At 50.1% G+C, this 70,822-nt stretch overlaps 3 protein-coding genes across 3 annotated transcripts in view; 2 read left to right on the top strand and 1 right to left on the bottom strand.

The window, feature by feature from the left end:
• The window catches only part of TESC (tescalcin), a 6,180-nt gene extending 192 nt beyond the window's left edge, over positions 1 to 5,988 (top strand). The window contains exons 2-8 of the mRNA XM_084272142.1: positions 3,424 to 3,493; positions 4,415 to 4,495; positions 4,742 to 4,881; positions 4,978 to 5,039; positions 5,110 to 5,217; positions 5,635 to 5,682; positions 5,771 to 5,988. Coding sequence (XP_084128268.1) covers positions 3,424 to 3,493; positions 4,415 to 4,495; positions 4,742 to 4,881; positions 4,978 to 5,039; positions 5,110 to 5,217; positions 5,635 to 5,682; positions 5,771 to 5,848 — 587 coding nt within the window. The 3' untranslated portion in view covers positions 5,849 to 5,988. The remainder of the gene's footprint in view (positions 1 to 3,423; positions 3,494 to 4,414; positions 4,496 to 4,741; positions 4,882 to 4,977; positions 5,040 to 5,109; positions 5,218 to 5,634; positions 5,683 to 5,770) is intronic.
• A 6,982-nt stretch (positions 5,989 to 12,970) lies between these two features.
• On the bottom strand, positions 12,971 to 66,551 carry FBXW8 (F-box and WD repeat domain containing 8; the record flags this gene model as incomplete). Its single annotated transcript, XM_084271908.1, has 11 exons — positions 12,971 to 13,813; positions 14,774 to 14,890; positions 16,810 to 16,983; positions 21,389 to 21,516; positions 31,901 to 32,110; positions 33,552 to 33,748; positions 41,302 to 41,459; positions 54,804 to 54,892; positions 56,374 to 56,538; positions 63,336 to 63,440; positions 66,246 to 66,551. 11 exons carry the CDS (start codon positions 66,549 to 66,551, stop codon positions 13,669 to 13,671), a joined length of 1,794 nt encoding a protein of 597 aa, XP_084128034.1. The 3' UTR covers positions 12,971 to 13,668.
• Positions 66,552 to 68,823: 2,272 nt separating this feature from the next.
• On the top strand, positions 68,824 to 69,087 carry HRK (harakiri, BCL2 interacting protein; the record flags this gene model as incomplete). Its single annotated transcript, XM_084272126.1, has 1 exon — positions 68,824 to 69,087. One exon carries the CDS (start codon positions 68,824 to 68,826, stop codon positions 69,085 to 69,087), a length of 264 nt encoding a protein of 87 aa, XP_084128252.1.
• Between the last annotated feature and the right edge of the window lie 1,735 nt (positions 69,088 to 70,822).

The raw sequence follows: 70,822 nt of genomic DNA, 5'->3' as shown, positions 1-70,822 counted from the left end.
CCCGCGGGAAGGGGACGGGGGCTGCCCGGGCCGCAGGGGAACAGGTCACCCTGGTGCAGGACGTGGCCCACGGGGGATCCAGGCGTGTCGCTGGAGGGGGGAGGATGGAGACATCACCCGGGGGTGCCGGCATGTCCCCGGGAGCGGTGGGGGGAGTGCGGCCATGGCACGCACAGGGATACCTCGGTGCCGCACTGCCCACGCGTGTCAGCCCCAGCCGCGCTTCGCCCTCCCACGCCGCGAGTGCGGGAAACGGCCCCCCCACGCCGCTGTTTGCCCGGGGGCCGCCGCCCGGTGCTGCCGGCACGGAGCGTAACGCGGGGGAAAGGGACCGGCACACGGGCTGCAGCGGGGATGCGGCCAGGGGCTCCGAGCAGGGTTTGGGGCACAGGACGGGGTGGCCGTGTCCCTCCTGGCAAATGTCATCTCTCCAGGATGCCCTGGGACGTGGCCAGCGCTGGGCTCAGGGGTCGAGACGCGCCCCCCGCTCCTCCAGCTCCCATCTCACCCATATGGAGGGAGGGGTCAAATGGCCAAAGCATGTTCTGGGGTTCGGGAGGGGGGTTCAGCAGCTCCCAACCCTACTACCCACCCGACCATCATATCACCCTTCCTCCCTCTCCTTCTCCCCTGGCAAGGGCTGAGCACCGCAGCACCCCCGGGCACGCCGGGGGGAGCTCAGCCCTCCCCCCAGGCAGCGGCCGGGGGAACCCCCGGGATGCAGTCGTGTTGGCCCATGGTGGGAGGAGGTTTTTGGGAACACCTCGGCCTGGGGATCCTGCCACACCGGTGCTGCCGGGCTGCCTGCAGCAGGGCCCGCCCCCCCCCCCCCGGCTGCCCAGGGGCCTTCCCCCCGCACCTGCCCACGGGAGGCACCTGCCCCACGCCCCAGTGAACCCGGGCACGGTTTACAACAGGCAACACCCAAAAAAAGCCTCATCGAAAACCAAGGGGGGGAGGGGGCAGGGGGGCATGGGATCACCCCGTGCCGCGACAGGGCTGCACTCAGTGCGCTGCCGGTGCGATTCATTCACAGGCTCCGGCCGTGCCGGCTGCTAGAAACATTTGCTCGGGTGCTCGGGTGGTGAGTTGGGTTTGGTGTTTTTACAGGCTTGCTGCTGCAGTACAGTCTCGTGGAGGGCATCGCAGTCACCCTCGGTCTCTTGGGGGGAGCAGGGACAGGGCAGGACTCCCCGCGGGTCCCCAAACCGTGCCCACGGCGCGTCCCTTCCCAGTGCTTTCAGCCCTGCGCGCCGCAGGGACACCCACGTTTGTTTGCTCAGGGCTGCTGGTTCCCGTCCCCTGATCACAAAGCTGCAGCGGCGGCGGCTGCCCGGGGCCGAAGTGCCTCTTCCCGGTACGATACGATCTTTTCCTGGCCCCCGGCCGCTCCAGCCAGCCGAAACCCGGCACAGGGAGCGCAGCGCAGGGCTGACCCCTCCACTGCGGCTCTTCCCCTGGGGATGCCCTTCGCTCAAGCAGCACCAACCGGCGCAGGCAGGGAAGCGGCAAACCCAGCACCCGTGGGTTTATATCCCCATTCTATCGCCATTCCCACCCCCCACCCCCTCTCATAGCGTATAGGTCGCTGTGTTTTGAACTCAGTCATGCGGCACCAGAGCGCCGAGCCTGCTTCCCAGCGGCACGAACATCCTGCTGCGCTCAGGCAGCCCTTCTCGCTGGGCAGCCTTTGCCCTTTGTGCAGGTGCAGCTTTTTTTTCCCCTCTGGAAAGCATCCGAGTGCTGCCGCCCTTCGCAGAGCCGGTGCGGTCCTTGATCTGCCGGCGCCGCAGCCCTGCGCTGCAGCTCGGACCCTGGCAGGGGGGACCTGGGTTTGGGGACAGAGGGAGGAACACGCCTCTTTTTTTACCTTGCTGGATGGAGAGTGGGGCTGAACCAAACTGTGGGCCTCCATCCAGCCAGTGACCCCCCCATCCTTGTCACATCACTGTTCGGGACATTCTTCTGAGAGCTCAAAGGTTTTGGTGTGCAGCTGAGCGCCGGATGCCAAAGGCTCCGTGGCCCAGCTGCTCCCATGGTGACAGGGATGTTGTCAGGGGAAAAAAGCAAAAGGTCCCTTTTCTGTGGCCAAACTTGGAAAGTGAAGTCTGGGGAAAGTTTGTGTGAGTGTGGACAGCAGCAGAGCACGGGCCAGGGAGGGATTAAGGGGAAAACATCCTACGGGTGGATGGGTGGTGCCCATGCAGCCAGGCATCAGAGAGCTGCTGGGTTCAGAGGAGGGACCCCCAAATTTGGTCTGGGAAGGGGCTTAAACAGCCTTATTCTGCAAAGGGTCTGGCAGCTGCCGGCGTGGGCAGAGATGTGGGGCAGGTGCCGAGCCCTGTCAGGCAGCATGGATGGGTTTTCCAGTGCGTTAATCGAGGTCTGGAGATGCTCAGCCTTCCTGATCAATACAGTTTCTATTTCAAGGCTGTGAAACCAGAGTCAGAACCAGAGCACTGGACATTATTTAACCATCATCAAAGAGCAGGAGCCGGCCAGCGCGTGAGCTCAGCATCGACCCGGTGTCTGTCATCGCAGCCGTTAACCGTTTCCAGCCCCCCAATTATACTTTAACAAGCTTTTATCTTTCCCTGTGCTGCTGGGAAGGGCTGAGGACCAGCTGCCAGCACGGCCCTGTCCCGTGCCTGGCTCCATCCAGGGCTGCGGCGAGCGCAGGGGCCCAAGCTGGCGCCGGGACGGACGCCATTGGTGCCTGACACGGAGCTGAAGGCACGGCCCTGGCTCCCAGGGATGGCGGCTGCCAATATTTGCACAGGAGAGTCAGGCTCTGCATGTCTTCAGGGGCTTGTGGAGCTTGGTTACAGCCCCTAGAGAACAGCCAGGGGAAAATAAACCAACTGTGCCGTGGGATTAAGGAGGTGGGGCGATGCTGAGCATCACTCTGACCTCAGTGCTTGTGGGGCTGCTTCCAGCCCTACCCTTGCCTGATGCTGCCCGGGGATTTGTGCATCCCCGGGGGATGCAGCATCCACCTCGATGGGTCAGAGCTCCCCCCCTCCCCAAGCAGAAGCGGCCATTTCAAAGCCTGGCTTTGATTTTTGGGTGCCACCGTGTTCAGCCCTCCCACCGCCTGGCTCTCAGCTTTGGGGTTTTCATTTTTAATGTTACTTTTTGGACATGACCAATGAACTTCCCAGCTGCGAGCAGAGAAACCCCCCCCAGGGGTGTGCAGGATGTGCTCCCTGCAAACCCCAAATTAAATGGTTACACCTGTTTGAAGGGTCTGCTGCTGCGGATCTGCAGGGGGTGGTGGGCTGCTGCTGTGCCTGGCTGCGCTGGGACTGGTGATAACCCAGTGACTGGTGTGTGTCCCCCACAGAAGGGGGTCCTGGGGCTGCCCCCAGGGCTGGCCTGTGCCCAGGGGAGCTCACCCCTCACCTCTCTCCTTTCCCCTGACAGTCACCTCTGAACAGATCGAGCACCTGCACCGGCGGTTCAAGCAGCTGAGCCGGGACCAGCTGACGATCCGGTAGGGCGCTGCCATTTCCACTGCCGGGCCAATGCCCACAGCACCAGGGGCATCACCTGTGGCATCGTGGGCATCGTGTGTGGCACTGGGGGCATCACCTGTGGCATTGGGGGCATCACCAGCAGCATCAGGGGCATCACCTGTGGCATTGGGGCCATTGCCTGCAGGGCTGGGGGCATCGTGTGTGCCATTGGGGCATCACCTACAGTATTGGGGGCATCACCAGCAGCATCGTGGACATTGCCTGTGGCACTGGGGGCATTGCCCGCACCAGCTGCCTTCCCGGGCTGCAGGATGCCTGTGTCCCTCCCGGTCAGACCAGGGCTGAGCTGGCTCTGTGCCATGGTGCTGCAAATAGATCAAGGAAAAATGCATGGAGAAGCAGAGTAGGGCCGCTCCTGCCGAGCATCCCATTCCAGCCGGGGAGGGAAGGGAGGAGTGGGCAGCTCTGGTGGGGTCTGTGGCCGCCCTTTTCCTCCTCCACGGTGCTCACACAGGCTGTTGTGCACCGAAGCCACGAGTGTTTCCTCGGGAAAGCTCTGGCACATCCCAGCAGCTCCACCAACTCGGGCCAGGGACCCGGCTGCCCTCCCCATCCTGCATCCTGGGAAAACTGCCTGAGAACCCGGCAGTTCTCGGCAGGTCGCGCCCCAGCATCGGCCCCGAGCTGCTGTGTTGTGTCCCAGCGCTGGGACAGGAATCCCCCGGGGCCACACCAGGCACAGGCCAAGGCAGCAGCACGGCTTGCTTTCAGGCTGAATTGAGGCAAAAAGGGGTTTTCATGCAAAACATCTTATTTTTGTCAGGCCTGCTTTGAAAGAATGGGGTGGGGGCTTCAGCCCCAGCCCACCAGTGCCCTCCAGTCGCAGCATCTCCCCCACCACGGCTCCCCCAGCCTTGGACTTTGTGTTTCCTTTGCAGCAAGGAGAATTTTGACAGCATCCCTGACCTGGAGTTCAACCCCATTCGGGGGAAGATCGTCCATGCCTTTTTTGATAAGCGGTAAGAATGTCCCCAGCACCCCAGGGGTGCGTGGGGGGGGAGGTCGGGGTAATGGGTTTATCCTCCAAAACCAGGACATGGCTGGGCAAACATCGTCTCCTAAAGGCTGGGATGGAGCCAGGGTGACAATTATGGATGTTTAAGCTAAGCCTGGGGGGAAAATACCAGTCCTAAAGCTTTGCTGGGCTCTGTGGCGGGTGGGAGGGGTGGCTGGGGGGGGGTCACTGGTAACTCTGCGCTCGGCAGGAACCTGCGGCAGGCGTCGGATGGGCTGGCGGACGAGATAAACTTCGAAGACTTCCTGACCATCATGTCCTACTTCAGACCCATCGAGATGAACATGGATGAGGAGCAGCTCGATCGCTTCCGGAAGGAAAAACTCAAATGTGAGGCTTGGCCAAAGCCCGGGGCCAGGGCAAGGGGGGGTGGGGTGGTGGGAAGGGGCTCCCCTCACCCCACCATGCTCCTCCTGTCCCTCCCAGTCCTCTTCCACATGTACGACTCGGACCACGACGGGAAGATCACGCTGCAGGAGTACCGAAATGTAACGTATGGTCCCTCCTGCCCCAGCCCTGGTGGGTTCCTGGCCCCGGCTTTGACCCGCTGCCTCGTAGGTGGTGGAGGAGCTGCTGTCGGGGAACCCCCACCTGGAGAAGGACTCGGCGCGGTCCATCGCCGACGGGGCCATGTTGGAGGCAGCCAGCATCTGTGTGGGACAAATGGTGGGAGCCGGTTCCGTGCTCTGCCCTGGCACGGGGTGGTACATGGATGGTACCCGGGCTGGAAGGCGTCTGTCCTGCCTGGGACATCTTTCCCAGCCCAGCCTGCTTTGGCTGGGGATCTTTGGCAGGCAGCAGCTCTCCGGGTTTGGGGTTCTTATGCCCACTGTAGGATCCTGGGGGGGTGTGTGTGGAGGGGGGGGGGGTGGGCAAGCAGCACCCCATAAAGCACCATCCTCAGCACGTGGGGCTTCAGTGCCTATAGAACCAGCTGCTCCCTGCAGCCACTGCAGTTCTGGGAGCCAGTCCTGGGCTGGCCCTGGGGCAGACGTGTCCCACACCCCCAAGGGACCCACCCCCCGTCACCCCTGTCCCATGGGCATGGGGCAGCTGTAGTCTTGTCTCTCTTGCTGCGCACAGGGGCCAGACCAGGTGTACGAGGGTATCACCTTTGAAGACTTCCTGAAGGTTGGTGACATCTCCACCCAGGAGAAGGGGGCAGGGTGGCTGCAGGGGCATTTGGCCCCCAGCCCTGCTCACCCCCTTCCCCTTGCAGATGTGGCAGGGCATCGACATCGAGACCAAGATGCACGTCCGCTTCCTCAACATGGAGACCATTGCACACTGCTACTGACCGCTGGCTGCCTCCTGGGAGCGAGAGGAGGAGGAGGAGGAGATGACGAGGAGGAAGATGAGGATTCTGCATCAGCTCCATGTTCTTGGCACCAAGCGCTTCGTGCCCGCCCGCGTGCCTGTCCCGTGGTGGGGCTGCCTTCTGCTCTCGAAACCAGAAGAGGATTTTATCTGTAATAAAAGGTATTTTTCTTTTTAGTCCTTGCTGATGAACGCTCCATCCATCACCTGGGACCCGGTGAGGTCTCTCCCCAGGCAGAACCCTTCTGCAAACCCTGCTCCCACAGGGAATCTGAATTTTCAGCCTCTGCCTGGAGCTGCTCTGCGGAAGGAGCCACCCAGCTCAGGCTGAGGGTCCCCCCCCAAATCCCATGCCCGTGGGGCACGTGTGCAGGCAGTGACAGGGATGCTGAGGGGCAGGAGGTGAAGGCAGCATCCCCTGGCACGCGGAAGGGCAATCACATCCCACTCTGCATCCCAGGGGATGTTCCAGCAGGCGAAGGTGCCAGCAGCACCCACATTTAAACCCAAACCATCCTCCCCTGCCTGCATCTGCCGGACAGAACCAGGCAGGAGCAGTGGTGTGGGACCGTGCCCAGGTTTCACAGAGAGCATCCCAGCCAGGGCTGGAGCGCAGGAGCAGGGATGTGGGGACATGGGGACGTACGTGGGCACCCGGCAGCTGGGAGGCTCCCGCCCCCACATGTTCCCGCTAGAACAAGGCACCGCCGCAGATAAGGGCTTGTTTACTGGTATTAATAACCGGGTGGCTCAGGGCAGATTTCTGTCTCTAAGGCAGCCTGAGCTGGGGGGGGGGGGGGGGGGGGGGAAGGGGGAGGGGAAAAAAGGGCAAGGGCTATTTTTAGCAAAGCTGGAAAGATGTGTTTGTTTTATCAAAAATAGCTTCCTGGTGACATGTGTGCTCGACGGAACATCACCGGCGCCACCGCACGCAGCACAGCCCCACACCGCCCTACGCAGCCCCACACAGCCCTACACAGCCCTACACAGCCTCACACAGCCCCACACAGCCCCACACAGCCCTACACAGCCCCACACAGCCCTACGCAGTCCCACACGGCCCTACGCAGCCCTACACAGCCCTATGTAGCCTCACACAGCCCTACACAGCCCTACACAGCCCCACACAGCCCTATGCAGCCCTACACAGCCCTATGTAGCCCCACACAGCCCTACACAGCTCTACACAGCCCTACGCAGTCCCACACAGCCCTACACAGCCCTACGCAGCCCCATACAGCCCTACACAGCCTCACACAGCCCCACACAGCCCCACACAGACCCACACAGCCCCATACAGCCCCATACAGCCTGGTACAGCCTTGCAACTTGGTGTCCCCACCCCCCCACCCCCACCCCCCCCCCCGACAGCAAGTGCCGTCCCTGGGCATGAACAATTCCTCCTTCCCCACATTAGCTGGGGTCTCTGCCCAGCCTGGGCATCCCTGTGCTGGGGGGCACAGATAACACTCTCCTTCACAGGCTTTGGCAGCTTTGCCCCTCCAAAAAAAAACCCCCCTCGCCTTGCCCATGGGTGTGGGGTGTTCGGCCAAGGCCGGGTCCCCACTGCCCCTGCACCGGAGCAGCTCTGGGAGCCGGAGAGCAGCGGTGCTGACCCAGTGAAGGGCAGCCCATCCCGGCCCTGTCCTGTGGTGCTGGACGGTGCTGAGGCCGGGCTGGGGCTGAGCCAGCTTGGGAAGGAGCCACAGGGATGGAGCTGATCCCAGCTCACAGCTCCACGTGTGGGGATTTCACCATGTCCAGCCGGGTGCTGCTGCAGAGCTGTGGGACAGCACTGGTGTCACCACAGTGTCTGCTGAGCTGCTGTGGTGCTGGAGCTGGGCTGGGTGGAAGGGGAGGGGATGGAGGCGATGGAGCTTCCAGTGCCCTGGGGGGGGTCTCCCAGTGCCCAACCGCAGCCACAGCCATGGCTGCATCTGTGGGGCTCCCCAGCTCCTCAGTACCTCCTCCTCCAGCTCCTCCTGACACCTCCATCACCCCTACTCACCCTGAGCTGCATCAGCAGAGAGTCAGAGGCTGGCCTCTCACCCTGGACCAAGCCACCTCCTCCCCATGCCAGACCCTCAGTGCTCCCATCCCCCCACACGAGAGCAGAAGTTGCAGCTCCCCCCACCCCAGTCCCCAGGTTTCAGCCCTTTCCCCAGCTTCCCAAGGGGGTTTCCATGCAGCCTCCCTGCTGCTCCCAGCAACAGTCCTGGTGTCTGAAAGACCCAGAATCACCCCACAGGGCTGACACCCCCACACCCCAGCAAAGCTCTTGCTGCTGCTGCAGGCAGCAGATGATGGTCCCACGCCCCCTCCATGCCGTGGGTTGCTTGGAGAAGGCAGGAGTGCTCCTGGGAGCCAGCGAGGGCGGATACGTCACCAGAGCAGGGAAATAGAGGGTAGGAGGACTGAAGGCTGTCGATAAGAGGGTAATTATTACCCCTTGAGCTAATTAGCTGTTCCCTGCCCCCCCCAGCTATTTCTTTGGGCAGTGAGGAAAGCGTGGGAGCAGAGGCCTCAGGGCTGCAGCACCAGCTGCTGGAATCAAGGGATTGGGCTCAAGGCAGGAGTGGAAGGGACAGGAGCAGGAGCAGATGAAAGGGAGAGCAGAACAGGAAGGGACAGTGGGAGATAAGGGCTGGTGAGAGAGGCCCCCAAGGCCACAGGCAGCACCGCTCCAGCTGGGCAGGAGCATCACTCCCCTGGCCAGCACAGAGCGTGGTGCAGACATCCCACACAGTGAAACCCAGTGGGATGGGGGATAAAGATGCTGCAAAGCACGGGAAACATGGCAGGGGAACATTTGTGTCCCTGTGCAGGCAAAATCCTGCAGAGCCCAGAGCACCCAGTAAGGACAATGGCTCCTTTACTGGGAGCTGCTGAGCTGCCGAGACCGGGGTGGTGGCACAGAGCCCACTGCAGGCCCAGTGCTGGGGGCTGGGGGCAACTGGGACATTGAAGTGGCTTTTTGTGACTTCAGAGGAGCTTCCCCTTCCTCTGAGCAGCACCCACTGCTGCAGAGAGGGCACAGGAACCCCCTCACCAGTGGAGCCAGCAGCCCCCTCCCATGAAGATACGTTCAGATGCATCTGGACATGAGCCACCAACGTGCATCTGCAGCCCAGAAGGCCAACCCCACCCTGGGCTGCATCCCAAGGAGTGTGGCCAGCAGGTGCACAGAGGGGATTCTGCCCCTCTGCTCTGCTCTGGACAGACCTCACCTGCAGTGCTGTGTCCAGCTCTGGAGCCCTCAGCACCAGAAGGACATGGACCTGTTGGAGCACATCCAGAGGAGGCCACAAAACTGATCCAAGGGCTGGAGCAGCTCTCCTGTGAAGACAGGCTGAGAGAGTTGGGCTGGTTCAGCCTGGAGAGAAGGCTGCGGGGAGACCTTATAAAGGCCTTCCAGTCCCCAAAAGGTGCCTGTAGGAAGCTGTGCAAGAACTGTTCCCGAGGGCAGGGAGTGACAGGATGAGGGGGGATGGGTTTAAACTGGAAAAGGGGAGGTTTAGGTTGGATATTAGGAAGAAATTCTTCCCTCTGAGGATGGTGAGACACTGGCACAGGCTTCCCCAGAGAGGTCCCATCCCTGGAGACATTCAGGGTCAGGCTTGATGGGGCTCACTGAGCTCTAGTTAAAGGTGTCCCTGCTCACTGCAGGGTGGGACTGGATGGCCTTTAGGTCCCTTCCAACCCAACACATCCCATGATTCTATCAGAGGCTGAAGGTCTGCACTTCTGGCCAGAAGCCCACCAACAGCAGAAACCCTGATCTGGAAGAGGAGTTTTTTTCCCCACTAGTTTCTCCTGTGCCATCCATTGGGTCTTACATGGTGTCCAACCACTGCTGCCTCACCTGCCCCTTCAGCAGCAGGGCCCAGTCTGAGCAGGGGCCTCCTCTGAGGCTGGGAAGGCACCAGCACTGGCCAAAATGCAGCCAAAGGTGTGAGGATCAGGAGCAGCCAGATGCCATAGAAAGCAGCATGTTCTGCAGCACGGTGGCCTGTGGCACATGCCACCCCTGCTCTCTGACCAGCAGCTGGGGCTGAGGAGGAACCTTCCCCTCCAGACAGGGCCCCAAAAGCAAAGGCAGAGAGAGCAGAAAGGCCGTGGGATGGGAGGGGAAGGTGCTGTGCTGTGGAGCTGAGCTGCAGGAAGGATGGTGGGGGTCAGGCCCCCATAGCCCCCCTGCACAAAGAGCAGCTACTGCTCCCTCTCCCATCACCCCTCAGCATCCAGAGGGTTGGGAGATCACAGTGTGCTGGAATCACTCTCCCCCTGCTGCTGAGGTGGTCAGGGGTGCGACGCTGAGGAAGAAGGCTCAGCAGCAGGGGCCTCAGGCAGTGGCTTGGACCCCGAGTATGGGGAGGGGCAGCTGGGAGTTTTCCAGCACAGCACCCAGTGTGTCCTGTCACATCCTTCCCAGCATTCTGTTTCGGTTTCCACTGAAGTCAGAGCTCCTGGGAGCTGTGGTACAGCGACAGCCTCCCCTTTGATCATGTATTCTCTTTGGAGAACAGCAGGGGAGAAAGTTAAGACCAGGGATCCTCCTCACAGAGACCAGAGACCCCTTTTTTCCTGGCTAAGGGTGGCACCAACAACAGAAACTTGATGTTCTTCTCGAGGCTCTTCACCCCAAACCACTTCCTCCTGCCGTGCCTTCCGAGGCTCCTCACACGCAGCTCTCACCCAGCACCAGCCTTCCCTGGCAGCCAGACCTCTGCCCAGCCAGCCCTGAGGCTGGTCCTCAGCTCCAACCCCAGAGATGTCCCCTCAGTGAGGGAGCCACCCCTGTGCCTGGGGCAGACGGCGGGGACGTGCTGCGAAACGAGGCCGCCTTTGCCCCCAGTAGCACCCACACGCCCCAGGCAGTGCCTGGATGGAGAGCCCAATGGTGGCATCTGTCGCTGGTGACGACAGGGTGGTGATGTGACTCCTGAAGTTCTCATGGAAGATGCTCCATTTAAATACCAGCCAAGCCCAGGCAAGATGCAAACAGCCCCCAGTGCGCCTGCGACACTCCAGCACCCACTCGAGCCCAGCAGTAGGACAACATCCCCTTCCAGAGACAGGGACTCAGCTCCCCACGTGGATGTTCTCCAACAGCCTGAGTGCCCTCATTTGCATTATGAATGCAAGTTAAACACATACACACTCTTCTGCTGTGGTACAACCTTCCTGAATGACTTCCAGTGATAGGGAAACCAACCCAAAAGGCCCCCCTACTCCCTGCCCCATGCTGAGAAGCTGCATCCAGACCTTGAGCCAGCAAAGTGGTGGCTGCAGGGACAGAGACTTTCTTTATCTATTGGAAACCTTCCAGTATTGGGATGGGTTGACCATGGCCCCCAATGAATCGATGGCTTGTAGGTCTCTGCAAAGGCTGCAGCTCTGTGCTGCTGCTCAGTGACTGCTGGGATGGGAGCAGGTCGGAGGCAGCCTTGCTGCAGGAGGAGGGGGGAAGTGTGGAGGTGGCCCCCAGGAAAAGGGCACCAGAGCATCTTATCTGCTTGTTGCAGCTGGGAGCTGAAGAAAGAACAAAGCTGCCCCGAGATAATGGGGTGAGATAAGGGGAAGCAAAGGCAGAACCAGCCAAGGAGGTGGTGAGGGTGGCAGAAGGTCACAACAGGCAAGGGAAGGGAACAATGACAGCAAAAGCTCTCTCTGCTCAGCTGCATCAGAACGGACAGGGTTGGAGCAACCCCCCAGAATTGTTTCTGCTACAAAAATGATCATTTTCAAGGTTGCAGCTCAGCTCTTGTCCAAACTACTTCTCTGTGACCCTCCTTGCACTTCCAGGGATGGGGCGGGAGCTGCCTCCTCGGAAGGGCAGAGGGAGAACAAAGACAGGAGGCCAAAGCTTCACGGAAACCAACATGTATTGTCAGGCAGAACGCCTTTCCCCTCATGCTTCCTGCATCAGTCCATCAGGAGGGAGAAGCCAACTGCTAAAACCCAAACACGAGGTGGAAGCTGGGCTGGGGGTTGGGAAGAACCTCCCCAGGGCAGAGCCCAGGCAGAGCCACAGCAGACACCTCGCTGCGGGCGGGCGAAGGGCAGCGCGAAGCTCTCCGGGCGCTGCCCCAGCCACTGGTCCAGACTGGAGAGACCCACAGAGAGGTTGGGCTGAGGAGAGACCCAGGGGCAGCTGCAGCAGGGATGCTCCAGCCCTTGGACTGCTCCATGCCCTCAGCCAGCCCCTCTCCTGTGGGTTTGGGTGCACCCTGTGCCCCTCCCCAGCACTGCACTTCCAAACCAACCCCAGCCAGGCAGCAAAAAGGCGTTAGGTTAAGACTTAAACCTCAGTTTAAACTCGACTTACACGGCTTTGGCTTGTGCCACAGAGTTTAAGGGGTAAATCACAACCCTGAGTTTTACACCAGTACAACATCAGTGCAGGGCTTCAGCTCTTCTTACCAAACTGGTTCTATCAGTGCAGCTGGGGGTTGAGTCTTGCTCCTCATTTTCACCAGAGGTACCATATGGCACCCTTCAGCCTGGATGCTTCTCCACAGCATTAGTGCCTGGAGAAGAGAAGGTTGCAGGAGAGAGACCTCGGAGCCCCTTCCCATCCCTTGAGGGGCTCCAGGAGAGCTGGAGAGGGGCTGGTGCCAAGGGCAGAGAGGGCCAGGGGAATGGCCTTCAGCTGCAGGAGGGCAGCTGGAGAGGGGCTGGGAGGCAGAAATCCTTCCCAGGGAGGGGGAAGGCCCTGGCACTGGGTGCCCAGAGGAGCTGGGGCTGCCCCGCAATCCCTGGCAGGGTTCAAGGCCAGGTTGGATGGGGCTTGGGGCACCCTAGGGGGGTGTCCCTGCCTGTGGTGGGGGGAGGGGGCACTGGGGGCTCTGAGGTTCCTGCTCACCCAAAGCGGTCTGGGGTTCTGTGACAGTGCTTTGGGGAACCCTGAGTCCCAGCCCCTGGGAAGAAGCTCCAGGTGCTGGGGAGGGGCACAGCCAGCAAATAACATCCCTGACAACTAACCTGAGCTGTGATGGCCTCGTGTTCCAGTGCGTGGGGCTTTTTATCCTAAAAGACTTGGGAACAAAGCCCCCCCCTTCCCCCCTCCCCAGACTGGAGACCCATTCTGTACAGAATCTCAGAGACTTAAAAAAATAATTTATTTTAAAATCATTTTGATGCACGTGGTCTGCTGAGCTACCCAGCTTCCAGCCCAGCCAAGGACAACATTCCACTCCCTCTCTCCACCACGCTCCCCTCCCAAGCACTGCACCCTTCTGTGCCTGGTCCTGTCCCTGGACACATTCCCACGCGCTCCCAGGAAAAGGAGAGCAGCTCATGACAAGGAAAGACATTTCAAACACGTGGCCCAGCAAGATGCTTTTTCCATGTCCTTGGTGGTTTCTTCTCCCCTCTCTGGACAGGCCCAGCCTCCTCTGCGTGCTCCCAGCCTCCCACTACTTCAGCAGGTTGCTGCTTGGGGCTCCCATTCCCGACCATGACCTCTGCCAAGCTGGGATCAGCAGCATTTTTCCCACAAGCAGCAGGAAGGAACACTTCTGTTTACACTGAAGCTACCGACCCCCTTCACTCTCTCTGCTCCACCACAGCAGATCTTTGAACATCTGCACAGTGACACGTCCCATGGCTGTACTCAAGGGCAGCTGTACTCCCTCCTCTGGTTCATATCCCCAGATTTTCAGCAAATGCTCAGCCCATTCCACGTGCCTGCAGCCAACGCCGTCTGTCCAGCGCCTGTCTGTCCCACGTGGAGCATCCCTCTTGCCTCTGCCCACAGACCTGGCAGAGGCTGCACAGGGAAGCCAAGGGAGGTGCTACCTAAATGCTGTCGTAGGGCACGGCGAGGCCGATGTTGTAGTTGTAACCAGTCACTTCGTCGTAGGAGGAGCGGCAGATGGGGAGGACGCTCTCCACAGGCAGCTGGTCTGCTGAGAACTCGTAGGCATGAATGATTCCTTGATGCCTGTACCAGACACAACCAGGACAGGCCATTTTATCACACACCTTAATTAAGTACCGTGGGGAAACGAGCAAAGGTACCGATTGCTGTACAGGTACAGAATGCAAACCCCCTGCTGTCTGTGCAGCCTGAAGAGGCAGAACTGCCCCCTGCCTCCTTCCAGCCCCCCAAGCCTGGAAACACCAAGGGCGAGTCATTGGCTTTGGCATTGGGATCTGCTGAAGCACTGCTCACTGTGGCAGGCAGGGAAGGGGAGTGGCTGCAATCTGGCAGTTCAGATGTGCTACCTGCCACCTGAGATGCAAATACCAACACCTGGAGTTTAAATACCAGCAGCTTTCCTTTAGGAGGAGGTATCATTACTACTGCTTAGAGCAAGGAGAGGGCTGCATGCCCCATCTGGCCTCAGTGGCCTCCACACTCCCCTACTGAAAGAGAAATACATTTTTTTTATGCTCTGAAGTAAAGAAAGAGCCAATTCATCCTGGTTCTGAAAGCCTTAGCTTTAAGCTTTTAAAAATTGTATTTCTTCAACGCTACACCTTCTCTACTACTGGTCTGGGGCATGACTCAGGTGCTTAACGTGCCAATTTAAAATATGGATCTTCAACTGTGCCACCTACAACTACCTGAAGGGAGGTTGTAGAGAGGTGGGCAATGGTCTCCTCAGCCAGGGGACAGAAGATGGGACAAGGGGAAAAGGCCTCAAGCTGCACCAGGGCAGGTTTAGATTGAACATTAGAAAATAATTTGTTACTGAAAGAGTTGTTGTGGCCTGGCACAGGCTGCCCAGGGAGGGGCTGAGTCACTGACACTGGATATGTTCAAAAAAAAGGGTAGATGAGGTATTTAGGGATCTGGTTTAGCTTAGGATGGGAATGGTTGGACTTGATGATCTTCAAAGGTCTTACCCAGCCTTGTGATTCTGATTCAAACTGCTCCTCTCCAGAGCTGGCTACTCACTTGCGGTGCGCGGCGAGGTCGTCGTCCATGATGCTGGCGCCGCGGGGACTCCTCTCATCGGGGACGTTGGCGGTGATGAGGCTGTGGGAGTTAAACCACACGTGGCGGACCGGGTGCCTGGAAAACAACCCCGCAGCGGTGGGTGAGATGCCACCTGCATCAGGCTCTTCCCATCCAAGGGCGGGGAAGGAATCGCTCCGGATCAAGCTAGGATCCATGGGAAGCGGCTGGGAACCTCACCTTTGGCTCTCCTCCTCCGCCCCGAGCGATAAAGGCAGCTTTTATCCCCATCTAGTGGGCTCTTCCCAGAACACACGTGGAGGCCAGAAAACGCTCGGGCGCCTCGGCAGTGCAGCACGCAGGCTGCCCGCTCACTCACTGCGTGAGGACCGCAGCAGCACGCCCCTGGGAAGAGCCCCAGGGCCCCCACACCCCAAGCGACGGCTGGTTTAGACGGTCGATGGGACACAACTCGGGGGTCTGGTCTTCAGCCCCTTTCCTCTCGCTGGTAAATAAACCAGCCCTGAACCCTGTACAAGTAACTTCTCATTTACTCAGATGAAGGTGGCTCATCTTCACTGCCTACAGCTACCTGGCAGGAGGGTGTGGAGAGGCAGGGGGTGGTCTCTGAACCCAAGCGACATGTGATGGGACAAATAGGGATGGGCTCAAGCTGTGCCAGGGCAGGGTCAGGTCAGACATCAGGAAAAAGTTCTTCCCTGAAAGGGTCATTGGATACTGGCACAGGCTGCCCAGGGAGGGGCTGAGTCACCGACCCTGGATGGATTTAAAAGACGGGCAGATGAGGTGCTCAGGGACATGGGTTAGTAGAGGACAGGTATGAGTTGGACTTGATTATCTCAAAGGTCTTTTCCAATCTGGGGATTCTCTGATTCTGTGCCCAGGACCCTACCGTGTCTCCTGCCATCTTCCTTAGCTTCTGCCCTTGCTTTCTGTGGGTAACACCTCCCCACACACACATCCCTTCTTAGCTATGAAGGCCTTTCTGATTGAAGTGATCCCTTCTGATTCCTATATGGATTAAACAGTATTTTAAGTGTTTAATCGAATGGTTTCACTTCAGCACCTGCCCAGCGCTGGGATCCGTGCTGCCTGCCCTCCTGCCCTGCTCCTTAGGAGACGATCAATGCAATAGTGTCCTTAATGCATCGGCCGCATCACCGCGGGCTTTGTAACTCACAGGGTCAGGCAAGGAGGAGATACCTGCTATTAATCAACAACAACTCCAACCTGAACTCCTCTGACATCCAGCTCTTTCTTCAGGGGAGATGCATTTAAAAAGGAAATAAATAAAGGGGTTGGGCTTTATCTGCTCACGGTGGGAGGGAATCGCTCAGACCCAGGAGGGGCTCAGCCCTTGAGTCCTCATGTAAAACTAACCACACCGTGCTCAGGAAACCATAGCTCGGCTGTAGGAGCTCAGGGTCTTCTGTCAGCCCTGGGACACAGATCCCTGCTCACACTTTCAGTACCAGACTACCTGTGCTGTCAGTACCAACCAGTGTTTGACTATTTACATGAGTTTAAATACAGGCCTGGCTTTGATCGTTACCGCTGAGGGAGCGTGTGAGCCAGGTGGATGGAAACACGGGTACTGTGTGAGGATGGAGTGGGCAGCCACAGTGGAACCAGCCACCCTGGTGACAACAGCCAGGAGCCTGGCACTTTGAATCTGAGGTTCAATAAAGTAACCGCTGATTGGGGACAGGGTAGGGAGAAGACACCAACTGAACTTCACTGAAGATGCAGAGGAAACAGCTTCCATGCTCCCTTACACCACACAAAGCATTCCTGGTAGGTAAGGAGCAAAAAGCCAACTGCCAATGAGCACACACAGAAAGGTGCATAAGGCTCCAGGTGGGGAGAGAATCTGTTCCCAAGTCACATGAAAGCTAGAAGAGCTCTCAGAAGCTTTAGACAGGGGCATGTTATCATTTTGGTCCTGGACCACCCCATCCCCACACTCCAGATCCAGCACACACCCTCACAAAGGGATCCCACGAAGACAAAATTACCTGGCGTGCATTTCCCAGAGTTTGGTGCCCATCCGCTGGTCCCACACACAGACCAAGCCCTCTTCTCCTCCACTGACGATCTTCCAGTCATCCATCTGGACTGCAGACACTCCCAACTGGTGGGCATAGAGGGAGCACACGGATTCGCTTCTGCGGAGGTCGAACACCCTGACCCTGAAGGAAAGGGAGTGAAGAACAGAGACAAGAGTAGCTGTGGATCATCAGTCTGTGGGTCCCCAGAGCAGAAGGACTTCAGAGGTTATGACAATACACCTAGGACAGCTATGCTGCTTTCCAAGGGTGGCAGTGGCTCTATGGCTGCTACAGTGCCAGAACTGCAGCTCAGCTGACAGTTCTTCACCACTGTTTCCATGCTGATGGCTATGAGGAAAGATTTTTCTGGCACCATGCAGGACCTCTCTAAGTCCTAGGTGATAGGAACCTTAAGTGAAATTTGGAGAAAGGTTTTCTACCTGCACCTCCCAACCTGTCAGCAATGCTGTGAGGCAGAAAGGACTGGGTGTGGGGCAGACTGACAACACATCCCACCCCTTGGTACCGGACTCGTGTCTGCTACAGCCTAGGGGTAATACCATTCACAGACTGATGGGATGTGTTGGGTGGGAAGGGACCTCTAAAGGCCATCTCATCCCACCCCTGCAGTAAGCAAGGACACCTTTAACTAGAGGAGGTTGTTCAGAGCCCCATCAAGCCTGAGCTTGAATGTCTGCAGCAGCTCATGGTCTTCCATCAGTCCCAGGACACGGATCCCCACTCACACTTTCAGTACAGAACTACCTGTGCTGTCAGTACAAACCAGTGTTTAACTATTGAAATGAATTTACATACCTGCCTCCTCCAGGAGGCCCCTGGAGGGATGGGGCCCCCACCACCTCTCTGGGCAGTCTGTGCCAGTGTCTCACCACCCTCAGAGGGGAGAATTTCTTCCTAAGGTCTCATCTAACCCTGCCCTGCTCTAGTTTAAACCCATCGTCCCTCATCCCATCACTCCAGGCCCTTACAAACAGCCCTGCCCAGCTTTCCTGTAGGTCCTCTCAGGGACTGGAAGGGGCTCGGAGGTCTCTCCACAGCCTTCTCCTCTCCAGGCTGAGCCAGCCCAACTCTCTCAGTCTGTCTCTGTAGGAGAGGTGCTCCAGCCCTCAGATCATCCTCATGGCCTCCTCTAGACCCGCTTCAAGAGGTCCATGTTCTTCCTGTGCTGAGAGCTTGAACTTCATGAGGTTTGCATGGGCCTCCCTCTCCAGTTTGTCATCCAGAAGGACCTGCACATCCTGCCCCTCTGGTGTCTCAACCCACTGCTCAGCTTGGTATCATCAGCATAACTGCTGTGGGTGCATTTGATCCCACTGCCTATGTCATTGATGAAGATATTAAACAATATTCTCATTAAGAGGATGGAGGAAAGAACTATTACTATAAAGACTGAGGAAGAGACTAAACATGTGGTGACCCAGGAGACAAGCCAGGGGAGTCATGGGTTAATATGCTTGTGTTATTCACTGGTACTGAAACAGAGCCACCCACAAGCACTCATCAAGCTTCATTTCTTCTGAAAAAACTCCCAAAACACCACCAGTGACTGTGGCAGCTTTTAGGTGCAGCTGTTTTGTCAGGAATTACTGATTGCTCAGACAAGACATTCTGAAGAGAAAGGTATCAAAGGAAAGAGAGCTCAGACTTCAACCACTGCAACAAGTCCACAGAACCACCTAAAGCTAACGATGTGAAGCTTTAACCCCAGGACACACCTCAGGGAGTGTGACTTTTTGGATCCTTGTGTACCAAGGTTTAGAGATAAAGCAAAGTACATCAGCAAATTTTCAAAAATGCAGCGAGTGAAAACAAAAGTAAAGGGGAAATACTGATCCCAGATCTCAAAAGAAGCCAGAGAAAGTTCCTCCCAGCTGACAGCTTTCAAAAGCAAAGCCATCAGGTACACATTAATTCCAGAAAAGGCCAAGCCACGCTTGTTCCAACACATTAACTGTACTTTGTTCCATACCCCTGCTATGATCCTAATGGGGTTTGCAAGCCTTTCCTTTTCCTTCCTCAAACGGAGCCGGCATCACACGCTTCTACAAACAACACGTTTCAGCAGCTGAAATAAAAGGCAACAGAACAGTCCAGAACTCCAGCAGAGTGACATCCATCTGACACACAGAGAAACCACGCTGGAAGGGAGCGAGGAGCACGCTCCGCGCGGCTCCGCAGTCACCCCTAGGAAAACCCCGCCGCAGCAGTTGCTGATGGTGAAAAGGGACTTCTTGCCTTCTCCAACTCCAGCAGAGAGCAGCTTTGGCTCCGTATCAGAGCTGTGCTTTGGGTAAGGATGGGGTATTTTTGGAAGCGTTCACACCCAGCGCTCTCCCTGCCTTCCCGCGCGTGTTCTGCACGGCAAATCAAAGCTTCTTGTGTGCGGTAAGCGCAGTTGGAAAGGAAGATCTGATTGTGCCCTGGTTATTTCATTAGGAAAGGCCCCAGGTTCCAGCAGGCAGGTGTCCCTTCTGGCACACCCTTGGAAGAATTGGGAGGCACGCTGGAGTTGGGTAGATGTGCTTTAAACACAAAGAAGGAAAAGCGTTTTGCAAATCTAATGGGCTGCTCGCAGGCCGGCCTGGCGTGGCTGCCATCCCCTGCCTCGACAGCTGGGCTCAGCGGGAGCGCGTCAGCCGCCTCCGAGTCCAAGGCAGCCCCGAGGCAGGTGTTCTCGTGACCAGGCTCTGACTCTCCTGTCAGACTACCTCAGCAGTGAGCTCCCCTGCCTCTCGGAGGGCACAGGGTACGTGTTTCCATCCACACCTTCCAGCGACAGCGCACACTGGGCTCGCCATGTGTTTGCTTTCCCAGAGCTGTTGGCAGCCTCGGGTCCCACCCAGAGGAAGGGTGCTGTGGTGCAGTGCTTCAGCACACCCTCCCTGCAACCCCATCTCTCACCAGTGCGAAGGACAGCTAAGCAATCAAACCAATCAGCACTGCTTCATGAGTGTCTGCCGACCGAAAGAGGCTTTATAGGTCCTACCAAACCCATTCCACAAGTGTTACAATCGTGGCTGAGAATAAAGGCCACCCCAGAGTAGTGAAGGGGTAACATTTCTGTTTTCCATTCAAGCAACAGGGCTTCCCGCTGTCCACCAGCAGCTTCAAGTCCCATGGCCAGGTCCCTGTTTAGCACATTTGCTCCATTAAAGGGTGTGTGCCTGGGTGCCCAGCACCTACCAACGCCCTTCAAACACCACCACACGTGGAGCTGACCTCTGAGATACTCACAGTCTCATCTCCTGGATGCCAAACTTAACTGCTGAGCTATCGATCCCTGCCTTCTTGCAATTTCCATGATGGCCAACCCCTGAGCTGAGTCCCCGCTCGAGCTGTAACACTGGAAAGCTTTCTGGAGGCAAAAGGACTCTCGTATTATCACCCTCGTAATAAAGGGAGTAAATTTCAATCTCACTTAGGGGTTATCAACTTTATCTACTCTCCCATCATCATGCAAGAGATGAAAATTGGAGGAGGTTTTATTGGGGTGCTTTGGAAAATCAATTACCTGCTTTTAGAGGGGGAAAAAACCCCATTCCCAAGGATTCAATTACATGTGTCAAACTTTAGCTATTCCCTTCACCCTCCTTGCTGGAGAGGCATGAGGTCTGCTCGTGCTGCCTGTTCACCATGAAGGCAAAAAACCTGTTTGACAAAATAATCATTTTTGCAAGCTGCTGCTCTGGTGGGACAGAGGTCTGGGATTTGGCAGGGGGAAGTATCCGCCTCACAATCTGATACCCACCGCCACACCAGACCACCACCTGCAGCCTGATGCCCAGCGCTGAAAGGAGGAGGGAAGGAACAGGGAGCCATTAGGGACTGGCTCCTCGCCATCCCACATCTCCTTTGGTGCACTGGATCAGACCCCACAAAATAACTAGCCAAAAAAAGAAAACCTAAAAATTGGACTCAAAGGGTCTTTTTAAGCACTTTAATCCTTTCGCACTGACTGTTCCCAGCGCGTCCGTTCCTGGCACCAGATATTGTGCAGGGAAAATCCTACTCCCCAAGCCAAGGAGTTAAAGAGAAAGCTGCTAATCAGCTAAATAGAAGCTGGAATCTGTTCATATGAAAGTCTCTTTTTTTTTTTTTTGTCACCTGAGGGACATCACAGTGTTCTGAAATACACTCTTGACATCATTTGGCAGGCAGACCCATCTCATCCTACATGATTCATCCCTTAGGTTATTTTTTTAATATCAGAAAGTGAGCTTTTAAATGCCAAACTAATTTTGCGGGTGGTGGTGGGGAAGTGGAAGATATTCCAAGTGGTCTCGCTGGGCTGTACACCAACTGCGTCCACCAAATGGCTTCAAAAGAAAGTCTTCCCATGGAGCTTTCCGAAACAAAGCACACTGGCAGCCACGTCCAGCTATTACCTAATATTTTGTTCCTGAAGTTCACACAGGCTGCATTTGAAACATTAGAGGAGAAACATATTCTAGCAGGTCCAGATGTAGGACAGCAGGACAGGAAGTAAGCTAATTTGAGATGGGTTACCGCTCTCGGTAGTACCTACCTTCTGTCTTTATTGCCTGTAACAAGCATGTTTGGAGGACTGTTCCGGAGGTTGACACACGTGAAGTCACCCATGGAGTTGCCCAACTTCCTTAGGCACTGACTCGTTTCCAGGTTGTAAAGAAGAACCTGGCAGAAAGAGAACAAAAAATGTAGCGCGAGCACATCTACTACGCTTTGCTGCAGCATAAAGCAGACAGAGGTACTGCCATCAGAGATCGTCTGCAGGATTTGTTTCTCAACATTCTAATGCACAGTCCCAGTACAGATCCATCCTGATTAAGAAGGGACACGACACAGCCTCAAAAATAGAGTTTTGTAATAGAATCCATCAAGAAGCAGGGTCATGAGGCTCTGGGCAGCCAGCAGCAGGTGGGCATAGCTCTCGGGCAGCAGAGTGAGCCACACAGATTTATTCCAGGTCCATGTGAGGCTTACCTGGAAAAGCAAAGCTTCTTCAGCAGTTTTAGGAATTGACAGGGCAGTGACAGTAAACAGCAACAGGGTTTAGAAGGTTTAGACAGACGGACTGTGCAAGAGAGACTGAATCAGAGGAAGAACTGCCAAGCTGAGCTGACTCAGCGCTGACGGGCCCTGCTGAAGCTTTCGCCCAGATCATGAGGCAGGACCAGCCGAAGGAGGTTTTACATCTCACACCACAGTTCAGATGGGAAACAACTAAAACAACTCCGATTTTAAGCAACATCTCCAAGCCCATTCAACCCCAGACTGGGCAAGAAGTAGGAGGCTCTTTCCCCTCTGTTTGCCCTCCTCTCCTCTGTACAGCCACCAGTTTAATCGCACTCGCTGACTTTCCTAAGAGGCCAGAGGACGTTTATTTGTTTGGGCCTTTCAATTTAGGAGAGCAAGTGTTTTTAGGAAGAGAAAAACACACTGGTGAAAGCCCAGCGGAGCTCAGGGCAGTACCTGCTTTTATGTAACTTCATAAACATTATTGAATTTCACAGTGATGAAATTTAATTGAGAAGAAACCTACGGCCATGGAAAGAGTGGCCAGTTAAAGCATCAGGAAAAAAACCCTGATGGCTTCCACGGCAACGCCAGCACGGTGATGTCAATGTCACATCAATATTAACTTCTACCTTTCTGATTATATCCACATGTGGCTTAATAAATGTCACACTGTCTGTACAGGGTATTTCAACATCTGCCAGAGCAGGGATGGTGATGCTGCCTGGCCTCGTGCTTCCTACCCGTGCGATGTTAGTGAGCATCCGGAAGGCCGAATTAAGAGAGTGGGGGGCTGGGGAGGGGGTGGGGATCAATTCACAGTGGATGCCTCTGGACAACAAAAGTGAAGCATCAGAAGTCTCTAGGAACACTGCAAGGAAAAGCAGAGAATTTGCAGGTTTCCCCCACCTGCCGTTTCTCTTGACTGAAGAGTAGGCACAGCTTTATCTGGCTGTGTTACAGACTCCCTGTTAGAATCAACACATTCATACCTGACTTCCTCGGTTGCTTATAACATTAACAATCTCCCCAAGAGTTCCCTCTCCCCACCTTGTCTTTGTGAAGGTACCTGCCTCAAATACTGATCCTTCAGCATGTAATTTTTCATCCTTAAGACCCAAAAACCCACAGCAATTTCACCCAGGCTCTGAAAAGAACAGGGACTCTACCTTTGCAGCAAGGCTCAGGACACAGAAATTGCTATACAATTAATTTAAACTTCCATGGGTATGAAAGAGTTGCTACAAACCCTGTGAGAACGTTAGTCTTCAAGGTGAAGACCAACTTTCAGGCGGCTCTTGCTTGCAGCACGGCTTCTGACAGCTCGCTCACCAAACCAGAGCTAATGACATTCTGGCAGAAAGATCTTTTGCAGGGTTTTCAGCACAAAGGAAATTAATATTTGTGTCTGGCAACTAAATTTCTCCTTGGAAAGTTTTGAACAAAAGACAAAGTCAATAAACTGCTGGATGCAAGTGAGGAACAATAAACTGTGGGGTCAGCAGCAGCGTATTCCAGCTCCCAGCCGAGGCCCTGAACCAGCCCTTCCCAGCTGTATGGTAACTCTCCGGAGAGGAGAGGACCAAACTCTGCTTTCTCTAAAGCCCCCAGGGGCTAATACTTAAAGAGAACATCCATAAACTATTAATTTATCTAAGTGACCATCGCTCCCATCTATCCCATAAACATGTGATACCTACTTGAAAATCCAGTTAGGGCCATGGAAGGCTATGATGAAAAACTGCTTCCACACAGCATTTAAAGACCCCCCTGTTTTACTTGGAGCAAATGTTACATGTTCTCCTGCTCATGGTCTCAATTTTAGGCCCAGGGCAATCCTCATATGTAGGCAGCACCAGCCAAAACAATGATTTATTTCTCCTCCTGTGGCTTGTAGATGGCCACTGATTTGAAGTGTTTGCACCTAGGAGAATCTGTTAGAAAATAAAGGCTCAGAGGCACAGAGTCTTTTATCATGCTCTCCTGTCCCCTCCCATTCCTTCTCTTCTCCTGGCAGTCTCCATTATTTTAAAGGACTGCTGGGTTGATTTTATTGGGGTTTGGTGGGTTTTTTTTTTAATTTTATAATGCACATGTGTATTTCTAGCCAATTAGCCCCATCACTGGAAGAAAGATTCCCCTTGTGATTTCTGGTGATCAGGCTTTACCCATCTTTAAATTCAACTTCTACCTTGAGCGATTTTACGATCTGCAAATAAGTTTCCAAACCATATCCTGGCAAACAGGCAGGTGAAGAGACAAAAGGAACTCCAAATGCTTTTTAAAGTCTGAATAATAATTTCTTGAAGCTGGGGCTTTTAAAAGCATACTGATGACAATTCTGAAGTTGCTAGAACACTTCTGATGAGCTCTCCTACAATATCCCAAGGCAACAAGGATTTTCTTTCCAAAGGCCAAGGAGAAAGAACGAAAATACCTGGTCGATAGGGACTTGAAATAAGGGCCTGCATGTTAAAGGGCAGATAAAGCATGGATCTTTAGGAGGTTTATAATCCTATAATGCACACTGCAAGGGGATTACCCTTTTAAAGATATTTATAATCCTATAATGGACACCCAAGACCAGTGACCTAATAGGTACCAAACGGAAGGTAAGAGAACCAAGAGCATTTGGGTGTGAAATGAAGTATCCTGGGATAACACACTAACGAGCATCCCTCACCCCAGTGGGGCTGCTGGGACACAAGGGAGGGAAAGCATTAAATACTCCGTGCAGATGTATCAGGACCTAACGCACGAAATACAAAGTGTTACCTATTAACATTGTTCAAAGGAAAAAGTCTGAGTTATTGGCCAAGGGCCAAGCAATCTCCCAGAATGCTTAATAATTCATCAGGCCAGAAATAGCCAGAGTACCTTTACCATTATGTTTAGTTAAAGACCACAGAGATTAGAAAACACATTATCCATCTCAGAGGCGATTCTTTCCATGTTACAAGTCCCTTAACGACCTTTACCATCTCTCCCCCTCTCTCTCTCTCTTTTAATAAGGCTGAGCAAATGGGACTTCATTTTATCCGATTGCCACAGACTAGTGGTATTAATTATTCATGCTCATACTCTCCCCTTTGTTAAGGCAGTGCATTAGACTAATTTCCCTCTTTACTGCCCAAGTTGGGCAAGTCTCAACCCGTGGCCACTGTTCTGGGATAGATGCGCTGGGAAGCTGGCAAATTCACGAGACCAGGCAGAGGAAGAAAGGAAAAGGGCTTGAGGAAACCAGAGAGCAGTGGGTACAGGGAGCTCTCTTTAAATACTGTCCAAGAACTCAAGGAAGAAGACTAAATTAATTCACAAAGAATTAAAGTCTCTGTAGCCAGAATAGCTGAGCTGTGAGCTTTGTTACATCTTGCAGCTAAGTGAGGTCAAGCGTGGTCGATGTACTCTGGTTGAGATACTTCCAAGAAAAACCAAGGAACTGAAGGAAACGCTGTTGATGGAAGTCTTCCATGCGTGTCCAATACCCCAGCAGGTGTTTTGGGATCCTGCGTTGTTGGAGATGTCCTTTTTGGATGGAACATTAAAACAACAAATCCCCAAGCACTTGTTATCAAAGAGCCTGTGGTACTTTCAACAAGAGCAGGGGTGTTCAACCCACTGTCCTGGCTGGAAGCCAGCAGACAACTGCTTTGTGAAAAACCTCCCTTCCCTCTGCAATCACATTTCTGCTGCTAGTCAGGAGTTACCACGTTGCATGGTTTAGGAAAAACCCAGCTGGCTTTCGGAATTGGGCAGAGCACTCTGTATGTACAGTGTATTTCAGGCTGATTTAGATGAAATACTGAATGGGGCATCATAAATACTAGCAAGAAGTCTACTGTAAAGCCACACTCAAAGCCTACAGCCTTTTCCTTACTAACACAGGGGATACAGTCAAGGATGACGTTCTCAGAAAGAACCGTTTAGGAGAGAGGGTTCCAGCTCTCATTTTAGAGACAGGGGATCAAACAAAACAATCTGTGTGGCTCAGAGATGCAGAGGAGCAATCAGCAAGATCAGGCACAGAACTTGCATTTATTCATTTATTTTCAGGTTATGTTTCTGCCCCTTTCCTTCCACCCATCCCTCTGCCAACTACAACCCTCCCTTTGCCTGAATACACACAAGTATCACCAGCAAAAGGAAGGGTCGTGACATTTCAAGTCCACCATCAATCAAAAAGGTTCTGTGTTTTTTTCCCTCTGGTAAAACCCATTCAATTCAGAGGGAGCCCACTAAAGTGATAAGGATATTTCATACACACTTGCAGCAGAAGTCATCAAATTAAGTACAGCATATGGCACACACTGCTGTGAGTTTGAATTTTATTTCTAAAGGGATGTGCAAAAAAAAATACAAAATAATCTTTTCCAAGTTTACAAGCCTCTGGGGAACAGTTTCCCAGTGCAAATGTATTGAATTGCCTACTGTAAATATGGCACGTAACACTGCAACAACAACAAAGAAATGTGAGTATTAACAAATGCAAGGTCAGCATCTTGATACTTGTATACAGAGATAAGTGTTCTGGCTTCATAAATTTAAAGATGAGCTAAGATTTAAGAGGAGCAGCCGAGGGAGACAGACAGACAATCAGAGAGAAAGAAAAAAAAAAAAAACACAAGAAAAAAAATAAAAGAGTAAATCATACACAAAACAGCACTAAAAAAAATAATTAAAAAAAAGCAGTTAATATACATGAATAATGGATGTTTGATTTAAAAGCCGTTTACTCCAATATGATGTAATTTTTGACAATCAGCCAGAGAGACTATTTTGCAAGTTCTTGCCAGATATAAGTCATTGTGTAAAGCTGGTAACACAACCGCTTCTCCGAGCATGTGGAAAATTGACTTTCATACCATCCTAAAGGTGACTTCAGGCTGGCAAGCAAGAGCTGGTATTCCGCATGCGCTGAGCTGCACCGAGCAGCCTGGAGCAACGCTTACAGACCCACGCAGAGAACTGCAACAACGACAGAGCTGAAGCAGCCTGCAGCAAACCCAGCTGCACAAGCAGCCAGCACACACATCACCCGCTCTTCCCAACACCTACACCTGCCCTAGAAGTTGCACGTGAAGCTCCAGAGGAGCACAGTTTGTTGGGTTGGGTTGAGGGGGGTTTTTTTGCTGTTAAAAGTTTTCATTTGAGTGCAGTCAGTCAAAAAGTAAAACTCCAAGCTGGCAGCACGAGGCAGAGCCAAGCATTGTGCAGGCAGGGCGCGAGCTCCGGCACCACCATCCTGCCAACGCACCTGCAGCCCTTTGCTGTTCCAGTACTGGACACTGCCCGAGCGCGGGCTGCCAGCCTCGGGGACTCTGCCAGCGCTGATGGGTTTGTGATGTGGACAGATGTCTGCTAGGACCTGGAATGAGGTCACCAGACTCATTTGACTTGTGGCTGAAGATCGATGTAAGAGTTTAGGTACCCAGAGATGAGAGGATATTATGTTTTCCCATTGCATCACCCACTCGCTAAAGAAAAACAAAACCCCAAATGATCCCACCACCACAAACAGAGTGCTAGTCCAGAAATGCACCTTCCCTGACACAGTAGGGTAGGACAGGTAAAAGGAAGGCAGGTAACTCTTAAAAATGGAATGAATTCTCTTGGTTTCATAGCTCATGCTCTTGGATACTCACTGCACACCCACTAGCAGTTGTATTTTCAGCACCTGAGACCTTCACCTAAGCAGCTGTGCCAGTTCCGTGGCACTTGCATTAATGTGTAAGTAGGAAAACTACAAGCAGAATGTCACTAACCTCAGGGATCTTTAGCTTGCAGATTTACTTCTGGCCATTTACAAACACAGAAGAACCAAGAGGGAGATTTTTAGCAAGAAATGGGTCAGTGGACACATTGTGAAGCATTTAGGTAAGGAAAACTTCTGCTTTCTCTGCTGGGTTCTGTTTCTTCCAGTGCCTGAGTTACAAGAAGTTACATGGTTCAGATCCTCCAAAACAGCTCTCTCTCCCCGACATGGCATCAAGGAGTTTATAAAGAAAAATGTATTTAAAGCATTTTTCACCTTCAAAGATTTGCTACAGTCCTGCAGCTCCCCAAAGAGAAGCGCTTGGGCAATCCCATATGCCCAAAGTCCTGCCCTTCCAGTGGCAGGAGCACAGGAGTTTATAAAGATCAATTTATCGAGTATTAGACTGTTTACAAGGGTCACAAGAAAAATGAAGAGCACAGCTTTCAAATGAGAAAAGCCAAGATACAAAATTGAAGCCTTCAATACTCCATGATAAATAGAGACATTACAACACCAGAAGAGAAAATGCAAGGTTATCAGTTCACAAGGAGGAAGATTTTGGGTAAAATAAGGTGCAAGAGAGATCTAACAGCCTATATAAAACCACTGTGACCTAAAACCGTCATTCAAGAGACCTGTAAAGTATGAAATTCCATTTAAAGGATTATTTTAAAATTTGCTGGTTTTTTCAGTTAGTATTAGCTCATAACATCCCTTTCAAGTGGTTAATTCTACTGGATACACTCAACATTAGCAAGCGGTTGAAGAACTCTGGAAACATTAAATACAGGAGCAAACCCAGGCAGTATGTCAAGGGCTGATGTGAACAGACAGGTGATGTTGAATGTCATTCATCAAGCAGAAGCCGATCGCCAGCTCAAAACAGATGAAAAATCAACAGCAGAACAAACAACTCCCAAGCTACCCCATCTCCACACACCTAGACTTCTGTTCCTATGTTGGTGGCTCTAAAGTCACCACCACCACCCTCCTTTCAGACCCCACCTACCTGGTCTGAAATGAGGTTTGAGCCTGTGCACAAAGCCACTCTGAATGGTGCTTCCCAATGCCAGGACTGTCACACGAGTTTAATATAAAATTCTCCTGCGTAACACATAAAGTTTCTTTGGAGGAAAAGAAAAAAACCCAAATCCTCTGAGTCCAATAACCTCCTATTGCCAAGAAATAATTCCAGTTCCATTTTAAGCAGAGGAGAAAGATGGTTTGGGTTTTGGGTTTTTGTGTGTGTGTGTGTGTGTTTGTGTCATCCCCCTCCCCCCCAAGAGAATAAAGCACCTATAGATGTCATAGAAATAACCCACATGCAGGAGAGTGCTCACCTGAAGCCATGGGAGGAGCCCAGACTTACTTGAGAGCAGACAGTCCATTCAGGGAAGCTTACAGATAACCCCACTATGAGAAAAGCTTCGGTCAGATCCTATCATCGGTGAGATAACTGCATCAGAACTCAGATATTAACCCCAACATTCACAGTGGTACCTCTTGAAGAGGTTTATATCCTGGCATGAAGGGGACCAAAGCTGGCTCTAGTTTAAATCTGTGCACGTCCATAGAGGTAAGAAAGTATCTGCTTAGATCCAATACTCAAACCCAAAATTCAAACATGTGAATGCCAAGAATCTTGGTGCTGCTGCAGCACTGAGGTGACAGGTGTCCATGCTGTACGGCACCGGGTAATATATTATTTGCTAGACACCATCCTTTCAGGCTTGTCTACTGGATGTCACGAGCACCACCTCAGGTTGAAGGGGACAGCTGGGGTTAGGGCCTTCTCTGTGGTTCATGATCCAGACTGTGTGATTACCCATGCACAAGACTAGATGGGAACACAGATCTCAGCATTCCAAGGATTTGGAATTTAAAAGAAATAGTACACTCCACACTGAGTTAATACAACTGGAATGACTCTCACTAAAGAAATTTCTCTTAGCTTAACATACACCAAAGACCTCCAGGAACACTAAACAGGCGGTCTTTGAAGAATCAGCATCACACTTGGGTTGTCTAATGCTTAACAAAATGAAAGTTGAACTTCCTACAATGTGTTTCTGTCTTCCCTCTCTCCTGCACGGATGTCTGTCCTCTAACAGCAGGCTGCAGTCTATGCTTCAGATATGATGTTTTTCTCCTCTCTGACATTAAAAAAGTTCCCACAAAATTTATGCCTCAGATCTCTACTCCACTGTCAGATTTGGGTAAAACTAGATGGTGACTAAAAAAAAAAAAAAAAGAGAGGGAAAAAAATGGTTTCCCTAAATATATTTCATCAGGAAGCAGGTTACCAGGCAGTAGCAGGAGGACTGAGAGCTTATGCTAAGGAAGAAAAATACCCCTCAGGAAAAACAAAGAAACCCCAAACTGAGAATAAACACAGCGTCCCCGCTACGGCGACACAGCCAGCAGCGATCGGGGCTGGAATCCTCCATCATTACGTTTCCAAGACTGAAAGCTCTCCTCAAGACAGATTGTCAACTTGTGACCGGTGTAATCAGCCAATGCAGAGTCCCTTCACGTCTGCGCAAGGCGACTAATTATCATAATAGACATTAGTAATTAATTTCCGGCGTGATGTCAGCTGGGGCGGCACTGCCAAGCGAGCGTCCTTGTCAAACACACCCCGGCCGTCTGGACGGCTTCGCTCCCATCTCCCTGATTAGGATGCAGGCTGATGTGCTGCTTAATGCAACCTGCCAGCCAACGCCAAATACTTCAGAACTGAATTAGGAATCGTGTCCGGCTCTGCCGAGTGATGCTCGGGGGCCTAAGGAGATTTCTCTGTTCCCCTGCGAGGCACAAAGGTGATCATCGATGTAATGCTCCTGAATGAGGCAATTTTACCTTCTAACCTCCCACCTCTGTTGGGAGAAAGAATTGGATTAGGGCAGCAAAGGAATTAATAAAGACAGCATGGCCTCGCAGCATCTCTCAACCCTAGAGGTATTTATGGTGGCCTCGGCATTTCCCCTGTGAACGGGGAATTTTAAGGGGAAATGAGATGCAGCTGGACACATTTTCTCCTAACACAGGGGTAGTCCTACCCAGGGCTTTCCTGTTCTCTTTGCCTGCCAAAGAAAATGCTGTATCTTCATGCTACGGACCACAGCTCCTTTCATCAGAGTGCTCACCTCCTGCTTCTTTCTCCACCTGCCTGAAGCACTCTCCAGCTCTCTTTCCTGACAGCCTGTCACGTGCCTGAAGTATAACCACAAAAACTGGAATGAAATTAGGGACTGGAAAGGTTAGGCAAGATGCAGGAAAGGGACGGAGACTCTTTGAGGCATCTCAGAACAGGTCTATTCTGTAGCTTGCTCCCAGCCCTGAAGCATGGCTGAGACCAGGAGCAGCCAGCTGCCACCAGTTACCTGGGTCTTGGGCAAGATTCTGAGAACCCCCCTGCTATGGACCTGCAAGCCCTAAAGAGCTCCTCCTGCAAGCAGAGAAGCTGGAGAAGAGCTGCATTACAAGCATGCCTCAGCCCTGAGCCTTCAGCAGGGTTACAAAACCAGTCTGGTTTCGATCTACCCTGCCATTGTCAAGGTGTGCTGATAAGATCAGCAGGCTGTGTTCTGCTGAGCTTCAAACCTACAATCATCATTTAGCTTCTTTTAGGACCACAGTCACACCACCCTCACCAAACTGTAGTAACTCAGTCCAGACAATCAAGGGTACAAAACACCCCAGGCAGCCTCCTCGGGCTGCACATATGTATGTACAAGGCTTGACACGCTGCTCAGGGTCAAGGGAGATTTCGGGGTTTTTTTGGGGCAGGGCTTGTTTTATTGATTATTTTTTAGATTATTTGGGGTGAGTTATTTTGAGACGAGTTCCCCCTACAGGGACACAGACACAGCATACAGCTGAAGAAGCAGCGACTCACCGAGGAGCAGAGTGCCAAGTCTGTACAGTTAGCTGCATAATAATCCCTTACAGAACAAGATTAATAGAAGTGTCAGTTTATTGTGTTAAAAGAATTTCTTCACTGTCAAAATAGCAGGAAGGAAACGCTTAGGAGCATGAACTCTTCTTTTTGCTTTGTCAATTATGATGGTACAGAATCGCTGAATCACAGGATGCTTTGGGTAAGAGCATCTAGTTCCAAACCCCTGCCTTGGTCAGAGACACCTTCACTAGGCCAGGTTGCCCACACATCCAACCTGGCCTTAAATCCCTCCAGGGATGGGGCTTTCACAACCTCTCTGAACATCCTGTGCCAGGGCTTCACCACCCTATATAAAAAAACCCTTTAAAAAAAAAATAGTTAACTACCTGGTTGGGCTCATTCAATAACCAGCCGAAGGTTCTGACCCCAAAGGCTGCTTCATGAGCAGACACGTCGAGGCATGTGACAGGCTGACCATAGACAGAATGCAGGATCTTGCCAGGATCTTCTGCTTTCAGGAGATAGACAATGTCTTCTGCAGCTGCTACGGTCACTGGTTGCCCCGTAACATCTGGAACCAGACTAAGGAAGTTGACCTAGGAAAAAAGAGCAGACTTTTTACTACAGCCAAAAAAATCTTCTGGATCATTACTGGCACCACTAAAGTGAGCAGACTCCTGTAGTGGCTATTGGCTGTCTTGAATCATCCCAATTATTGACTTGTTTCAGACAAAGATCAAGTATTGGATTTATTTCTCAACTTTTGCAAGTTTAGCTCCTTTACAGTCTTTAGAATGAGCCTGTTAAAAAACACCTCAGAACACATTACAGCAGGACACAGCAAAATGTCACATCAAGATAGGAGCAAGTCAATGGACCTGTTCAGGTGAGAGACAGAAAGCTGTGATGTTAAAGCACACAAAGCAAACAGAATGAGAGGTCAGGGCTCCAGAAAACACAGCACATCCACCCAGATAACGTGGAATCACTGATGCCTACCCTGAAACCACGTACATAGCCCCTAAACCAGGACAAACGACATCCCGGCTCTAGGACAGCCCAAGAATCGGCTGCCCTGTCTTCTGTCACAAGCTCAGAATGACACTGCTCTTCCCATTTCAATGTTAAGACATCACTGAAAAGGCTCATCATGGGAAGGGTTCAAACCCCTTCACAGCACTGACGATTCCTACCCTTAGAAGAGAGTGGGGTGTCCTGTGTGTCTGGTCTTTCATGGGTGGCAAACCGACAATTCACAGCAAGAAGCAGGAGTAAAATGGTGGCGTTTTAACATTTTTATTGGGAAACCTCTTAAAAATAAACTAAATCCCCAAACATTCTAAGTACCCTAAGACTGACTTGGCTTTGAAAGCTGGAATTAATCAGGAGTGGTTTGAATCACAACTTCATCCCCATCAGCAAACAGGAGAGAAGCTGCAAGACTCAATCTATTCCTACGCGCTTCCCTGCCCCTTTCAAAGAACGTTGATACTCTGAGACTTAACGGAGCTTCAGAGAACGGGACGGCTTCTGATTTTTAATTAAAATAGTCTTAAAACTTCAGTGACAGAAGGTGCAACCCCAAAGAAGCTGCATAACTAGCTACAGCTTCACAAGTGATACTATTAGCTCGTCTGCAATATCCTGCCTCGGAATTAATCAGATAGCGTTGATCTGGAATGAGACCTTGAGTTTTAGCTCCAATTCTACGTGAGAAAACTGATTTACAAAATGAGCCAACTTAGTTTGATGTTGACAAAAAAAAAATACTAATTGCAACCAGCCAACCTCCTGCACCATATGGACTTCTATTCATTTACACTTGCAGCTTCAGCCAGCATTTCACCCTTGCTCTTCAGCGATGAAAGGCTTGTCCATTAACCTGCTTTGAAAAAAGCAAAGCCTCTCGCTGACGATGCTGTTATCTAGTTCAGGCAACACTCCTGCAAGATTTTTATAAGATCCCTCTTAACTGTACCAAAAATAATTAGTGGATCAGAAGCTCCTGGAATGAAGCTGAGCAGCCTGGAGACTCACCAATTTCTGGATTTCAAATGTTTCTGTAGTTTGCCAGAATCCTCTGTCGTTAGGGCTTTCCACTCTGACCTCAAAGCCAGATGCCGTTGCTACCGCTGCCCCCTCCGACCCCAGACCTAAAGCCTGTATCCTCTGGTTGTGCTGGTAACGATGGATTGGCTCCCGCCCGACCATCAGGCTCCATACACTAATGGTTCCTGTGCATTAAAAAGAAAACCAAAGAAGAATAACCCCACTACTTAACAAGAATTGAAAGGTCACTTGAAGAGGTGATCTTAAAAGTGCTGTAAAGGAAAAGGTACTATAGAGAAAAGAGACTGTAGGGCAGGGAACCAGAACTCGAGGGCACTGCCCAGCACCACGTACCGGAGTCAGAGGGAACTCCGAAAGTTACAGCCTCTGGCATTAAAGTCTCATTGCTTTTGGGGATTCCTAGGGCTTTTCCATTTTGATAATATTATTGTCTACCTTGAGGAAGACTGCTTGAATCCTCTCACTTTTCCACATCTGGAGAAGATCAGACCCCTATGCTTTCACTCTATACACTCACCCTCAATCCCACTAAAACAGTCAGGAAGAACCCACGCTCAGTTTTAAGTCGTTCTGTTGCACATGGGGAAGCTTTAAGGTAAAGAATCTGAAGCTCTGCACACAGCAAGCAGGCCAGGGATTTAAAACCCATTCTTAACAGTTGACAACCAGCAGCAACTCCAATCCTGAGCTCTGCAAAGACAGAAAACAAACGCACAAGAGTTCAAGAAGCTGAAGAATGCAAATCCCAAAGAACACGGGACTACAACTCCAAAGACAATACATGTGCAGCTGCACTCTCTCCCTGGCACGGATCACCCTTACCCTCTTTAAAAGCACGGTACATTAAAGCCATAATCTGAGTAAGAGCAATCAGGAGCGTATTACAGAACGGCAGGGCCAGACGGAGCCGGAGACTTCTGGGCCACCTCTGCACTGAATTAACGGAGAAGCAATCTTCAGATGTGACAGGCAGGGCTGGAGAAGCCTTCCTTCTCCTCGAGCGTGGCCATTAATGATGGAATGATTAATGGCAGCTATTCCTTCGAAAGGAGACGTGAAAGCTCTGACAGACAGCTGCGGACGGGCACCAATGCCAGTCTGCAAACACTCCTCCCGTGTCCCAGAGGAGGTGAAGCAAGAGTGTGGTAATGAAACTGCACATAGTGAAATGGTATCTAAATGAGTTTAAATTGATTTATGTTTGCCTTTGTAAAGATTATTTGGTATCTGGAAAGTGCTAGCCATGTGAAATAATGCAGATAATCCTTAAGATCCCCGTCTAATGGCACTCCCACTGAATATTTATATTCCTCGCCATGGGAATGAGTACCATAATGGGGACCATTTTTGTTTTATTAGGGATGCATATTTAAATTAATCTGCTATTTGCCTAAACAATTAGCTGCCTCTGTTTGTTTACACAAAGCCAAAACTGCAATTAGGCTTCCATCAAAAAGATAAGTCCCGACTAAAACTGTCCCGATGGAGTCATAAGGGCTCGGAGCAGAACTTCCCAAAATTACTTCTTAGCATAATGGTAATTATGTTAATTGCTTGAAAGGTAAATAACTGCCGAACTGGTTTTGAAAAACAGAATGCTAGCTCACATCACACACACTTACACTTAAAACAAGTTAACAAATACAAATTCCCCACGCAGCACAGGCTGCCCCACGCCAAGGCTCGGCAGCAGCACACTGGTGCCTTCCCAGCGAGTCCTCAGCTCTACCTTAAAACACCAGGGACAGGTGAAGCCTCACCTCCAGGACTGAAACAAGCAGGGACACATCAATGAGAAAAGATCATGTGCTATCAGGTCAGAGATGTCAGAAACGGACTTGTTTGTCAGATGATGAATATTGCTGCCAAGCCCCCCCCAGGCAGGAGATTTTTCAACTTTTTATTTCTTTCCCCAGAACATTACTCCCAATTAAAGACCACTTTTGTGAAGGGGAAATAGGAAGCCGATTTGCTTTCAGTGAAATCTTTTGTTTACACATCTCTGTGATGAGCTGTTTCTAACAGAAATGTATTAACTTATGAGGGTTCTGCACAATACCAAAAAAACCCCATACCAGTTAAGGAACCTTCTGCTGACCTCAGGAGCAAACTGAGAGACCCAGAGCTCAGAGCTCTGCTCTCTATGTTTGGGTAGCAAAGCCCTATTTTCACTGTTGCTGCATCTCAAACATCACAAAAAGAGGAGATGGCAGAAACAACCTGTGCAATAGTACAATCAGTTTGAGACTTCTTTTCGGCTTTTTTAACCAGCTGTTCAATAACAAAGTCTGCCCAAAATACCTAAAAAAAATATTATCAGGCAAATACAGCATGTGCAGTGCCTGATGTGCAGTGTGGTGTGAAAACATCCCCCACAATACCAAAACCACAGGTGACTTGTAAGGACAGAAGTTGAAATCTGTTCAATGAAGCAGCACAATATAAGGAGGAAAAAGGAGAGATGAAAAGGAATGTGAAGAGCTAGAGAAATACTGGGGCTTTTAAAATTTTTCATTAGGATGAACAACTATTTGCTGGCACAAAAAGGATGCTTGTCCACCTTGCTGCCCCTCTCCCCCAAAGGAGTGTGCCATTCTGTACCTACATCCTCCATCAGCTGGTCCTTGCTACTGGTCAGGAGGTTCAATCATCACGTGCAAGGGCCCTCTGCAGAAACACACTGCTGTCAGAACAGGCAGATGCAGGAGACCAGCAAGTTTGACAGAGAAGAGACAAACCCTCTGCTCCCTGTATCAATCTCCACCGCACTGATCAATAGGTAAAGCCACTGGTGGGTCTAAAGCGCTGCTCTCAATATTCTGTGTTGTGCATCACTGAAAGCACAATGTATTCATTAGTGCACAAACCTCTGTGACAGTCAATCATGTTTGCAGAAGAGCAGAAAAAGGCACCATTACAGCTGAAGTTATTACTATGGAAACATAAAAAAGGGGCGCAAGATTTACCAGTGCAGATGAGATCACTACTCTGCACAGTCTATCTTCCTGCCTCCAGCAGTGACCAGTACTTCATTCCCAAAGCAATCCCTTTGCTGAGGTGAAATTAAGGTTGAAAGCATACAGGAATCTTTCTTTCCCCCCCTTTAATACTGTAATCTTAAGCCTTCAAAAGTCATTAAATCAAAGTTATAAGCAATTCTCTCACAGCATGCTAAAATCTGCACTGCAATCGTGATTATTCCAATGGAACTCTAACAATAACTCCTCAGAGTGATTTAGACTTCGCAGCTTGTACTTCATCTTGGCTCAAGGAAACGAGTTAAGCTGAAGAAACTGGAGATGGTATAATTGCTGACGCTTGACACTACAATCGTCGTACCAGTTGCCTTGCTTATCACTTGATAGTTATATTGAGATTGTACAAAGATAGCCCAGATTGTACAGAGAATTTGGGTTTGTGACTTCTAACCCAACAGGCTGCTGACGCGTGGCCTGACACAATTCCCTCTGCGTTGTAAGGGTAAAACATTGACCTGAGGCTGTTGGGTGTGACCATACTCCAGTTTTAGTAAGCACCGGCCCATCTTGCACCAAAAGCAAACAGCCCCAGGAACTGCACCTGTCTCTGGTACATGCCCCTTTGCAGCTGGAAGCCCAAAACACCCCCCCCAAGAGCAGCTGTTCTCACATCTGTTCGCACCCCCGTTTCTCTCTGGTACAAACACCCCACCTCTTTTCCTATAAAATACTTCAGCAACAGGGAAAGGCAGCATCACCCCAGAGACAAACCACCAGTGCATCACACTTGGAAATCTTACACTGGCTGTGCTCTCCAGCATCATACACAGGGCATGCTGCACGTCGCTGCTCCTTCTCAGCTGCCTGCTGAGGGCGAGCCCTGGGGCTGAGCAGAGAGGGGGCTGGGTCCTGGTGCAAGAAGGTCCGACACTCAGATGCTACCAGCCCATGACATCAGCTCTCCCACGTTAAGATGACACAGCTAGCAGCTGCTGCCAGCATTAGAAAAGACACAGAGTGATCTATGTGTGTGTTATCTGCAAGAAAAGAAACAAGGGCAGAATTCTGTCTATGCCAGAGCAGGACTGGGACACGCTCCTGGTTTTCATGATCAATCCCTTCAGCTTCTGAACTCAGTTGTGTGGGAAGGCCAGAAGCTACTTATTTCACATCACCTATGTGAAGTTCTTCCTGTTCATGTGTCACAGTCCTGCCACTTCCTAGCTTGATTTAAACAAAATAAAATACTTTGTCACCTTTGGAAAATACTTCTTACATTTAATTGTTTCCTCTAAGCTGGGAACACAGATTTATTTATAACTTTCAGGTACCATCACACTCCCACAAAGTTAACAAAACACACAGGTGGAAATGACCAGTCTGAAGCCTCAAAACTGCTTATCTTAGCAGCTTCTCCCAAAAAACAGAGTTTTGGCTGGAGGTACCAACACAGCCAACTTGATTCTAGTAGGTGCCTGGTGTTTATTAACTAAAATTTTACACTTTATTTTTGCTGCCATGCTGCTTCTCAATGTTCAGTACTAAATAGTAAGACTACACCTCAGACACAAGAGTCATGCCCTTACATTACCATTACCACATCTGTTTCCAAACATTGTCAGGTTTTATCTCCACCACTCATCTTGCTGAGGTTTCCAGAGGACACCAGCCCCATACACTCCCCTCAGAACAGGCCAGACAAGGAGGAGACACATGGTAGTACATTTATTCCCATCAGATATGTGCAAGATGACTGTGGATGCAGCACTCTTGGTTTGGGTGTGTGATTTCACAGCAGGGTCACGGGATTCTGCCTTCCCAACTCGGGGATTCAAGAAGCTACATGTGGTTTTCTTCAAAAACTTTTCCCTTTATTTAAGCCAGCCTGTCTCCATGCTCCTGCTATCTTAGGGCATGTCCTGGCACTTAGGGGAAGACTCCAAATGCTCTACTCTGTTTCTGTCTTCGCAAAGAGTGACAACACCCGCAAGCGACTTTAAGGGCATCAGAATGGACAAGACAGCTGATTTCCTGTCCCAGAAAGTAGTGCTTGCCAAAATTCCCTTCCTGGAGCCTGCCAACAAGCAGGAGCCCTCCTGATCCCAGCTGAAACCACCTTCCTTTGCTCCGAGTTGCTATTCTGCAACTTGTAAAGCACCACTAACTCCTCCCGACAGGTCTCAAAGCATCCCTGGGAAGGACAGTGGTGCAGCATCTCCCCACCATGCCTACATGAGAATAAAGTACAGCATTAAAAAAAAACCCCAAAACAAAACAAAAGTACGATCTCTTGCTGTAGCACATTGTTTTCAAGTCAAACTATGAGACTCCTGAGGGCGGTGGGGGAGAGCGATGGCTAAAGTAGACTGCTGTTTCCCAAAAGCTGTGGCTCACAGCCAAAGTCAGGCAAGCATGGAGCAGATGGAGTCCTGGCACGGCCTCTACTGTCCCTGCATTAGCAGCATCTGCTCATTACCCAGAACCCTCGCCTGCTTTATCTAATGCTCCAGGAAAAGCATTTTGATTTGATTCATTTCAGTTCGGTAACGTGCAACACAATTAGTGGTAAAATCAAACTGGAGGACTGCCAGTGCTGACAATAGGAAACAAGGCAGAAGAAATATGAGGCCAGTGGGTTGGAATTCAAAAATCACAACTGTGGATCAAGTTGCCAAGTCTCGTTGCCCCAGGTGTACATACAGTGCCCCCACTGAGCACTGGCACGGGCAGAGGGAACTTCATTTTCTCCCCACACATTTCTCTCTCGTTTACCTCTCCTTGCAGCCTGTTTTCTCAGAGGTGACGCTGTCGGAAACGCTCACCAGAAGTCACAATTCAATTTTTCTTTAGTACCACGGTGGAGTTACAATTCACTTTGGATGCAGGCATCCCAGTAAGAGAAATCTTTCTCCTTCCTCTATTTCATACGCCTTGGGAAGCGTTTGCTACTACGGAACCAACAAAACAGTGCTGTAAGGCAGGCACAGCGCGAGCAGAATCTGCCTGTTAGCTCTTCCCTGTGATCGGGTGCCAAGGACATCGCTGCGTGAGCTCTGTTGAACTGGGAGAAACTGATGTTATCTGAACGAGTCTGCTAGCCAGGGATTCGACAGAGAAGTCTAGACTCTTTGCCTGACAGCACCACCTCCAACACTAGCAGATGGTTTCTCTGTGTTAGTCAAACTTACAAACAAAGAGAAAAGGGAACTGGAAAAGTACAACAAAGAACAATCAAACACATTATCTTCAAAGTCGTCCTCCCCCTCCCCAAGTTTAAAATAATTCTTTCCACCCAACGATAAATACACACTTTCAGATTCCAGTTAGTAAACACAGCTAAAATAGGTCTTTACCATTCCCTATTCACACAGAAACTAATCTCTTCTGACCAGGCTTCTGGAGTCAGAGTCACTTCCATATCACAGAGCCCATTAAAATTTCTACCCCGAAGAATAAAAGATGCTGAGCGTTATGCAAACCAGTTCAGTCACGGCACACACAGGACTGACAAGGAACATGACAGGGGAAAAAAACCCCAGCCCTAGACAAATTATTAGATTAGTCAGTGGGAGACTGAGAAACAAAGGAAAGATCCTCTGCTAGTCGTCGTTTGGCACAGCGGACAAAAAGCCAAGACTTAAAACTATCACTGTTATAATTTCCTATGACTTGAGTAAATGAGGAGTATCCTGCAATACCAGACTTGCTGTTGTCAGAAAATGTTGCTATCAACAATTTTTAGCCACAGAAAACCATACTGTCATGATCCATGCTAGAAAAACAGCTAAGGACATCGATCACCTTCAAACAGCTGCCTGTACATATAAAGCATTTAATTTACTTCTAAAATAAAAAGACATGGATTAGAGATTTTGTTTGGATTCCCCATCTCCAGGTTTGTTTTCACATATAGAAGCGCCAGGATCAAAGACAGTACGTGTACAGAGCTCCCAAACTTTACAAATACTCTTTATTCCTACCCAAGGAAAGGGTTTTAAGTGTCAGATCACACGTTTGAAAGGAAGATGATAGGAGCAGAGTTCTGCCTCAGCAACTCAGCTGCAGATCCCGATTGGCTAGCGCTGCCCAAACCTGCCTTCTTCAACTGCCATCCCCACATCCAGTAGATATTCAGGCTGTCTCCAGCTCTTGCTGCCCATTATAGAAACACCTGAGTGTATTTAAAGCACTGCACACAACCAGAGTTTTTAGAGCAGTTTCATTAAATGCCAGGTCACAGGTTTTATTTCTCTGTATCAAAGCACATAATAACCCTCTGCTGCAAAGCAACTCCTCAGTGAAGGCAGCGTGTACCCACACACCAGGCCAAGAGCGAGAGAGGACGCGGATTAATCAGACACACGAGTTTACCAGTGTTCCCATAACAAAGCCCCGCAGCACCCCGAGGGAGTCTTGGCCAGAGGAGAAAGCTGGTGGAAGAATAGTTAATATTTTTATAGCAAAACAAGTTATTTGCTTAAGATAGTTTGGCTGGACTACAGCCTGGCACTCAAGCTTTATGTAGCAGTTCCAGTAGGAATTAAACATCAGTTTTAATGGGTGCTATGTTCCAATGCCTCCTAATGCATTTAGGGTTATTGGCCAACTTTCTCACATAAAAGCGTGTGCGTGTGTGTGTATACACAGGATTACAGAGACACAAAAAGCTGAGCACAGCTGCTTCGGGTTTTGTAAAGCTTTTTTTTTTAAAAATGGGGAGGAGAGTTGTGGTTACTTACCGTCCTCGTAAGCTGCCACAGCCAGAGAGCTGTTTATCTTCACAAAGGAGACATGTGGCTGAGGTCCAGCATCACCAGGACCGTGCATTGGTTCCAGGATGGGGGCTGTGTAGTCCCAGGTGCGAGTGTCCCACAACCTCACATCTCCTGATGTATATCTGGAAAAAAAAGGCTATTATTCATCCCAAAGCATGTGAAAAGAGGTAGCTGCAGGAGAAAGGAGGAAGAAACAAAAAGTGTCTCAAAACCCAACACCGTTTGCAGCCCCTAGACTGGTTCTCCTCACATTTACACACTCTGTGTACAGGTCCATCATCTTTGCCCATTTTGTTCCCATTTACTGACTGCAGCATCAAGCAAAGACAGGCAGGGAAATCAGAGCCACAAGGACACCATGATGGAGCCACCACAGGTTACTAACTGTAGATGTTAGCCTTATGACTTGAAGGCAAGGACAGCCGGGCTCCAGGGAGAAAAGGTAATCAGTAACTAGTCTAAATTACATCATGGTGAAACTTCAAAACATTTCTTTTTGGTCTTTAGCAATTTGTGAGGGTTGTTGTGCCAAGGAAGTGCTGTTTAATCAGCCCACATCTCTGAAGACTAATTTATTAATACAATTAAGTGTTGTCTTTAGAATTAAGGCAGCACTGCCTTCTTTGCAGAAGGCTCACACTGAAACATCAGGAAAACTGACATCAACTATAGTTTGCCAAAGAGAAAACAAAACCCCAACAAAACCTGAACTGTGTCCCTGCCCATGACAGGGTTGTGGAACTAGATGATCCTTGAGGTCCCTTCCAACCCAAAGCATTCTATGGTTCTAAGTAATTTTCTTGGATAATACTGAATATATCTAAATGAACAGAGGTTGTTACACAGCCAACACCACTGGTACTGCTCTGTGGTGTTCATGCTGTGGCACACAACATACTATTAAAAGAAAAACCCAACACTGCAGGCAAAGCAGAGAAGCTTCCCCTGTGACTGGTCAAAGAACAGGGCTCAAGAGTTATCTGGAAGTTCAGTAATTCTTCAGGGTAAGTTTTGACCAAACTGTGACAAATAACACTGTCAGTCTGTCTGTCTGTGCCATAGCAGAGACCTGGGTTCAGTTGGAAAATGAGCTTCCTGCTCTGTCTGCTTTGTTGTTACATTCCAACTTTTGAAAGACTGATTCTTATAAACCTCAAAGGTCTACCAGTTAGAAATCCATCTGTCCCAGGTTTGAGGGAAACACAAAAATAGGTATTTACACAGGAGGTGATGGAAAGTGCGTAATAAAGGTTTAGAAGATGATGGACTCGGACTCAGGTGACCCAGTTCCTTGGGGAGTACTGTGCAACAGGGCTGCAAGTACTCTGGAGCAGATGACTTCCAACATCTCTGAGTGAAAATGTTCCACTTTATACAACTAATCAAAGTGCCTGAGGGGGAGGTGAAATCTGTGAAGCAGAAAGAGAGGCCCATTGACTCCCCGCACCGAATCGGGAAGAGAGAAGAACTGTGTCCATGTCATCTGGCTTCCTCTTCAGTGCTTCACCCAGCAAGGCAGAAGACAATGAAGGAACAGGATGGGACAGCACTTCCCTCCTTCCCTCTGCCAAGAAGGCCCACGGCCCCCCATGGATTTGCAATTTACAGCAGCACTATTTGAAAAGAATAAACCAAGAAAGAAGCTTCCCAAAGCAAAGCAAAACGTTTCATGCTGGAACCAACAACAGTCCAGATTAGACCACCACACACATCCTCAGTTTACAAAGCTGAGAAGTCCTCATTTCAGATACATTTTGAAATTTGAAGATAACCACCACAGGACAGGTAATTGCACAGGTCTGTCGCAGTCCCATTCAACAAGACACACACCTAACTTTTTGGAAGCACTTCAATTTCAAGCTGCTTTTCATTTTCCTTATGGCTGGGTTGGTTGAGGTCGTGCTTTCAAGCTTCTCCTGACCACAAAGGGGAGCGGATTATTCTCAAGCCAAAATTCTCCTGTCACTGCGTGACCCTGAACAGGGACTTCCAGGAGAGACATAAAATATTGACAGAATTGACTAATCTCCAAGGAGGAACAGCATCTCCTAGTGCATATACATACTCACTCTCATGTAGTTCAGCCTAGGAATGTAACAAGGAAGACTAATTGATGGAGAAAGCACAATGACAGGAATAGGAAAGTGACACAGGGCTGCTCTGCTTCTGGTTTTCCTCCAGAGCTTGAGACACACTACCATCCATGAGAACTAGCATGGACTGCAGTGTTGGAATTAAAGACCCAGCACCACAGGACCACAGGAAGTGCTTACATTCATTTCATCCAGAATTCAACAAGTCAGAATTTAGTTCTTGAAGGAGACACAGGACCACCTCTACAGCTGAGCTCAAACTGCAACAGAACCACCAAACGTTTCTGACTATCAGCTTGAAATCAATCTGACTCAAATTCTGATGGTTTGTGCGAGGGCCTGTTAAACACAGGAACTGTCCATGATCAGACCACCCTGCAGCCTCCTCATCCTCACCCCCCTTCCCCTCCAGTGATGGACCGGTACACGCCAAAGAGCTTTCACTTCTACACCATGAAGTCACACTGCTCTCCCACCGTAGTGAGGGCCACTTGAACAGCTTGTTACCTCTACCTCAGCGATGCGCCAGCGGGTTCAGACAGGAGGGAACAATCCCCAAGAGGACCCTGGCCATGACAAAGGCCAGGGACCACTGTATGTTCCAGGAGATCCCTCAAGCACCCACCAAACCCGACCTTCATGTGTGTCTGTCCAGAAAACATCAGGAAGAGGAGAGCAGCAAGGCACCTTCAGCCCCATCCCTCCTGTATCCCTCCTACCCCCATTCCTCACTCAGCAACATCACTCTCATCCTCCCCAGTGCGGCACGGCAAGAAATCAGTTCCATGTGGCAATCCTAAAGGATTTGGAAAGATGTTGCAAGACCACACTGGAAACATAAGTGGAGGTCTAGGTTTGGGCAGGGAACCAGCATGGGGAAACGGGAGACATAAACTCTCCTCAGCTGACAACACTCTCCACTGGCCATCGCTGCCGCGTGCCTGTTTCCAGCATACACTGGTCCTGTACCAGAACTGAACTGGAAGAATTTCAAACGCAGATGAATCCAATTCTGAACTAAAAAATTTAATGGTTCAACTCCCCGCTTTTAATGCTGTTGTAAAGAGCAACACGCTTTCAATTTGTAACCACAACAAAAGGCTTTTAAACTATTAAAGCCTTGCCTTGCTGTAAAGAAATAAAAAGACTGCTTTATTGCAGGTAATTGGCAAATCTGCTGTATCGATAGAAATGGCTGCAGAGAAGAAAGGGCTGCACTTCACAGACCCTGTTTCCACACAATCTCAGCATTTCTAGTCACCTCCTATCCCACCAACTTTTACACTTGCCAGCTAAAGAAAGAACAACCCCTGGATTTAATTCCTCTGCCCCAGAACAGGCACACACCTCCCAAATCATTCAGTTACTCATTTTTCTTTCAAGATGGCAAAGAAAAGCCCACATAGTTATCTGTGGGAATGAGGAAAATAATTAAATAAACCCCCAAACCTTTCTGTTTAATGTAATGATGAATACATTCTATTTGCCATAATACCAACAGCATTCAGCTGCTGCTTTTCCCCCCCAGTAGATGTGATGAGATGATTATTGCAGCAGCAGGTAAACACCCCGATGTCTAATGTAAGCCACTTGTGGAAAAGGAAACCCTAAACCAAAACAAACCCCACAAAACCCACCACCACCCTCACCCCCAATCCGGAAACCTACACATTCTGCCTTGGCAAGTTCAAAGTAAAAAACCTAAACCAAACCACAACCCACATTAGAGACCATACCTTGTTTACTTCATTCAGAAAGGCTGTTCAAAGTCTTGCTTTCCTGAGCACAACAGGCAACAACAAGAAAGAGACTTTGTCTTCCAGCCCCAAGTCTCCCCCCTCTCCAGACCGCCCCTGCCCTGATGCCTTCCAGGGTGTTTCATCCACACAGCACCTGGCTTTCAGCTTGGGGTCTGTGCTCTTCTCTCCCTGTTCAGCAGAGTCAACCACATGTGAGAAGTACGGGAGAAGCAGCAGCAGGAGAAAGACAAGAGCTGGATTTTTCTACCTGTGCTTCTTAACAAGCCAGTTGAGTAAGTCTGGACACAGATGTGTACAGCTGTGAGAATGACTCTGCAGCTTCAGCACATGCATACAAACCTGCTGAAGTGGAGCAACAGTATGTGGAAGGCATATGGTATAGAGAAAGTGAAAAAATATTAAATTCACATGGCATCTACAGACATATGATAAGATAAATACCTACTCGCTAATCAAAAGCGTTTCAACTGTGTTTTATTGGCAGCACTGTCATAATGAGATGGCCAATTTCCTCATGCCCTCTCACATAAGTGAAAGCAGAAGACTGAAAGAGAAAGGAGCTGGGGGTTAAAAGCTGCTGATGTCCCACGATGGCTGGGAAGCAGGTGGTGAAGTGTGGAGCACATGTGGGAGGAAGCAGAGATGGAGGCTGGGCACTGCTCTAATGAAGTGGTGCTGAAGAGGCAGACGATTTCATAAGGAGAAAAACATCAGGAAACTGGTCAAAACACAGAATCTCATCTGAAAAAGCTCGACTGTGTTGGATAGCAATAGCCAGAACAAATTTGGGGAAGAGGAGGAGGGGGAGGCTGATCTCTCTCCAGAGCCCCAGATGTCTTTATCGTTGCCTAATGACAATTATACTCAACCAATTAAGACACTGCTATCACAGTTGCATTGTTAGTAAGCCTTTGGCCCTGAGTGTTGATGGCTGTCTAATTAGTGTTTGTGCAAAGTACAACTGCAACTAATATATAAACTGACAAATACACAAAAGAAAAACTGTTAACAGGAACAGTTTCAAAACAGTCGAGACTCTACTCGCTCAGTCCATGGCAGCAGCAAAGACAAACTGCTTTCCTTCATGGCTTGGGTACTGCTGGCACTGCACAGTTTCACTTCAAATGAGTGGGTCAACCAGACCGTAGCTGGGTTTCAGTTGAAACATGGTGCTGGTGTCAGCCCGTTCTGTCAGATGCCTCAAGCACACCAAGCCAGGGCAAGCCTTGCGACACCCAGGTGGTCTGAGCACCCAGGACTTTTGGTAAGACACTTCAGAAACCAGTCTACATTTCTCATATTTTCTCTACAGAATTTGTAGGAAGAAAACAAAAAGGAAGGAGAAAGAAAACCTTTGTTTCACAGTCAGGTTTCATTTCCAGAAGGCGAAGTCTGTTCAGTTTCCAGATACCTGTGGTGATCAACAAAACAAAACAAAAAAAACCAACCCAACAACTTTGTTTCAGGCAGTCAGTGACCATCTGTTAATACTCAAAAGATCTTATTATGAAGTCCTTACAATGTCAGTGCATTTTATTGAAGTCAGTAGGAATTTCGCTCAAGTAACAATCTCTAGCTATGGCTCTGTTTAAATGTTGCTGTTGATAAGCAAAATAATGAGTATTTTGCATTGTCTTGCTGCAACGAGCACCTCAGACCTTCCATCCTTATTCAACCAAAAGCAGCTAGCCAGTCCTTTGTGTGGTTAATTAAGGTATCCAGTGATACCTTAATTAAGATATCCCTGACCTTAAAAACAAGGTCAAATTAAACATGTGAACCCAACTCCAAATACCTTTTAGATTGTTAAATTGCTCCGAAACTTCATCCTCACTATAAGGCTCAAGGAAGATGGTGGGAATTCATCACGTTCAATTTCCAAAAGCCTCTTTGTGAGAGGCATGGCAAGCTGGAGGGTGCCTCAGCCCCAACACTTGATGCTGAAATTCAACAGACTCGATCACCCTTTTACACTCAGTGTTGAGAGGCACAACTCTTAACGATAACGATGGACTGCTTAGCCATGTACCACAGTGTTAGATGCCTCAGAGTAAGGCTGGATGAAAGAGGTTAAAGTTCCCAAGCGTTCCTGTGTTCCCACTTACAATTAGAGATGTTGATTTTGCTGCTATATAAATATATATTAAAAAAAACCCAACAGGTAGCTTGGCTAACAGACTCCTTCAGGGAAGGATTCAGGCAAAACAGCCTAGTAACAACGATGGAGTCAAGAGCTAATCTGTACAGCAGAGAGGAATATAAATAGAACACAACAACAACAAAAAATTAAATATAAATGCAACAGAAAAGAGAAAATTTTCTGCTATTACATAGCGTGGCTGAAAGCTAAGCCACAAAGTACAAAGTTAAAACAGAGGGAGCAAATCAAAACCAGCATCTGAAACAATCCTAGCAGCGCTAGAAGAACACAAAGTAGAAAAGTAATGTCCCTGACTTCACCCAAACATTATTTTGGGTTGATATATGAGTGCAGCTATAAAAACAAGTGACTAACTGGTACCAAAACCGATCTGGAAATATTTTAAAGCTCAGCATATAGAGGAAATACATTTTGAGCATCCCTATGATCAGTTCCCAGACTCTTCTACTGGGAACTTGCCTTTCCAATTCATCAACCCACGTCCATCTGTGGACCACACTCACAGAAACTGAGCTGTGGAAAGCTTATCCCTTCCTTATTTGGGAAACTGCAGCACTAGAACGTGGACTAAGCTCCTGGAGATCCTGTGCAGTTCTCCTGCAGGTAATCAATGTTATCTACAACAAAATTAGTATGTCCCCATCCTAAGTCCTCACTTCCTTAAGTGCATGCAAATACCATACCAAAGGAACAGAAACAAGCCAAAGGGTTGTATGGAAGGGAAAACATTTTCATGAACACTTACACAAGCAGAAGTTAGAGAAAGCCAAACTGTCTCTAGTAATTTCCTTTTTATGGCCATGAATCTCCCATCATTTAGACCAAGGTTCCAGTGGTTTGCATCTGCCCAGGCCTGCTAGTTAAACTAACTGCTCTGACCACAGAAACATTTTTCTGTGGGTTCTGCCTAAGGCTGCTGCCATGGCAGGAGAAAAAATGAAAAATATTATAATTTTTAAGAGAATTCAAGAGGAACCGTGATGTAATTTGGGAAGGATTCGGGCCATCAACCCTCTTCCTTCCTAAAGGACAAACACATAGTGCAACAAATAAAACCATGGCTCCAGTTTCAGACACAGGTGAGAAAACCCCATTTGAAGAGGATGCAAATTGATATGAACACAAGCTGCACCACACTGCAAACAGCAGAGAGAAAATGTACCACCTGAACCCTCAGCACTGACGGCAACAGCCAAGAGACAAACAAATTGTTCAAGGAGTTTACTAGAAAAAGGATGGGCTTGCCTTGCCCCAGTAGAAAACTACACTTTACAAGCTCAGAAGCTTGTGACTTGAGAGCACCAGGCATCGCGCCGCGCACAGCGCATCTCACTGTGGCATCGCGTTCCTCCGCATCTCGCACACCCTCCAGGTAAACCAATAGCCCAACGGGCAGGCAGGCTGGAAAAGCAGCTTCCACAAAGCACCAGTATCAAGCTTCTGCGATTGGTTTCACTTGAAAGGCTCTTTTTCACAAGATGACAGAGAAGCCAACGTGTTTGTCACTTAACGCAACCTTACCTAACTCCCGCAGTCTGTCATCCAACCCCTCTGAACTCATGATGTCATCCTGTGTGCAGCCCTCCTAAAGGTGACTCACTTAGGGAAAAGGAAAAAAAAAAAGGACCTGACACTTATTACTTCTTAACAATGGGGAGGATGAGTGAGGAGAGCACAAAAGGCCTGGGGAAGGCTGAAGGAAAAAGACAAGTATTTTTACCTTCTGCCTTCCTGCTCTGTTTCCCATCCAGGCGCTCGGTCACCAGGAGGGGAGGGAGAAACCTATCAAAGCTGTGCCATTACACAAGTGAAGTTTAAGCAATTAAATAAGGCAGGAGGTTATTCAGGCTGTTTAAGACTTCAGTTTGTTAACTTTTATTCATTTTCATTACTAATTAATATTTTGGTTTCCTCAGGTCTGTGTGGTGAATTAAGATGCAAGAGCTAATAAGAAATACCTTGAGAATAGCCCACAAGCCCTAGAGCAGAAAAAAAACCCAAAACCAAATTAGATGAGAGTTGACTTAAAGTTTTTAAAAGTGCAGCAAAGTGTTTTCAAGCCTTTCGGGCTAGTTTCACACATCATTATGAAGCTAAAAAGAGTAGCAAGCCCATTTTTTTCAAAAAGTCATTTGCAGGTCACCTCTGAGCAAGAGAAAAGCAGCGTGGGAGGTGATATTGGAGAACAAAGAAGTCTGCCATACAGCAGCAGCTACAGCTAGGTCTGGATGTTGCTCATGATGACTTAAACTCAAGGGCCCGAATTGTTTGAAAGTGCTGCAGTGTTTAAAGGGTAACTCTGGTAAGACAACACCTCAATGAAGACAACTGTATGGAAATTATTTTAGTGTATTTAGCGTCTCGGTATGAGAATCAAAACGCATCACTACCTCTAAAACTGATGATTCCCCCACTGCACAGGATATTTGGGAAGTAGTTTTTGTGGTTCTCATCACCTTTATCGAGCATCATGTGGAGAAATATCATGTGTGCCAGGTGGGCTCCACCCTGAAAGGGGAGGAAGTGTTAATCTGCAGATTTATCGAGGCACTCGCAGCAAACGAATCTCACCAACCCGAACTTGAGAAAATCAAATGTCTAGGAAAGCTGATGGCACTTCCCAGGGGAAGGAGGAAAGAAGTTAAAATGTAAAAGGAGAAGAAACAAGGGGCTATTCCCAGCCAAGTCTGTAAAGGGGTGCAGGACTCCTCACAGCATCTCCAGACCGCTCTCCAAGGCACGGTGGAGATGTGCCCTTCAATCCTCATTTACACTAACCACCCCCCACTCTCCAGTCAGAAGAGACTGAGGAAAGGAAAACCAGCTTCCTTTGTATTTCTGGGCCCTTGGAAGGGTGGTCTGACTAGGGATCTTGTCCATTTATTTTCACCTGGAAAGCTTTCAGAGCTAAGAACAGCAGCAGTAAAGCCACAGTGCCCCTTCCATGAGCTCAAACCAGTTAATGCAGCGCACAATAAACCATCACCCTGACTCAAGGCTTGGTGGGGCTTTACAGGGTGAGCTGTGAGGGGAGGGGATCACCACAGACACAAGGGACATGATCACCACCAAGACAAGGCACATTTACCACACAGTTCTGAGGACAGCCACATGTTAAAGTACTTCACACTGAGCAGGTCAGACAGCAAAAGTCCCACAACATGTTACAGACATGTTACACCACAGGATCCACTGTGCCATGTCAACATGGGTCAAAGAAGGACCAAGATAGGTATCTTCAGGAGGATCTAACCTTGACTACAGGTACCCATTGGCACAGCTGTAAGCATTGCCATGGAAGACAAAGTACCAGTTGTACTGTCTGAACATGGGCTTGCTTGGAAAGGGAAAAAAAAAAAAGAAAGAGAGAGATATATTTAAGATTTTATTAACAGAAGGTGAGGCAATCCAGGCAATCTGTACTGAAAGCAAACATATGACAGTATTAGGTAGAGTGAACCTAATCATCAGTAGTGATTTATAAAAGTCAAGCAAGCAGACGTGTAATTGCTTTAAGTAAACTCTGACTTAAAGAAGAACCTACATTTGAATTGAATGTGGAGAGGGGGGAAGGACAGCATCCCTTTAAAGAAGATCCTTCGAGACATGTAACTGTAGAAAGGCTGGCGAATACAGCATCGACTGGGAGTGAGGTAACCACAAACACCGCTGTCTCAAATGAAAAGGGATTCAAGGTCTGACCCAGAAAACAAGCATCGTAACCGCTGGGATGAAATTTTAATGATAAACACAAGATGCTCTGCATGCAGGCCAGATTGAATTATCTGATGTCAGCCAGCAAATGCAGGGCGCTCTGAGAAAGAGGAGCTGCTCGCAGCCACCTTCGACTCGCAGCTCAGGTTGCACTTAATCAATCCTTGATACTCTGCCATCTTCTGGTTTGAGCTTTGGCAGCAGCGAGGAGAAAACCAGAGTGCATGAAACAGGTACATTTCTCTAAGGGAGAGCGAACCTGGGTGGGTTTAGTTTTGCTTCCCTGCACAGAGTTAACAGGGATCAGCTCCTGAACCAGTTCAGTTTTATTCTTGTCGCTGCCCAGAACCCATACAAATTCCTTTGCAGAAAGATTTCAAATAAATAAATAAATAAATAAATGAAAAAGCTCTAGAGCAACTAAAATAAGAATTATCCCACTCTGCAACAGTCTGAAGCTGTCTAGTGAAGAACAGAAGACCAGGTCTGTGACAGCACAGGTTCAAGCTGGGTAAGATTGCTCCTAATCACGCTCCAAGACTCCAAATACACAACAGCTCCAGCATTTCTGTTGTAGAACCTCTCCCCCCACTCCTTTTTATTTTTATAATCATCCTCTGCTCTCCTAAGATCCCAAGTTGATCGTCCTGAAACCAGGGAGCAGCTGCTGTACGCTGCCACAGTTTCCAGCTCTGAAGACAGAGCGTAACGCCTGGCTGGCCTGGCCGAGCTGAGCCAGAACACTGCAGCTGCTCCCCAAAGTCAGGCCCCAAAAAACCTGCCACAAACTCATTTTTCTTCAGAGCAGCAACCTGGCTACAGGAGAACTAAAGGTAAATGATGCCACAGCCACTGCTCAGCGTTCCCTGGGAAATGCCACCCACAAACAAGCTTTAGGATCCCCGCTGATCATGCACCAGTTCAGCTTCATGAACATGGCCAGTCCCACTGTAATCGGTGATTATTCACATGTAAAGCTAAGCACATAAGTGTTTGTGAAACTGGAGATATAATCATTAAATGTAACAGATAATTGATATTTATGCTGAGAAGAAAATTGACTTCTGTTAACCTCAGCTATTAAATTACTTCTTCAGTACTGAAAGTAACGCAACAGCCAGCTATTGATCAGCAGATTCATTACACTTTTATGACAAATTTGAAAGCACAAGGCCATTAAGTACAATACTACAAGCTGGGAGGGAAAAGGGAGGGTAATATTTGGGTTTTAAAAACCAAAACAAACAAACCACCACCAAATTCCTCAATCTACCTACCCTAAATACTTCCCAAACAAACATATCAAAATATTCCCCTGCACGATTTGCTTGTGTCCTTGGAAGGCCGAGTTCTAAGTCTGTTTCGTTTGATGTTTACCATGAGGTATTACTGGGAGGAGCAACACTGTGCTACTGTCTCACAGACTTGGATCATCACTGGCAGAACAACGGGTCTGTCTTCTTTTGGGTGAGATTCACAGCACAGCTTCCTACTTGCAGCAACTCGAGATGCTTTCAGACATCTCAAGCAACCAAAGCAAAGTGAAGGGCGAGTAGTAAACAGCAGAGGAACACACAAGTTCTCTGTGTGAACAATACTCAATGTTTCAATACTCTAAACAGTCCACTTTCTAACCAGGTAGAGTCAAACAGCTGAACCTTGATTTCCCTGTGCTGTTTTAGCAAATCTATGCCCAGAGCTTCTTATATATATATATAAAAAAAGATATCTTATTACTAACATTAATTTTCTCAAAGAAGTGAGATTACTGCAAAGTTATTTGAGTGAAAGCTGTAGCATGGCTTTCCCTAATTGAACATGTTCCTAAGCACATGCAGCTTTTCCCTCTGCAATCTCCCACCCACACACCCATCTTGATGATTCTTTTGGGAACCTAAATTATTGGATGGCATCACCTCCCTTCTCCATGCCAACCAATGCAAACTCATCGAAAGAATTGAGAGGTACTGGAGGAACTGGGGAACCAGTATGAGAAGATGGTGTGAAACAGCAAAAACCCAACTTCTGTAATGCACCAAGCAAAACCACAGACTAGCTGAGCTTCATATACAGGGTTAAGATCCTTTATCAGTGCTTTAGAAATGTAATTTATTCTCCCTACCTTCCTTATATTGCACATTTGGTTATAAACACAGTGGAGAAAGTAAAGGAAAGAAGAGCTGGAGGTTCTGGCAGCAGCATGGAGACAAGGGGATTTTCTGGCTCCCAAAAACATACAGGAGGTTTCACTGGAGACAGTGGAACAGATACAGTGGTGCAGATCCCTGGCCAAAGCCAGGAAACACGTTACCCATGCTGAAGGGCACAAAAGAAGTCAGGTCACTATCTGCAGAGCTGGTTCCCAGCTCGGACCACAGCAGGCTGGGAGATGCCCTGTGGCCCAAGGAAGCCTCAACATCAGGCAGGAGTCAAGGAAAGGTCTTCAGCCACACAACGTCTTCAAGTTCCTTCCTGTGGCTGCTGTTTAGATTAACCACTGCAGGGTACTGCCCCTCCAGAGCTCCCAGACTACACAGCTCTTCAGCACAAGCCTGTTCCTGACTGAAGCACAACAGATTACAGTGGTGAACACATCACGCAAGAAGTGGAGAAAGAGAAGCCACAGTCAGTCAATGAACAGGATGGAAAAAGAAGAGGAAGGGAGACCTCCAAGCATGGAAGTGAAGCAAGTGGAAGAGCTTCTAGTTAAAAAAAAAAAAATACCAAAAGCCCACAAGCCAAACCAAACCAAAGAGTAAAACTCCCCTTTCACTCCTGCTGGTTTACATTCCTGCCCTCAGCTGTCCAAGAGCCCCCAAAAGCATTTCAGTGTACATGGAGGGAGCTACATGCAGTGCATTTCAAAGCTCCTTTCTCATAATGAGTGTGGAAATTTTACAGCCTCAGTAGTTTTCCCTCATCCCACATCACACAAGCACACCATTAACATGAAGAGCTGCTGTAAAACATGGAACGCTGGTTTGTTAGAGGACAATGTCCTCTGACTGCCCCCACGATGAGATCATTTTTATTTACTCATGTGACTTCTTCTGGAGGGCTACTAGTTCCTGAGCCTGTAGAATTCAAGCAGAATCCAGCAGAGCCCTACACCTACTGACACTGTCATAGTAACCTCCTCCCAGAGTTTGGGAGGTTCACAAAATTGCATTGAAGAGAGTAAACCAAATGAATAGCTAGAATAAATGAAGGTCCTGGCAAGGCTTTAGATTAGGAAAAATGAAGTTTGAGTTTTTCTGGGTTGTATGTGGGCTTCCCCCACTCTCCAAGCTGTCTTTCAAATAATAATGCAGAAAAGTAGCAGTCCTTCTCAAGTTTCCTTGCCAGAGCACACAAAAATGTCCTTGTGATTATGAATTTTTTATGGAAAGAAACCATAATAACAAGAGCATTTTGTGTACAAGATATAACACATTCTGGCTGCTTCCAGAGCAAAATAGTAGACACTATCAGAAAGTACTACAGTCTTTACAGGCACTATAGGTACAGGAGGTAGCTTTTTGCACAATACAATAAAAATTCATGCTGCTGAAATGACTTGTACATCCCATCTTTATCAGACACTTTAAGAACAATCTACTGTTACCCACAAAGGAACTGAAGCCTCGAGAATTCGTTCTGGTTGCCTCAAAAGGATGCTGCTTCTGAATTTCTTAAAAAGCAGCACCTGAGATCTCAAAGAGCAAAGATGAAGTGAGCATTACACAGCCACACACTCACCCAGCAATGACAACTCCATCGCAGGAATGCACGTCACAGAGAACTCTGCCCAGCTCGTAGCGCAGCTGGCTCACGGCGCCGATGCGGTTCTGCAGAGACACAGGAGGGTGTCAGCACCACTACACATTCAGCCATCGAGTTAATTCACTGCTTTGAGGAGAACTCCAAGCTTTGCTACTGCTGCTGCTGGGCTGCAGTGCCCCTGAGAGAGAAGACACACCTATCTCAGGCTTGCTGCTTGGAATTTTTGAGACCCAAATGAAGGAGAAAGGAGCTATTGCTGCTCTTTGTCGGTGACATGGACAGTGGGATCGAGTTTGCTGATGACACTGAGCTGTGTGGTGAGGTCGATATGCTGGAGGGAAGGGATGGCATCCAGAGGGACCTTGACAGGCTGGAGAGATGGGCCCATGTGAACTGTGTGAAGTTCAGCAAGGCCGAGGGCAAGGCCCTGCATGGGGGTCAATGCAATCCCAAGCACAATGACAGGCTGGGTGGAGGATGGGTGGAGAGCAGCCCTGAGGAGAAGGGCTTGGGGGTGCTGATCAGTGACAAGCTCAACATGGGCCAGCAGTGTGTGCACTGGCAGCTCAGAAGGCCAACTGTGTCCTGGGCTGCATCAAGAACAGTGTGGGCAGGAGGGCGAGGGAGGGGATTGTGCCCCTCTGCTCTGCTCTCCTGAGACCCCCCTGCAGTGCTGTGTCCAGCTCTGGGGTCCCCAATAGAGGAAAGACACAGAGCGAGTCCAGAGGAGGCTACAAAGATGGTGGGGGGGCTGGAGCACCTCTGCTATGAAGCCAGGCTGAGAGAGTTGGGCTAGTTCAGCCTGGCTGTGGGGAGACTGAATTGTGGCCTACCAATACTTAAAGGGGTCCTACAGGAATGTGGGAGAGGGACTGGTCACCAGGGAATGCAGGGACAGGACAAGGACTTCAAGCGGAAAGAGGACAGGGTTAGGTTAGACGTTAGGAAGACATTCTTTACTCTGAGGGTGGTGAGGCCCTGACACAGACAGGGTGCCCAGAGAGGCTGTGGAAGCCCCATCCCTGGCAGGGTTCAAAGCCAAGTTGGATGAGACTTTGGGCACCCTGATCTAGTGGAGGGTGTCCCTACCCATGGCAGGGGGTTGGAGGCTTTGAGGTCCCTTCCAACCCAAAGTATTCTGTGATCAATTATCATTCATAATCTTTAGGTAGAGAAAAAACAATCACAACAAGTTAGAGCTTTCTGTTAGCCAGGATATTTCACGACCAGGGGAAGGAGCCTTCCTTTTAAAGGCTGGTTCTCGTTATCAAGGGACGGTTGAAGCATAAACATCTCTTTCTCAACAAAGTCAATGGAGCAGGATAGCAAACAGAAAGACCCACTCCCAAAAGTAATCAGTCACTGGGGGGAAAAGGTATTCCAGCTAGGGCTGAGCCTCATAAATCCTTCAGCAGCTTTCCCCTCTTAACTGGCAAAAAGAAGCTGAATTTTCACTACAAAAGACTGAATTTTCACTACCACTTGCTTGAACCAGGTTCCCATTTCTCAACAGCATCTGGATCCCATTAAAGAAATTCCCTTTTACCTTCCAGTTGGTTTTCAAAGTGCGCTCTCTGGCACGGCAGTTCTTGAGGGCGAGCTTCCAACAGGAATAATCAGAGATGCTCGTGTCTAATAGGTATCCTTCCTGTTGGCACAACCGGTACCACAACACTTCATCTTCTGCAAGTACTTTCCATGTCCTGCTGACCTAGAAATCAATTTATTGCTTTGAAATATATATAGCTATAAGTAAAAATTAGATTTCATATAAAGTGATTTAAATAGCATCTGAAATACACACATATAAATCAATATAGGCCCACAATGGGACTACATTCTTACCTAAACAAATACATTTGTTCACTTTGATACTACTGAGTGTGTAACAAACCCCAGACCTTTAGCAAAATGTTTGTTTTCAGTGGAATCTTTTGGAAATAAAACTCCATGCAACACAGACCTCAGTGTTTAGCAGCCATGCTGCCAACCTGAAACATCAGTGTATTAGAAAATTTTGAAGGGAAGAGAAGCAAGGAAACAATTAAGACTGCATTGTAAGTTTAGATCAAAAATATGAGTTTATTTCCATATTTGTAGCTAAGAAAACCTCTCAGATCACACCACCATCTCTCTCAAGTCCTACAGACAGTGCCTGATTAGGTGTGTGACAGTAGCGATTTATAACCTATTGTATTACAGTATGCATAAATAGAAATGAATTATTAAGCTTTTTCAAGGAGCCTCAAGTTGCTGTCCATTTCAGAGAGAACAGCTTCATCATAATCAATTATGGGCTTAGAATTAAAGATTCAAGAGGTAAGAGCTGACTTAAGTAGCATTTGTTCTTGGTAATTCTTAATTTAACAAAAACAGACGTAACCAAGGAAAACCGCTGCTGGTGGAAGCAGCAATCAGTTGCATGCTGCTTCCAAAGGATTAAAAATCCTTCATGGACTGACATCATTTTTAACAAGTTCCAATTAAGCATCTAATGTCTGCTTCAGCCCTGAGGTTACACCAAGAATCCAGGTCTCCCATCGATACCAGCTCTCACAGGACCATCTCTGTGTCCACTTGCCGTTAGTTCCACATTTACACACAGATACAACATGGCACAGAGAGACCAGCAATGAACTATGACTTGTTTTCTATTTTATTTTCTATTCATCTCCTCTGTATTTCAGCATTCTCACACACACCTTGCTTCAGACTTGTTACACACACAGCTTTCAAACACAGAGTACAGCTTCCCCAGATCACAGATCACGAGGAGCACTGAAGGTGTAGCTGGTCCTTTTGGCTGTGCAGAACACGAGCCATCAGAGCAATAGGATGAGGGGGAATGGTTTTAAATTGGAAGGAGATTTAGATTGGATATTAGGAAGGAATTCTTCACTACAAGGGTGGTGGGTCCCTAGCACAGGGTGCCCAGGGAGGTGGTGGCTGCCCCCTCCCTGGAGGTGTTCAGGGCCAGGTTGGATGGGGCCTTGAGCAGCCTGGGCGAGGTATCCATGCCCATGGCAGGGGTTTGGGCTTGATGATCTTTAAGGTCCCTTCCAGTCCTGACCATTCTATGATCTCCCCTTGAAAGCTTTTTGAAGCTTCAGGTCATCTTGTTTACGTCATGTTCATCTCACTGTAAAGACACACGTGTATCATTACTGCTCCCAGAAACCACCATCCCACTAGGAACCAAGAATTGCATCCACAGCATCTCTCATGACCTGTTTCTCCCAAGGGAAGAAAAAACCCCTTTAAGAAGAAAAGAGGGGTGGACTGAGTCGCTTACAGATGTTTTAAAGATTTCATACCTACATATAAGAGCTGCTCTCAAGCAGGAACAGCCCAGCCCAGCAGTGCTTATATTCTAGTTATTCACCAGAAGACCCCAGTTCAAACCAGCTTGCATCCAATCCCCCACCATCAGCAGACAAAGAAACAACCTGGACAGGGCAATCACAACTACAGATGACAGAAACAGCACCGAGCCTTCTCTAGCATTACACATCATCCTGTAATAAAAAGGAGCAGTGCTTAATGCTCCTGTCCCTGTGGGGACACACTCAGGAAGTTCAAAAGCAAAAAAAAGAAGAATGAAAAAAGAAGAAAAAAAAAAGGCAATCCAAATTTCAGACCATTACAGTTTAGTGGGGAATTTGCTCCCAGTTTGATTTTAAAGTAATATAAATCCATATATTATTGCTCAAAGGGAAAAAACCCCAACCACCCAGTGTTTTGCTGACACACAAAAAAAAGCAGCTGTTCTGCAGGAGTTGGAAACCTTGGCCAAGGCTGGTCAGCAGCGACAGCACCTCTGCCCCTCTGCCCTCCACCCCCTCCCCAAACAGCAACACTGTTCTGCTGACACTGAGGGGACAGGCTAATGCACAAGCAGAAGTAAATGAAGGCAAATGGTGCCAACTTTTGCCTTGCTTTTAAAAAAATAAAAAGCCCCCCCTCATCCCCAACCTTTGGGGTTTGCCAAAACAGACAATGCTGTGCAGACCTTTCCAGCTTCAAGGTCTTAAAAGCATTTTGTAAAGACAGGGGGGAGACAAAAAAAAAAAGCCAGTGAGGGGGGAGGGCTACACTACATAAAATTCAGACTGCCTTTTCAACTTTGGGGAACAAACATTCAGGGGGAATAAAGATCCTATCCTATTATGATTTTTTTAAATCAAATTACATTGAATCCTGCTGCTTTACAAACATGAATTTCCAAAGGGTCCCCAGCGCAGCCTTTTCTTAATGCACCAAAACTGGCATGACAATCCCTTGTAAAAGCCCCACTGAGCGAGCCTCAGCTGCAAGAAATCTCTAATAAAAGAGTCTCAAGCATTTCACTTTACAACACCACTGTGAGCTGCCGCATTAAAACCAGCCATTGGCTTGAAGTCAGCTTTATTAGATCTGCTTGACTTCAAGTTTCAGGTGAGGCCCCAAAAGCCAGAGCATTATGGCTTTATTTATAGGCACCCATACATTCTGCTTGCTGGAGAGCAGCCGAGACGCGCAAAGCTCCTACCAAACTACCAAGGTCATTATTTCCAAATCTACACTACACACAAACTCCAACAATGATCAATGACAACATCTCACAGAGTTGTTTATAGATTAAGGGTCCCCAATTTAATTTTGCCTTTAGTTCTCCTTTTACTACAGTTCTCAGCAAAGAAACTTTGGTTTCCCCTGAGCACCACAGAGGAACAGCTTCACCAAGTAATAACGGTCGGAAGGACTTCAAAGGCTGTTGCTGACATAGGTTTTGCCTTTGGGGATTTCACTCCCCACCTAGAAAACACCCCAGAATCTCCCACCTCTTCCATCAAATCCTAAATTTCTTCTAATCCTGTCTAAAGCAACTGGCTCAAATCCCAATGAAGGTTTATTAATCCCTCTCCATCTGATAACTCTCTTTGTTTCACCAGGTTTATTTTCTTCCCTAGTCACACAAAGACATATTCAAGGTTCATTTGCTGAAGGCAGGGACCTCAATTAGAAATATCTCGACTTTCAGTTCAGGACAATACATAGCACCAAGCAGTATTTAATCCAAAGCCATTCAGATGCACATTTACCAGGTGGAAGCTGCTCATCTTTTCAATTCAGAGACAATGTTATTTTAAGTCTCATCCTGAGCCCACAGTTACAGACTGGTTTGGGTTGGAAGGGGCCTCAGAGCCCTCAGTGTCCCCTGTGCCAAGGGAGGGGGGATAGACACACACGACAACACCTCTCCACCAGCCCAGGGTGCCCAAAGCCCCATCCAACCTGGCCTTGAACCCTGCCAGGGAGCATGGGGTGGTCCCAGCTTCTCTGGGCACCTGCTCCAGTGTCCCACCACCCTCGGCAGGGAAGAATCTCTTCCCAATATCCAACCTAAACCTACCATCCTTCAGCTTATAAGCTCTCTGTGTCCTCTCCTATGCCCTTATCCATCCAACTCTCCAGTCCTTACCCATCCAACTCTCTGTTCTCTCTATCCCATGAGGATGGATGACTACTTTTACCCATATAGAACCCTGATGCAAAAGCATGCCCCCCAAAATACACAAGATTCTTTTTTGTTTTAATTTATAACCATTAAAAGCCTATGAGTTTGACAATTTCAGGAGCTCTAGAAGAAAGCATCTGAAATTTTTAGTCTATGCAAGAGAATTAATTCTTAAATTCCTAGAAACAGACTCCCTTGTCCTAGATACATACGTAATTGCTGTTGGTAAACATTTCCACCCCAGCTCTGGGATGAAAACACAAACAGTTCAAGGCTGATCTGTTCAGAAACAAAACTGCTTTAGCACTTCACACCACAACAGGCAACTGATGCAGCCCCTGGTATTTACTAGAAAGCAGTATGGAGTGAGCATACAGAGACATTCCTAACTTAGACACACCGTCTCATCTCAAAGCTGAGAGCTTAAAGGCCAGGTTCTAAAGCCCTGAGCGAAGTTCAGGGCAGGTATCTACAGCATCAGCCCCAATAACACAGAACTTCTGATGTGCTTTCAATCTGTCATATTTGTGGTAATTGTTTTCCCCTTCCCTCTACATCAGGACCAGGAAGAAGGAAAGACTGTTTTCAAACCCAGTCATCACAGAAGTCATGAGTCACTGGCAACACAGACACCTCTTTCCATGGTCAGAATGAGAATGAAAAGATGCTCATAGGGCTGGCACAGAGCAGAGTGATCATTCTGCTGTTACTCTGGACTGTTCTGCTGACATATTAAGTCCTGGATACTTTTCTCCTCGATTTATAAACACGGGATATCACCAGGGACCTGTCTGCTGAATGCTACAGACCACCACACAGCTACTGAGAACCCACCAAGCTCAGGAAGGGATGACACCGTTAATTTACACGCTGCACATGGCTTTGGGATTTCAACTGTCATAGAGATAGCTTGTGTTTTATAGTACTAATTCCAAAAATCAAAGAAAAAACTGCAGGGAAGGGGGGGAGGGCGAAACATCAGGGTGAAATGAAAGTTCTCCAGAGCAGACTGTGGTGTGATTAAATCTGAAAGAGGCTCCGCAGTCAGGCAACTTCACTTTTAGTCAGTTACCAATTTGGCATAAAGAACTAAGCACACAGGTTTCCTCCAAAGGCACGCACGTCGCTCGTGATGCCAATTCCACTAACTGGCCCAATTTCACTGAATTCCCAAGGCGCCTTAATAAAAAAACCCCCTTTCTACGCTAACACCGTAAAGCAGCAGGGCTCTCCATTTAACAGAGGAAGGCTTCCCCCCCTTCAAAACCAAAATCACCAGGAGAAAAATGAAAATGGCATTTATTTTTATTGCTTAGCTTTTTATTTGAACACTTAAAAGAGAAGCCAGTTCTGCACTAAAGGACTGGATATTCATCTCACTTGGAAAGCCCTGTAAAGCGCCGGGTGTTTGCTCTGCTACCTGTCAGCTGCCACACAGAACCAACTGACTCAGTCTGAGAAGGCAAATGAGAAAGGTGGAAACTTCTCCCAGTGTTAAAACACATGGTGGGGAAAGAAGAGCTTCCAGTTACAAACCAAAGTGAGTGGAAGAGAAATCAAGCACAGAGAGAAGAAGCAGCCAATCTTTTTACCATGCCCGGAGGTAAACTGATCCTGCCTGAGGAGGGGAAAAACAAAAAAAACAAGAAAGAAAGAATAATCTTCAAGTGATTCACTTTAAAAAGAAACAGAAATGCAACCCTGTTCTGTTTTGTGGGATATGCCCTTTACTGACAGCAAATCTCCACCTCAAATGACAAACCTGAGCACACCCGAAAGCTCCACAGTCCCCTGGACAGCACCAACCCTAGAGAATTCTTGCTTCTGCACAGAAGCCCTGCAAGAGGAATTATTTTTCTTCTAACAGCCCTCATTCCTAAAAGGCATTAGCAAGTCCAAGATTTAAGCAATAACCCCTTGCAGCTATTTGACACTATGACTTGCTCATTCTGAACATTATAGCCCGATTCCATCTCGGTGCACGTGCTCTTTGGGTAGTATTTGTGTCTAGTTTACCCTCCACGATGAAATTATACCCTGCCTGGGACCTCTCAGTTGTTACAGGTTAATGTTTCTTTCTCTTGCAAACCAGGGCATGGCTGGGGAGTTACACAAAGAAGGGTTTGGGTGGGATTTCTGTGAAGTTGCAAGATGAGCTTTGTACGTAAGAGTTCAAGGAACACCAGCCTCAGCCACTAAATATCAGCCACGGGGGAAGCTGGCAAGGAGCATCCACACTATCCTGCTCTGCCTCCCAGGGGAATTAGCACCTCCCAAGTAAGTTTGTTTTGGAGACTCATTCAGCAAGGAGTTTCACCATTCAATGTGCAAGGAAAGGAGCCAAGAGGCTCAACAGCAGGGGTTGACCAACCCTCGGTGCAGTCCGGTGTGTGTGAGGGTGTAACTAGCAAAGCCCCCTGAAGAAGCAGGCAGTTCACAACTACACCTAAACAATGGACCATGTCCATGTGCAGACTGGTGAGAGCATTGCCTTAAAGTACCACTGGAGGAAAACAAACCCCTTGCAGGGCTGTGGGGAGGGGAGGAAATCGGTGTCATTTAATGCTTTAGCTTCACATGAAACTACTAGAGACAAAGTTACTGCTCAAATTTCTCAGGCTCAAGCCACATACTGAAAAGCAGGAGGAACAGACCTGCTGCCATGCCCTTGGTCCCACAAAGTGCCCAGTTCCAAATACTGCAGGAACACACTCGCTTGTTTCTACATACATTCACTTTAATCAAGTGCAAGTATTATTTTAAACTTCAATGCTTCACTTTTGTCCAAGCCACAAATGTTTTACTGAGCTCTCCTCAACTACAAGCTGTAAGCCCAGCTCATTTGCTGTTGTCTTTCAATATTCAGCTTTGGAACTATTTCCAGTAAGGGAAAACACAACCTGCTGAGGTAGCAGGGCTACCACACAGCTTCCCCACACCCAGGGACTGTTTCTGAGTATTTCTGCCAATGTTACGTGGTGTCAGAGAAGCAAGCTGGCAGCAGCACTTACCTGAGCACACCTTCCCAATTCAGTCTTGCCCAGGTATTGAAAGATCTTCAGTGCCAGTTCATAAGGCAGCTGGATATCAAAGAAAGGAACCTCATTTATTTCATTCTGAAAAGAAAAAAAAAGAGAAAATAATACTCCAGGCTTCTCCAATGCACAGGTAGATAATATAGATAGCAGCAGAAGTTCCCACAGTACAAAGAAGGGAGGTTGTAGCCTCTGTGCCATCACAACTCCATAAAAAAGGCAAACTCAATTCTGTTTCTCCATCCCATAATGGCACATCAGACAGACCACGCTGGCACGAAGGTACCTGAGGTACTCTGTGTTCGCTCCAAGCCCTATCAGGTGAAGAATACCAGAAGATTAAGTGGAGCTAAAAAGCAAATCAAGGAGAATTATAAGGCTTGTTAATAGTTCAGGTGGCACAGAAAGGCAAGGTGCAAGGTCTGGCAGAAAAGTTTCTCTGTGGTTTCAGCATCCAAACCCCCAAACCAGTGAGCCCTTTGAAGGCATACGCCAGCTCCCTGTTTCACCCACAAGGTTTACAGCACAGGTGATGGAAAATGAATGACCATTTTGATGTAAAACTGAATCAAGAAGACACAACAGCTAATTTCTGTCTTTCATTAGTAATATAAAAACATCTTTTTAACAAGAAATGTGCTGAGGGGGTGGCTACTTTAACTGATTAAGTATCTTAAAAAGAAATAAATTAAAGCCAAAGAGTCCATCACTTACCTAACAGCTAAATGCTGCACATATGTTTTTCCTAGAGGGCTTTTCATTGGTTTAAACTCTCTATTAAATCTTCCACCTATGGTTATCACGTCAAGATTTGTCCTCTCCCTTGTGCCTGTCTGGATACTTCAATTTTTCACTCTCTACATAACACAGAGCAGAATCAGCCCGTTCTGACCATTTCTCTGTTGCCCACTCTGAAGCTGTGCTCTCAGGTGTTCCCTCCTTGTTTCTGTACTCCCCCAGGTGCTCCTGGACACCCAATTGCTCTCCATTGATCCCTAAGCACAAAGAGAAATCAGCTGCTCAGCTAAAACCTACCTCCAGGTCAGGCAGACCCCAAATCAGACCCAGCCCCGGCCTCCAAGCACTTCTCTAGCCCTCATACCTTTGTGTCTTTGTTGGTCTCTTCTGCAACTACTCCTTGCTCATTTAAACCTGGGTGCTTTGCAGGGCCAAAAAAAGGGGCAAGAAGAGGCAACGCTGAGGATACCTGAAGTCCAGTTACAGAGGAGAACTGCTGCAGAATATGGGCATGGGAAAGTTTTTAATGCAAAAGGTACATGAGTGCACAGGCACAACGTTCCCATTAGATCTTTGTAGCAAAACAGTGCCAGTTTTATAAACACTGGAACCTCATGCTTGTTCAAAAGTTACTTAAGCTAGACCCATGGGCATCCTTCCCACTCCCCTCCCTCCCTCCTCCTCCACAAACAGCTCCTTTTCCTTTCCCTCCCCACAAGGGCCACCAGCTCCCCTCCCTGCCGTGGATTTGCAAGGAGATGTTTTGCTTCCCCGTGATTTAAATCACATCCCTTTCCAAAGGGGACTCCGAAGGAAAATCTAAAAGGAGCTCTGAGAGCACATCTGTGGCCACGTGCAGACAGACCCCACGCTGCCCAGATGTGAACCAGCTGGGATCCAGGAGCCACAGAACCGTTTCAGAGCAACGCGCTGCCCAAATAAATAAGATGAGCCATTCGGTGGAGGCTTATTAGCTGCAGGCTCATGAGCTCAGGCACAGCACCACTATGCACACATCCCTTCCAAATTGCAGTTGACTCGTGTCCAGCCGGCAGAACCTGGTCTGTCTGCCTGTATCCAAGAATATCATCAAAAGGACAGGCTGCCTACAGACAGGCTGGTTCAGACAGGAGTCAAGACTGGCAGCACTGCCATGTAAAAGGAAAAAAACCCTACAACCCCCCCCCCAAATTAAGCTATATGACTTTTTTTTAATCTAACATGAGTATTTATAGCCAAACTCTAAGCACCAACTTTAAATAAAGCCCAAGCAACAGCTCACACTAATTCCAGCCCAACATGACCTTAACATTATGGGCAGATCAAGGTCTTCCCAGACCCCCCAAAACCTCCCACAGCTTATCTTTAGCACAGCGCTCACCACTCCACACGAAGCGGTCCTGTTAAGTCAGCACCAGCCTGTCTAAAAGTCTACTGGAACCCATCCAAAACTCCAAGACTACCATCCCCTCTGAGACGGATTTGGGCTCCTGTGTGCTAATGGAGCACTAATTCTGTAAATGGATTAATTTGTGCCTTGCAGACAGAAATTTAATCTCTCCCTTTTAATTTTTTTTTTGTAAGCAAAGAGTAATTAGTCACAGTTCGGTTAGTGAGAAGCAAGAAAATGGGCTCCTCCCCCCCTCGTTCTTCTACACTGTAAATAAAATCTCTATTGCGTTTAGCAGGCTCACCAAAATAACTTTTACCTGGTTCAGAACTGTATTTAAAACTATTTCCAAATTAGCTCCTTTGTTTAAAGAATTAGCGCTTGTTTTTTCCCTACAGCGTCGCGTTACAAGCCGGGATCCCCCCCCCCGTTATTGCACCTGCTGCGAACAGCTCAAATAAGCCACAAAAACCTCTTTCAAGAGGAAAAAAAGGAGAAAAAAGGGGCCCCCACGGGCCGAAGAGCGGCTTTGTGCGCTGACACGTCGTAAGACAGGTACATTCAGGTGCTGGGAGCACCCCCCCGTCCTCCCCCCGTCCCCGGGGCCAGCCGCAGCCGGGCCCCGCTCGCTGCTCCCGCTGGAGCGGCCCCACCGCGGCCGCAGCCACGAACCCGCGCCGCCCCCTCCCTGCGCCTCCGCCCCGGTCTCCGGCCCGAGGCGAAGCGCCGGGGTCGCCGCGGGCTCGGCGCAGCCCTACCAGGTCCCTGATGAGCTGCCCCAGCAAGTCGTCGCCGTCGCCGGGTCCGTCCCCGGGCCCGTCCCCCGCCGGCTCCTCAGCGGGGCGGGCGGGCGACGGGCTCCGGCGGGCCGGGGCGCCGCCGTCCAACAGGCCGCGGGCCAGCGCCAGGTAGCCCGGCTCGCTGGACTCCGGGCTGCGCCGGATGACAGGACCCGCTGCGGGCTCCGCCGCCGCCGCCTCCCGCCGCCGCCGCTTCGCGCCCCCCGCCAGCTCCTCCCGCCAGCGGCGGCGGAACAGCTCCAGCTCCGCCGAGCCCTCGGCCATGGCGGCGGGGCCGGGCCCGGCCCAACCTCTCACCGGCCCGGCCCGGAAACCGCCCCCCGCGCCCGCGCGTTCCGCCGCGCGAAGGTTCCTACGGCCGCCGGGGCAGACCGGGCCCGGCTGACAGGGGCCGCCGGCCGCCATTTTGCGGGCCCTGGGCGGCGGGGGGTGTGGGGCTGCCCCCGGGGGCGGGCCGGGGGCCCGGCTGCAGACCTGGGGGCCACGACCCAGCCTCTGAAGCCGCTGGTAGGCAGGGTCCCTTGTGGGCGCCCAGGCTCTACTGGGAAGCCCTCGGCTGCCTCCGGCTACACGGCCTCATGAGGCGGCAGCCGCTCGCAGAGGGGGCCGTGGCCGTGGCCGTGGCGGGGGCACAGAGGCGCGTTGTGCTGCTGCTGGGTCCCGGTCAGACCTTTTCTTCCGCCCAGCCTGTTGGCCAAGTCTGAAGCAGAGCGTGGGCCCTGCCCCACGCCATGCCCATCACACCCCAAGCCCCCACCCGAGAGCTGCTGCTCTCATGGCGCTTTGGAGAGGAGACGAGGTGCCGCTCTGGCACCAAACCCTCTGGTTGCTTGACGGCTGCGTGTCAAGCCATGGCTAAGCCCAGCCACTGAAAGGCAGCCATGGAGCTGCTATGGCGTCACCCAGCCCCACTACCAGGAGGAGCGGGGAGGCCCCAAACATTCGAGTCTCTGGCGTGACTTTTGTGGAGCGCTCAGGAAAACCAGTCAGGTAAGCGACACTTGTCCATGGTGAAGACAAACAACTGGTCCTTGTTGGGTGTTGGTGAACATGCTGGAACACACGGCCCTTGCTCTCGGCAGCAGCTTGTGCCAGTGTATTTCCACCCACCACCCACCTCCACCTGCTGCCACACAGCGTTCTGAGCAGCCCCCTTGCTGGTTTTTCTCCTTTGCTGCTTGTTGCTGCCTGTGCAGTTTACCAAACTTAGTGAACACAGACATGTATTCTGGGTTCCAGCAAGAAACAGGACTACCCCATTTCGGGGAGGAATTCCTGCATGTAGAAACTCTGCAAAAAACTGGTTTTCTAACAGTCATTTGAACCCGGAGGAGGATCTCCCTGGGGTGCACGTGCTGACCACAGCGAGCCCTGCAAACAGAGGGGCTGCAGAGCAGGAGGTTGCTCTGCAGCGAGATGAAGGGCTGCTCTAGAGCAGGGCTGAGGAGAAGGTGAGCCCCAGGAGGGTCTCCTTAGACCCCTTTAGAGTACCAGGGGTGATCTGTTAAGAAGGTGGCGGCAGCCTCCCTGGCAGGCAGAAAAGAAATGGGCCAGTTTGGGGTGATTCCTGCCCCAAAGGGAGCTGCAAGGAGTCCCCCCTGGCATGCCAGGGCTCATGTGTGATGGGGAGGTCCCAGCCCAGCTCCTGTGCTCTGACGGTGGCAGGGGAAGCTTCGCGTGCCCAAGAGTCAGAGCCGGGGGGCTGGTGGGGGTGCTCTGCGCTCCTTTGGCCACCTGAAATGTGACCAGAATCAGTAATGCTTTGGGTGATGAAATCCTCTCCAGCTCTGTGTAATCCCCTCACTGCCCCCCTGCGTCACTATGCTGTCCCTCCACCCCCTGGACACAGCCACCAGCATCCCTGGATGCTGTCACCTGCATACCTGGACACTGCTATTACCTGCATCCCTGTGCTGTCCTTCCATCCCTACACTGCCACCTGCATCCCCGCGCGGTCCCTCCACCCCTGGACACTGTCCCTCGATCCCTGGACACTGCTACCCGCATCCTTGCCGCTGTCCCTCCGTCTCTACACTGCCACCTGCATCTCCGGACACTGCCACCTGCATCCTCGCACTGTCCCTCCGTCCCTGCGCTGCCACCTGCATCCTTGCGCTGTCCCTTGATCCCTACGCTGCCACCTCCGCCCGGGGCACTGCCACCTGCATCCCTGCGCTGTCCCTCCACCTGCCACCTGCATCCCCGGACACTGCCACCCTCCTCCCTGCGCTGTCCCACCAAACTCCCTCGCCGTTCCTCGCTACCGAATGTCCCACCGCACAAACACCGTCCCCTCCACCCCCCCACCCCCCCCGTCCCCCATTTCCCCCCCCTCCCCCTTCCCCTTCCCGTCCCCGCATCCCCCCGCACCGCCCCTCATCCCCGCCGTCCCCGTCCCCCCCCCCGCCCGCTCCCCGCGGCCGAGCGCCGCCCCGCGGGGGATGATGTAACCCCCCCGTCCCCCGCCCGCCGCCGCCCGCCCCGGCCCGCCCGCCCGCACACGCCGCGGCACTCGGCGGCGAGCGGCGGCGCAGCCATGTGCCCCTGCGCGCTGCACGGCGGCCCCCCCGCGCCCTGCCCCTGCAGCCCCGGCCGCGCCGCACGGCCCTCGGCCGCCGCCCGCCTGGTCGCCGCCCGCCTGCGCCGCCTGGGCGATGAGCTGGAGCAGCGGGCGGCGCGGCGGAAGGCGCGGGGCCGCGGCCCCTCGGCCGGCCGCCGCCTGGCCGCCGTGGTGTGCCTGCTGTGCGCCCTCACGCCCGCGGCCGCGCTGGCCTGGCTGATCCGCAGGAGGAGCCTCTAGGGCGAGAGGGGCGCTGGCCGGAGCGGGGAGCAGGCGGGACGCGCAACAGGTCGGCACCGCGCCGGGAAAGGGGGACGGGGACGGGAACGGGAACGGGGCGAGGTGGGGGGGCGGCTGCGCGGCCGTCGGGGCTCGGCGCTGCGGGGGACGGTGCCACCCGGTGCGGCGCGACCGGGCGGGGGGTCGGGACGGCTCGGTGCGACGCGGCTCGGCGTGTCCTGGCCCGAGGGAGCCCGGAGCGGGACGGCCCGGGTGCGGCAGGGGGGCCCGGCCCGGCGGAGCGCGCTGTCCGCGGTACCCGGGCTGCGGCGGCTGATCGCGACCGTGGCAGCGGACGGAGCCCCGGGCTGCGGGTACCGGCGCTGCCAGATCGCTCCTTCTCCTTCTCCTTCTCCTTCTCCTTCTCCTTCTCCTTCTCCTTCTCCTTCTCCTTCTCCTTCTCCTTCTCCTTCTCCTTCTCCTTCTCCTTCTCCTTCTCCTTCTCCTTCTCCTTCTCCTTCTCCTTCTCCTTCTCCTCTCTCCCCCTTTCCCCCGACTCCCCATAGGCCCCCTTTCCCCTTCCCCAAACTTTGACGCTGTCCAGCCCTGCCCGGGTGTGCAGCCTCCCCTCTGCCCGGGTCATCCATGCTCTCACGGGGCACTTTGAGCTCCGTGCCCACACGGAGCCTGTGACCCCAGTGGGGCAGCACAGGGCAGCTGGGGGGGGGGGGGTGGTGGGGAGGGGTGTGTGGGGTCAGGGCAGGTCCCACGGCACCCCAACTGCTGGTCTGGGAGATGGAGGGTACGCACAGCCTCCTGGCCTGGCCATGCACCCCTGCCAAGCCTCCAGCCTTGTGAGTGGAGGAGCCCTCCCTGTGAACTGCCATTCTCCAGTGGGTTTTAGACCCATGGTTGCTGCGGGGGCACCCATCACTGAGGTCCCTGGGTGTGGGATGTCACCACATAACAGTCCACTGGGGCAGCCCAGGACTTTGTCTGGCTGTGCCTGGCTCTGTGTTTTGGATGCTGCTTTACCCAGTGCCAGGGGTTTTCCCCAGGGGAAGTCCCAAGCCACCAGCCAGGGAAAAGCATCCAAGCCCAGTTACCGCTGGTTCCTAGAGCTCCCTCTGTGCTCCAGAGCCACTGAGAAAACCAACACCAGGGAAATGGGACATACCTGGTCCTGTAACTCTAGTTGTCGTCTCAGTGACACCTCCTGGGCTGGTGGGGACAGGGCTTCACCCTCAGCCCTGGGAGCACTCAGGGATACTGAGCATACAATGGGGTCACCTCAGGGATTTTGGGTGCTCTGAAGCAGCAGGATTTCTCCCCACAGACATGAGGAGCAAGGACTCCTATTTTGGGTCCTGTCAGTTACATCTGTGAATGTCCCCAGTCTCTGTGTTCAGGAAAGACTGTAAGTGCCTGTCTAACTTTCAGTGTGCACTCACATCCCACCAGCTCGGGTAGGGTTTAGACCAAAGCGTAAAATCAGTTGAAAAATGCTACCAGTACTGGACTGACTTTGTTCCACTTCAGCTGGAGTGGGCTGGATGCAGTTTGCATCTCTGAGGAGTCAGGTCTCACACTGCAAACTGCCTTGGGTGCTTTTTGGTGCAGGAAATACAACTAGATGCATGTGTGTAGTGTGAGGAAAGGTGTGGTTATCACTGGTGTATGGGGAGGATTGGTGGTGTCTGTCTGTCTGAGACACAGCTGCTGCATCCGTCAGGATGTTCAGCTGGTTACCTTTGGA

Source organism: Gallinula chloropus (genome assembly GCF_964237585.1).
Source record: "Gallinula chloropus genome assembly, chromosome: 17".
NCBI lineage: Eukaryota > Metazoa > Chordata > Aves > Gruiformes > Rallidae > Gallinula > Gallinula chloropus.
Note: the sequence above shows the minus strand (reverse complement) of the source record. Positions and strands in the feature narration are given on the sequence as shown.